General features: G+C 36.3%; 1 protein-coding gene across 1 annotated transcript; it reads right to left on the reverse strand.

Annotated features, from left to right (window-relative positions):
- Positions 1 to 16356: 16356 nt before the first annotated feature.
- Positions 16357 to 33267, reverse strand: ptbp2b (polypyrimidine tract binding protein 2b). Its single transcript, XM_060887983.1, has 14 exons — positions 33154 to 33267; positions 31783 to 31813; positions 31572 to 31632; positions 30734 to 30906; positions 30440 to 30583; positions 28039 to 28200; positions 27810 to 27920; positions 26465 to 26663; positions 25978 to 26093; positions 20521 to 20554; positions 19917 to 20009; positions 19470 to 19686; positions 19233 to 19310; positions 16357 to 18503 (listed from the first exon to the last, which is right to left on the reverse strand). The coding sequence occupies exons 1-14, from the start codon at positions 33159 to 33161 to the stop codon at positions 18374 to 18376; spliced, it is 1557 nt and encodes a 518-aa protein (XP_060743966.1). The 5' UTR covers positions 33162 to 33267; the 3' UTR covers positions 16357 to 18373.
- Between the last annotated feature and the right edge of the window lie 38822 nt (positions 33268 to 72089).

Consider the following 72089-nt stretch of genomic DNA (forward strand, 5'->3'; position numbering starts at 1 on the left):
GTGTAAAAATTTGCTGTGTTCATAAACTTCTGACTTTTACTGGTTTTCTCACTAGTTGTTTTCTAAAGAGTACATGAGGTGAGAACATGCTGATGTTGTGTGGAACATCATAATTGTTAGCGTGCATCAGTCTGCAATTGACAAGAGAAAGAAAATGTCTCAAAGACGCTGATTAACATTCTTATCTCACTCTAAACCTTGAAAGTGAGAATACAAAATACAAAAAGGAGAAAGAAGAAAAAGAGAAGAACAAAGAACTGAACAGACAGAGTCACCAGAGGCATAATACACAGCTCTTATGTCCTTCTTATGCAGTTTTTTTCATGACAGAGGTTACTCTTCTAATAGCCCAACACACACACACACACACACACACAAACATCACACACACACAGCTAGCTAAACACTCAGATTATATTAATATTATGAATAAAAGTGTGTGGTGTTTAAAGTCAGGTAATGATGATGATGATTCTTTTCAGATACTGTACGCAGGTGAAGCAGAAGAAAATGCAGAACAAAGAATCCAGAAAGACCATCGGTCCAGCTAAAGTGGAAACGCCTTCTCCTGAGAAATACTTCCAGAAACTCTCCAAAGAGCTCAAAGTTCCTGTGAGTAAGAGTCTGTAAAAGTCTGTAACCTAGCAAATCAGGATATTCTTTAATAAAAAAATTCAAAGCATTTTGTATGACACTCTGAACAGAGACCTCTGTCTGATGATGTGAGTGTAAATAACTGTGTGTGTGTCCGTGTGTGTCTGTGTGTGTGGGTGGGGGGGGGGGTGTTCTGGGGATTAACATAGAGTTTTATTACCATTTATTTCCTGAGAGTTTGTGTTTGTCACAAGAATTGCGAAACATCTAGAACATTATTAACCTTTTGACATACACCTGTATAAATATATTATCAAACATTACTTTTTTATGACCTAAACATGTGCAACTTACAATAAAACTTGTACAACTAAATAAAGAAAACTCTTCTCTGTCAGGATGTCTGTGTGAATGTGCAAGGACTAATTACGTATAGTCTTATTGCTATTTATTACCTGAGAGTGTGTGTTTGTGTCACATAAGACTGTTAAACATCTAGAACATTTATTTCAATTTTAACATACACCATTACAAACAAATAAGAATAAAACTCTTAATAACCCTTCCGTATGCAATTTAACTTAAAGGTGCCCTGCCACACGTATTTCATTACTTTTGTGGTAAAGCCTGCAGGAAGACTCAGCTCGATTTGCTCCAGTTCTCATGAATATTGAAATGAGCTATGCTGCTTGGCTCCGATTGGCTAACCGCTAGGATATGAGAGCATGACTATTCATGCTCTAACTAGGTGTGTATGTGGAGGAAGTAAATAACATATAGTCTTATTGCTATTTATTATTGGGGGAAGTCGTGGTCTAAAGGTTAGAGAGTGTCTCTGGCCGGCCACGACTAAGGTGCCTTTGAGCAAGGCACCGAACCCCCCAACTGCTCCCCGGGCGCCGCAGCATAAATGGCTGCCCACTGCTCCGGGTGTGTGTTCTCAGTGTGTGTGTGTGTTCACTGCTGTGTGTGTGCACTTTGGATGGGTTAAACGCAGAGAACAAATTCTGAGTATGGGTCACCATACTTAGCTGTATGTCTTGTCACTTTCCCTTCATACTATTACCTGAGAGTGTGTGTTTGTGTAACATAAGACTTTTAAACATCTACAACATTAAACATCTATGACCTATTAATATACTTTACTTTAACATACACCTGTACAAACAAATAACAAGCATTAATTTTTTTGTAATAAAACTGTCAAAATTAATTTGACATATATATATATAAATGCTTAAATTTCATTTTGAGAGTTGGCATAGCATTGTAGTACTCTTAAACCCTGACCTAGTTCTTCTACCATGAGGATATGTTTTAATGGAGACTACAAAGCCCTTCTATAAATCCGTCTGGATAATAACATCTCCCAAATGGTGTAAATGTGGTATAGTCAAAACGTGACTCCAGATGTGAGACTTTATTTTCCTATATATCATAGAGCTTGTCAGGTTTTGATCATACCTTATAGAGCAGGCACAGCCTGTGGCTCGAGACAAGAAGAAACCAACATACTGAAAAAAAAGAGCTAATGTATGAAAGCATGTTCATGTCCTCCAGCAACTTTCATCTCCGCTCTTATATAGATCATTTTAGGAAGTGGATTATTCCAGAGCTGTGACATTTGCATTGGGTGAAAACACAAAAGGGAACGAGACAGTAAAACCGAGCAGAAAAATAAATATTCGTATCCCAAAGGAGAGAGACAACACTGACTTTCAGCATTTAAACTGCAGATATTGTTTTAGTGAAGTAGCTTCATAAAATGTAATATAGTGAAATGTTTTTGCAATATATTTAGATTTTTTGAATACAACAGCATATTACATTGTGGTGTGGGTTTTATTACCTCTTACATGATTAAGCCATAGGTTTTGTTCTCAGATGCATACAGATGCATAAGAGTTCCATCTTTTCTGTCCTCTCTCTCTCTCTCTCTCTCTCTCTCTCTCTCTCTCTCTCTCTCTCTCTCTATTTCTCTCTCCCTCTTTTCTCTCTCTCTCTTAGTTTTAAAGTTTTAGAATTTTGAAAGTATTCTCCACATAAAACATAAAAATTTGATCTATTTGAAACTTTGATCTGTGCAAAACTCAATAATTTGATCTATTTGATTATACTATATAAAAATCTACAAAATCTATACAAAATCTAATGTATACCACAGTGCACCTAAATTAATTAATCTGATTGGTCAGAAGGTAAACCTATGGTCATGCCAAATTGTACCGCCTGTAATTTTTTATAGTGAGTTATATATTATATAACTATATATTATATATAGTTATATACATTTCATAGTGAGTTTATTATTTTTATAATTGTTTCAAATGATACAATTCATTTTATTATTTTCATTTAATACATCTAGTGATGAAAGCCTTATTTAAGATGTTGCCTCTGTTATGCAATCGATTTTTTTTTTTTTTTTGTATAAAAAGTTTGTTGTGTGCATGATGTTTCTTTTAGGACTACACACTAAGAGCTGGACATCCAGCAGAAATCTCCTGTTCAGTCCTCTTTTGTTCTGAATGTCCTGTATTAACTCCCATCTTATAAACCAGACTTTAATAAACAGCTGGGGTCGACAGACATCTTTAGGGAGAAAGTTTGCTTCCACAGCAACAAAGACAAACTGAAATGGAGTCATTCCTGAACAGCGGTTTAATTAAGACACTCTTCTGGCTTTTCCTGTGGGCACTTTCCTGTGTGCTCAAGATGTGATTGCTCAAGTTCTCAAACACATCAACTCTACCAGGAAAGTAGAAGATGAGGATTAGGATCCAGGCTCTCTGATACAGTCATGTCAAATTGCTGCATAATGTGCGATAATTCAGGATATCGAGAAATGTGCACAGAAATGTTCGTGTAAGTTGTAAACCACTTTTAAAATTATGTGAATTGTAAAACATATTGCAAACTGAAAATGTATGAAAATGCATTTGTTATAATGAATAATTAAATGCTTAAAGTCTGAAAACTGACTCTAAAGCTTCTTCGTCATTTCAGCTATTCTTGTACAGTAAATGTGTGCGTGAGTGGAGATAATATTATTTGATAAATAACAACAGATATATATATATATATATATATATATATATATATATATATATATATATATATATATATATATATATATATATATATATTTTATTTTTATTTTTTTTATTTATTTTTTTTTACTTTAATTTTTCCACACCATAAAAAGTAATGAGATGTGTTGAAGTATGGAGATGTCTTCAGCAACGGTGTCCATCTGATGATCACTTTACTAATTTTACAACCCTGAAAGTGCGGTAGTGACTTGCCTTTTATTTTGTTTCATATTTGTGATTTTCAGTATAAGCAAAGCTGATGAGAATGTACTCCCAAAAGGACTAAAGGCATGATGTCATATGCAGGGTTTATTGCACTGTATGGGTGTGATGTCATTAACAGGCTTTATTGGACTGTATGTATGTGATGTCATATGCAGGCTTTATTGGACTATATATTTGTGATGTCTTACAAAGGGTCACAGGACTGTACACTTTATAAGACTGTGTGATATGAAGAGTGTTGCCATAAAACACACTATGACAGCCCATAGTAAGAGTATTACAGCCTATTGCTAGAATTGGGATTTTATGTAGTGAGTGAAATGGTTTTACTAAATATCAGGAATATTCTTGGAACATCACTTGCCTAATCAAATGAATTAACCTGGAACTGTTGTATAAATATGTTTCATAGGTTTACACAGGTGTGATGTCATATGTAGCCTACATACTTTCCATATTAAATCTCAAGCTTTTTTGTGCATCACCTGTAAGAACTCGGTTATTCGGTGTTGTGCTAAATTCCCTCATTCAGATCCTCATCGCTTCCTTTAAAGGCACTTTGAGAAGTGAGGGAAATCCTCCTATAGAGAATGGATAATTTCCATAATGTAATACCCCCATGCTCCCTTTTTCCTTTTCCCTTATTTTGCAGGCTATTAAGTTTGATCCTGAGACCCATCTCCCTGTAATCACAGACAGCTGCACGGGCTGCCAGAGTGTGTGTCCCATCATCAGCGACTGTATCACTGTGGTTAGTGATATGACGCCATTCGTGCTCAAGAGAGACCTGCACCCATTAGTTTTGTCTGCTAAAGCCAGACCACACACACACTCACACACAAAAAAAAAGATTGGCATCAGGTTTACTGCATTGATTCAGCTCATAATTGCTGTGTAAAAAATTACCTTTATTATGAAAATGAATAATTAGCCAGTAGAAATAATTGCCTCACATTCCCAAGCCGGTTGTGTTGAAATAATTGCACTCAGGCAAAAAATAGCAAGTTGCTTTATTTCAAGACAATAGCCTGCAGTGCTGTTTAAGGTTTGTACAACTTGCCAAGTTTTCCTCGTCAGAGTGGACACAACTGTGTGTGTTGTGAAAAATCACATGTACTGAATGTTTATAAAAGTATCACCATTTTAACTTTTTTTAAATAATTTGCATAAATTTCTAAATTGCGACTCATAAATATCAATAAATAATTGAATCACGATGATGAACAGATTTACATGATTTAGCCCAAATATGTTTATGACAGGCTTCGTTTTGAAATCTAAAACACACATGATGATTTGTCTAACTGTATTATTTAATTGAGTAAAACACTCAAGCTGTGCATTACTTAATAGAACCCTAAATGCACTCATAGATACTCATATATTAAGGCAGAGGCTCTCCCGCTTCCACTAAAGCATGAATCATCCAAATTGTCTTCGTGACAATGACTTTATATGCGTCCTCTGAATAGTTTTGCGGAGCACGATTAGTTTTGCGAGACAAAGCGTTCTTTGTTGTTGATTTGAATAAAAGTCAGAAACGCATTTTGCACACTCTCTGTTCTTTTAATGTGATTAATTTGCAACTTTGCAAACAAACACACCGTTCAGCACACTGGACCCATTTAAACGCAAAGTTAATTAAAATTCTATCATAACCATCTCTTCAGATTTGGTGTGAAATGCATGAAAACACTGCCGGTGAAAATAGCAGCCAGGCGTTTGCCAGTTACTTTAGTGCTATTATGCAGACAAAAGTAATAAGTGATTACAACGAACTTTCTGCATTCACTAATCTTTAAGTTGGACTGAACCTCTAGTCACGGTGCTGTGCAACACATCTTCAACATCCTTAGTAGCTGCCTGGTCAGAGTCATGGTGGTTTAAACTATGCTACTTCCCACTTCTAAAGTGGTAATTACTTACCAGTAGGTTGTGTTCACATCCTTTGTACATCCACATACATTTTTATTTTTTATTTTATTTCAGTTATATAGGTTGCTCACGATAATGGAATTTTGGTCAAATACGAGCTATTTTCACAGTATAAAATGTACAACATACTAGGAATGGTTGCTGATATACATTAATGAACTGAGCTGTATTTAGAAAAGTGAACAAAGCCTGACAATGAGTATAGAATCTGATCGGCTGTTTGACTGACTCTGCTGTGCTGAACGATTAGGACGCCTCCCATCAAGGAAATTCAGGTATCTTCAGCTAAATTGGATTCAAATCCAGATACAGACACAAACAGTGTATGAGTATTTACGGCACTAAACAGATGCAGATACAGAAAGTGTTACTGGCTTACTGTAGACCAACAGGCCATGGTGTCAGGGACGGTTTTCCGTCACAGTAGCTTTGTCCTCAATTATTATAGCTTAAAGGACCTAATGATACATACAAAGTCTAATAGTTTAAAAGCTTCAGTCAGACAAATGTGAGCAAATAACTTACAAGCCATATTCATGAAGTGCTTTGCATCTAAAAATACAGGCATGAATACAAATCCCAACAGCTGCTACGTGAGAATTCCCTTTGGTGCTGCAGATGTGCATAAAATATGAAGATTTATATGAGCATAAGGTTTATAGATTTCTACTTTTAAACATAATGCACAATGCAAGCGTCAGAAAAGGTGTAAGTGGTTTCTTCCAGTAAGCTCCCCGGATGGTGTATGATAGGATATGATGAGATTTGCATTGTCACTGATTGCCTGTTCTAACATTCCAGTGTTGAATAAATGTAAGTGTTCTACTCGTAAGTGCTCTGCTCTTTCAATGCTCTACTAAATATGACACACTGCAACAAACAGTATTTTTTCTGAATACCAATCATCCCATCGTCTATTATGGACTTTTTTTATTATCAACTTTTATTACGACAATCAGCCACGCTGAGCCAGAAAGCGATGAAATGCTGTGTTTATTGCTTCTGAACACAAAACTGCCCTCCAGAGCTGTGTGATCCCAAGCTGCCAGACATCCATCGCACTGCATCATCCTACTTCCTCTCTTTGATTGCAATTAGGAAATGATGTGTCTGGACTATGGCCAGGCATGCCTGCTTAAATTATTCATAAATGTTAATAGGCAGGCCAAGAGCCCTCCCCCGTCCTTCCTGTTCCTCCTCTTGTCTCACGTGGAACAGAAATAATATTGACCTTTTCATCAGCACTTCTGAGTTTAACGCCTCAAAAGTGCTTGATCATAATCATAACGTATGTCTCTCTAAAGCCAATTGGAACCATTAGGTGAATAGGTGCCATAAAAAGCCTCAGCTTGATGCACCTTCACCTAGAACGTCAACGGAAATTGACTTGCTGTGTATATTAGATATTAGATATGCGTCTTGAGTCGCATGGAAATGGAGCAGAACCTATTCTTCAAACCTTTAGCACACAGAGATATGTTTCCATTAAGATTTCTCATTAACTGAGTTATTCATTCATCCTTTCATCCAGTCAAAAGACTTGTTTATTGGGAATGTCCACTTGCTAGACTCAATCACTGACATACACTTAAAAATGGATTAAAACAAGAAGGGAACAATACAGAAGGATATTGATTTAAATCTCTCTGAGAATTCACCTAGAATAGGTGCACTGTACTGATACAGGCTCAAATGCTTAGCAAAGATCATTTATTAAATTAAGTCCCTTTGACTGCAACAAGATTCGGTGTAAAATGATTTATGTGATGGACTGTGCGCTTGGGATGCAGTGTATTCTATCACACTTTTAATTTGCTATTTTGGTGTGCTACAATGACGCATTTATAACGGTTAATTTGATGCACTGTCCTGTGAAGTAAATGGGCGATAATCAGACTGAGCATTCATCTGCTGTGTTTACAGCTGTTTAAGTTTTATCCATTTAAAATTCAGTTCTTGAGATAAGCAGTGTCTCAGCTTAACATGCTGTCTCCTGTGATGACATCCCTCTGAAAACATATTCGATTTCAATGCAGCGCTTAAGTTTAAAGTAATATCGGATGTGCTCAATGGCTGCATGTGTTTAATTCAACTCTGGATACTAAGATATTAACATAGTACATATAGTTAAGTGCTTTAAAAAATGTTCCAGCAAAGCATTCATAATATTACGTTTTTGTAATCACCATTTTTCTTTTTTTTTTCTCCTCCAGGTTCTTTATATGTATTTTAACTTTAAATATTCAGTCAATGCAGATATTTTTATCTATATTTACATGAGGAAACTACCTCCATAACATAGCAAGCAATAAACAACTATAGCCTTCTCAATATCGCAATCCCTGAAGGATGACATTTACTTTGTCTTTGCCTGGATCAACATTTTAAGGTCAACTAAGCTCTTTTAAATTGAGTTAAAACAATGTTGCTGTTTTAATAAGACCTATGTCACTCAAATAATATACAGGTACTGATAGCGCTGTAAAAGTGCAAAATAGGAGTAAAAATCTTTTAAAAATAATGAAAAGGTCCTTGTACCGATCTCTGCAGGACACTGTTTAGAATCTTCTGAAACATCTATTGAAAAAAAATTCATACAGCGCCAGTCAAAAAAATAAAATAAAAAATGAAAGTGTCAAATGCTCTTGATAAATATCTAAAAGCCAGAATATTTCAGCAAGTTGCCAGAATGACTCACCTCACAGCTTGTGTTCGATCCAATAAGAATTTAAATTCTGCAGGACTTTTAATACACATCTCTCCCATCACCCAACAGTACAAAAAAAAGTTGTTTTTGTCCTCATTCTCATTCTACCAGTATGATCTTCATGACCCATCCTTTGACAAATCTAATTTGACAGTACGTTCAACTGCTTTTGCCTTCAAGGACATTAATGTGAAGCTGACAATAATCATTAAAGCTATTAGCATGGTGCAGCATGGGCAAATTGAAGCTCCTGGTGAGTGGTGTGTAAGCTCATAACCTTTAACCTGCACTAATTTGCATTGGCAGGAAACCGTCACGAGATCATTTTATTTGAGTCTATTAAGAAGTGATAAAAAGCTGCAAGAGCTGTGATCCAGCATGGATAATGATTTAGGTTTCGATAATGAAGGGAAAATTGCGAACTTGGAGAGAAATTTGTCACGGGTTGTTTGTTAAAGAGCTATTTTTTTTTTGCAAGTCTTTGGTCTGATTATCTTTAGAATAATAAAAAGAAGATCATGTGCAGTTTGATGTGGTTTCTTAAATGCTGCTTTAAATTCTTAGAAGAAATAACTCTGTCGTCTGTATTATATTTCAGTGTAAAACATCTTCAGAGGTTAGCGTTTAGGTGTTAAGTGTATATAACATATTTATTTAAAGTATGTCATTTCCAGAGATACTTTATATTGAGAGAATGGAGAATGGTAGTACTTGGCACTGTTAAACAGTCACACTCATACACATACACACACATTGAGGAAACAAAGCCTGCCCATGTTCAGTCTTTCCAATCCAGCGATTCCCTCCAGTCATAAAAAGGATATAAACTCTTGTTTGCTGGTTTAATTAAATTAGTCTGGTAGAGGTAGGATGTCTGTGGAACACTGTCCAATGCTAATCACATTTTGCCCAGCATTACACTCCAGCCTGGTCGTGGCCCGGTGTGCCCTGCATGCCATCATTGGACACAGGCTGACAGTATGCCAAGCCCTGGCACACTGCAATATATGGCATACGAAACAGTATGAAATCTGGCTCAGTGATGCACTCACTGTGAAAACCGTGCATTCTCTACATCCACGGATTTATATACTACACTTTCAGGTTGCACCACGTCAGAGGCATACCAAGCTGACCTTTTGTACTGGCATCTTTGTGACAAAACGGTGAATTTCAAGTGAGCCGGCTATGCCGACTCCTTTCAGCACCCAGCCTGGAGCAGATGTTCAATGCCGCTCCCCTGATGGACAGACTGATAAATGGTAATGGAGGTGATTACTTTAAAGAGGGATAAAATGGCTTCAGAGCTACAGACTATCAGTGGAGTGTGCTCGCATGCCTCTCCCCAAGCCTAGGATTTTAGCAGATCAATTGGATTTTTGAAGTTGACCAAAAGAGATATGACCCTGCAGCCATTCACAATTGATCCGCATTTTTTACAATAGCCATTAAATAGATTTTTATAGCGTTGTCAAAAGGAGGACTATGCTGATGTATGACTGGAGTCATTTGCTGATCTCTTTAATCTGGATTTGATGTTAGTACACATAGACACAGGGTTGTGCTATAAATTCCAAGACATATTATGTTATTACAGATGGCCTACTGGGACGAATCCATTCCTAACACAAAAGAGTGATTGCAGTTAATCTGCTGCGCTTTTATTATCTTGAATATGTATGAGAATATATTTTGATAATGGACTGTGATGGCATATGCAGGCCAGTCAAAAGAAAAGGAGTTTTACCTACTGTAAGTCCTAGCTTCTGAAAGATCAGAAAATCTCCAGCATTATTGAGGTGCAATCAAAATTCAGTGCTTATAATCTGTAACACGGCAATCTGCAAAAAGCAACAGTCCCCCTGATAGCCGTTCGCAATCCTAAATTTTCTGTTAACTCGTTTGCAGACTGGTATGAAGCTGCTCATAAACCTCTGCTAATTGAAGTGTGTGTGCTGTGCGTGCTTGGAAGTACATCATTATGGGGATGGCTGCATTAAATATACAGAGAGGGTAAGGGGAGGAGGAACCCAAAACAAGAAAAGTGGCAGTCACTCCTTTCATCTCTCTCTCTATCTCTCTCTCTCTCAGGGTGTGTGGGTGTGTGTGTGTGCGTGTGTGTGTGTGTGTGTGTGTGTGTGTGTGTGTGTGTGTTGGTATTATTAGGCTGCTGCTTTGTGCAGCAGGTTAATGTGTTTTTAGTACAGGTTTTGTCTGATATCCCCAACAGCGCTGTATCACATGTTTCAAGAGGACACTGCTACTTATTTTAAGACTCCCATTTATATAGTACATTAACATTTTATTAATTTGGCAGACACTTTTATCCAGTGACTCACAAAGTGTGGCAGAACCAGATCCAAGTACAGAGCTGAGAAGCAGAGGGCTAACGACCCATCAGTGGCTGTGTGGCAGTCACAGCATCCCTGCAACCTGCACACAATCTTAACCACTGAGCCAGCACTATGACTATAACGTAAAACTGTCATTGAGCCACCACTATACTGTAACAATAAACAGCAATACAAGCACAAATATCACCGAGCCAACACTATAACTATTGTAGAACCAAAAAAATCACTAAGTCATAACTATAGCTATAACTAACATACCATAATAACTAAACCAATAAATCACAACTACGACTATAAACTATACACTATAATGATCACTGAGCCGACACCATCCACATATCACGTATAAGCCAGGATGTCCGATCTCATCCACAGTTGGCCAGTGTGAGCGCAGGATTATATTACAATCAAGCAGGAGTTATATTAACTATAACTATCAATGTACCAGCACTATAGCTATACCTATGACTAAATCACCACTATATCTATGACTAAATGACAAGTATACCTTATAATTATTACTGATCCATCACCATAGCTATGATTAATCCACTGCTATAACTATAACTGATCCACAACTATAACTATCACTATTACACCACTGCTCACACTACAGCTCACACCCTGTTAGGATAGATAAAGTGTAACAAAAAGTAGAAGATTAAGTGTGTTAATTATAATAACGTATAAAAGATATATTTTTTATGTTATCATAACCACCAAGATTATTACAGCAGATACCAAATACAATATGCTGAAGTGTATTATTCATCAGTGGAGTGTATGCTATATGTTCTACTATACAGTAATAATATATGAGAAATGTGCAAACGATATCCACAACTATAACAAAAGGACCTACAGTATCTCATCAGACATTCACAGATAAATGTACACCAAGGAAACAAGCTTCACAGGTGACAAATGGTTTTAGGTGCTTGGCAGGCGTGATGATCAATGCAAGATGATCAATGTTTTTAATATGTGAAAACAAGTGTGTAAAGGGAGAGAGACAAAGGCCTGCAATGATATGGCTGTTATTCACTTCTAGATATCACACACTAACTCATTCATCGTAGGTTACCCTCCTGAACAAAACCCCAGCACAGCCATCCACCAATTTCACGGGGGCCATTAATAATGAATGTGAGAGGTCCATCATATCATTTGCATTTAGATAAAAGTTCATTTGATTTAGAAAATCCCCCAACCCCCAAAGTCTGATCTTAGAGATTTGCCTTTAATCTGTGAATAAATGTCCTGTAAGACTCACCAAATCCAAGTTTTAGAAATACGCCTGAAGGGGTGAGTAATGATGTCATTAAGGAGTTTCTCAGTTGATCCATACACTATAATGTCCAAGTTGTAATTATTTAGATTTATGGATATATACTTGAAAATTGTGTATTATTACTGTGTGTAGCCTGTACATCCTGTAGTTAGATACAGTATTAGTGTAGTGTGTATATAGGTAAGGTATTAATATCCTGTATTAGCACAGAGTGTGTATAAGTCTTGTATTTATATCCTGTATTAGCATAGAGTGTGTATAAGTCTTGTATTTATATTATGTATTAGCATAGAGTGTGTATAAGTCTTGTATTTATATTATGTATTAGCATAGAGTATATATAAGTCTTGTATTATCCTGTATAAACATAGAGTGTGTATAAGTCTTGTATTTATATCCTGTATTAGCATAGAGTGAGTATAAGTCTTGTATTATCCTGTATAAACATAGAGTGTGTATAAGTCTTGTATTTATATTATGTATTAGCATAGAGTGTGTATAAGTCTTGTATTTATATTATGTATTAGCATAGAGTATATATAAGTCTTGTATTATCCTGTATAAACATAGAGTGTGTATAAGTCTTGTATTTATATCCTGTATTAGCATAGAGTGAGTATAAGTCTTGTATTATCCTGTATAAACATAGAGTGTGTATAAGTCTTGTATTTATATCATGTATTAGCATAGAGTGTGTATAAGTCTTGTATTTATATTATGTATTAGCATAGTGTGTATAAGTCTTGTATTTATATCCTGTACAGTATAAGCACAGAGTGTTTATAAGTCTTGTATTTATATCCTGTATTAGCATAGAGTGTGTATAAGTCTTGTATTTATATCCTGTATTAGCATAGAGTGTGTATAAGTCTTGTATTATCCTGTATAAACATAGAGTGTGTATAAGTCTTGTATTTATATCATGTATTAGCATAGAGTGTGTATAAGTCTTGTATTATCCTGTATAAACACAGAGTGTGTATAAGTCTTGTATTTATATCCTGTATTAGCATAGAGTGTGTATAAGTCTTGTATTATCCTGTATAAACATAGAGTGTGTATAAGTCTTGTATTTATATCATGTATTAGCATAGAGTGTGTATAAGTCTTGTATTTATATTATGTACTAGCATAGTGTGTATAAGTCTTGTATTTATATCCTGTACAGTATAAGCACAGAGTGTGTATAAGTCTTGTATTTATATCCTGTATTAGCATAGAGTGTGTATAAGTCTTGTATTTATATCATGTATTAGCATAGAGTGTGTATAAGTCTTGTATTTATATTATGTACTAGCATAGTGTGTATAAGTCTTGTATTTATATCCTGTACAGTATAAGCACAGAGTGTGTATAAGTCTTGTATTTATATCCTGTATTAGCATAGAGTGTGTATAAGTCTTGTATTATCCTGTATAAACATAGAGTGTGTATAAGTCTTGTATTTATATCATGTATTAGCATAGAGTGTGTATAGGTCTTGTATTTATATCCTGTATTAGCATAGAGTGTGTAGAAGTTTTGTATTTATATTATGTATTAGCATAGAGTGTGTATAAGTCTTGTATTTATATCCTGTATTAGCACAATGTGTGTGTATAAGTCTTGTATTTATACCCTGTATTAGCACAGAGTGTATATAAGTCTTGTATTTATATCGTGTATAAGCACAATGTGAGTATAGCTCCTGTATTCATATCCTGTATTAAGTTGTGGCTGTATAAGTCCAGCATGTACATGTATATCTGTATATGTATAGATCCTGGATTTATATCAGATATTAGTGTTATATGTGTGTAATTACTGCATTAAAATCCTCTATTAGCATGTTGTTAGCATGTGTACACTATCTATATCCTGGTTTAATACGGTATATGTACATCTTGCATTATACTGAATAATGATTTAGTCAGATGTACAGTAAAAGAGCTGTATCGATTGCACTAATTCCCATCAACCTTGATCTCACAGCTATAAAGATTTGATTCCCCTTTCTGTTTCAGATATTTACATCCAAATTCTATTTGACATCTTGACAGTCAAATCTTTACCATCAACCTAAACTCTGTTGAAGTTGTTTCTTTTTAAATATACACATAAATCCAACAGAGATAATAAGTGCTAGTTTAGGTGTTTCAGAGTTTATGTTAGCTAGCTGGAGTGTTTATACTGTAGAGTCTCAATGGCTACCAATAACACATTATTTGTAAAGTGATTAGATATTTCCTTGTAGAAACTAAATAATAACAATAATAATAATAATAATAATAATAATAATAATTATTATTATTATTATTATTATTATTATTATTATTATAACAATAATACATATTATTGTTATTGTTATTAATAGTAGTAATATTTTTATTATTAGTAGTAGTATTTTTATTTAATACATTTTTTTATTTATTATACAGTCCAAATCTTTGGTCAGTTTTTAATTAAAATAGACAGTACTATACACAGATAAGCCATAACATTAAAACCACCTGACTGTTATAGTGTAGGTCCCCCTTGTACCTCAAAAACAGCTCTGATGCATCGAGGCATGTACTCCACATGATCTTAGAAGGTGTTCTGTGGCATCTAGCACCAAGGATCTGTCATTAACCTCAGACCATGGATCAGACTTATTTGTCCAGCACATCCCAGATCTGGGGAGTTCTAAGTCTGTTATGTTCCATGAAACAACCCTGAACAATTTCTGCAGTGTTTCAGGGAGCATTACTGAAAGAAGCTCACTGAAATTAGGAAGAACTCTGGTCCACATTGGGGTATACTTGGTCTGCATCAATGTTTAATTTCTAAAGAGAAACTACTAAATATGAGACTTTGAGTATAAATGTTTTTAGGTGCAATTGGTGCAACAATGCATTTTAAAGGCAAGTGGTTTTGCGTAACACTAAAGTAGAAGCTACAGTGTTTACCCCCTTTACATGTCAGCATAGTACTGGCAAAAAAAAGCTAATTTTACACACTAGGTTAAAAGAGACACTGAATGTATCACACACATCACTTTTGTCTGAAATCCATATAAACGATTTTAATATATACATGAAGGTTTTATTGAAATGTTAGACTTGCACAACTTTTTCTATGTAAGTGGAGGTTATTAAAAACTTTATTTGAAACCTGTGTACTCCACACTTTCACATACATCCTGACACCAGAGAGGACAAGCTGAGCTACAGGCAGACAGAACAATCAATCAGCACTTTCAGCAAAAAGGCAGTTGGAGCAAAAAGGCCTCTGAGAGAACAGACAGAAGTGTGAATTGAGCTCTAGGGGAAAGTAACCAAGGCCGTGTACTTTATTACTGTACTTAAGTAGCTGTCTCGAAGATTTGAACTTTTGAGCCCCTCTCAAAATGATTTCTTTTACTGTTTTCTCCTCATATGGATGACTGTTTTGCAATGCTGAATGCATGAAACAGTACAAAGACTTACAGATCAAACATTTCGTTAATAATTTTAAAAGTGAGAGTGAATCATTTTGAACCATATAAAATCATGGATTTTGCGTTCAACCAATTAACATGTACAAATCGGCAGTTTTATCCAACATAAAACCAACTTGGAAAACTCCAAATTTCAATAAAATGTCTTTATAAAATAAAATAAAATAAATGTTTGTGACAGTTAAAAAAACAATTCATATATTCTAAAATAATAAAAAAAAAATAATAATTAATTATATATATATATATATATATATATAGTATTATATATTAAATTGTGAACATTTAAAGCTCTTAAAGTTGTAGAAGTCAAATTGGGGAAAAATATAGATGATCAAGGGTGAACTGGGTGCCACTGACTTAAGATCCTATTGCAATTGAACTATACAAGCTAAACTACTCATGCCAGAGAGGAGAAACTTTGTTCTAGTTCTAGTGAAAACATCCAGTGACCTCTCCATATTCAGTCACAGAGTACAATCCAAAATGTAATCCTACACTTACCTAGTAAAATTGAAATCGATTAAAAATAAATAAAATCTAAAAACCTGTCTATGGTGTCTAGTGTGAACAGAGAGAATCAGAACAGGAGAAAGAGAGACAGCAGAGAGTCAGAGATGTGAATACAGAGTGATAGGAATTTATTGAGCATGCTACAGATTGAGAAAGCACACAGGCACAAAGGGAGCATACAGCATGAATCTGGTAGACAAAAAGAACTTTTAATCGCATCACTTCCAAATCACACTGAATTTGTACAGATGTAAAAACGCAACCCATGTAGAAAATATACACAGCCCTTCCATGATTCTGAACCAAAGACCACATATTCTTTTATCTTATAACAGAGTAACAACCTCGCCAGCCTCAAAAACACAGCAAATATCCATGTAGAATTCACACAAATGTTTTTCAATGTCTGGTAAAAATCCTGAATATTTCCCTTTTGAAATGAAAACCAATGCTGCACGAAACAGCTTGATACAACATGCAGAAAAAAAAGTCAAAAGGCACAGCAGCTTTGGTCCTAATGGTTTATCTACACTGCCAGTCAAAAGTATGAATAGTCTACACATTTTTGTGAAATTTGCAATTTATTTCCATTTAGAACTTAAAAAATTTCTTATTTTCCAATTAGGGTAGACAGGAACTTTGACTATGTAGGACATTTAAGAAGAGCTTTTTTTCAGGGGTGAAGCTCCTCATGATCCTGGTTGAGAAAAACCCAACTAGAAGCATGAGCATCCAAACATTTCACTGGTAGTGTACATGTGAGCTGAAATGCTTCACAATGAAAATCACAAAGCTTAGCAATCAGATTGAGGTGCAATCAGATTGAGTCCACAGCGAAGAAAATGTCTCAAAAAATTAAAAGGTCTATTTAATGAGCACAATTTACACTAATGCATGAAAATAAAATTACACGACAGGTTTTTAAGAATTTAATTACTTGTTTCAATATCATCTTAGCACAAAATAGTGGCATTGCTTCGATTCATGCATTTTAGTCCTTGTTTTGGAGTATTTAAATTTTAATCAATCTTCAATGATATTAGATAGGAAAGAGCATTTTATACAGATTTAGTCTGCCTTCAGCACATCATGAAACTATTTAAGGATAATGGAGTAGCTGTACTGTTAATGGAAGCTAATTAGCAAAGTGTTTGCCAGGTAAAATTAGTCAAACGTGTCATTGTTCCTTATTATTTAAAGGTTTCATCTCTAGCTGCCCTCTTTAAACCCACGGCATCTACAAACCTAATCGTTCAGTTCATTATCCTAATAAAACTATTTCATGTTGAAAAAACAACCTGAAACAAAGGAATGGTTTCCCTCAGTGCTCTTTAATTAAAGTTTGTTTCAAGGACATGTTGCATTGTTAAGAGCTGATTGCAGTGTTCAGAGTGATCAATTCATATCTGATTACAAATATCATCATATAAACTAACAGACTGTCTGCTTTTGCTAATGATCGCTAATGATGACTTAATAGACCTTGGTCAAATGTATGCAACTACTGGCCAAGAGGCAGCATAAATGTTTAACAAAAATCCTAGTCTGCGTTTGAGAAAAATAATAATAATAATATGCACCATATACTACATTGCACACAGTGTGTGTGTGTGTGTGTGTGGTCTTCAGCATTAAATCTGTCAGATGAAACTACAAATGTACAAAAAGAATGTGCGCTAGCAGGTGGCTGTTCATAAGATCATGTCACCCGTATTCAGAAGATTCACATCAGAATGATGTTCGGCATTCGGAAACAAAATAAGTAAGCCAATAAAACTTGATACAAAAAAGCTCCAATGAAGTTTTTCAAAAGAAAAATGACTATATATTAAATACTACAATACAGCAGGTCAGTGTAGTGGGGCATAATCAAGGCTTTTGGGGGAAAGAGAAAAGAAAAAAAAAAAAAAAAAAAAAAACACACCTCACCACAAACAAATGAATGTGCCTACACTTCTAGATTGCCTGTAAATATGATGGGGGGATTATGCTGTTTAAGTTGTATAAGTAAGGCACATTTTGTTGTGGGAGCAACCAATGGGTAACAACAGGAAGAGAAAAACTGAGAGAAAGAAAGTAATGGTGCCTGCGTGTTTCTAATGTAGTCTTCAGGAATAATTGATTCAAATGAACTCTAATATCACTCAACACTCCATAGGGAGTAGGGGTCAGAAAAAGGGTGTAAGCTACACTGTACAATCCACCTCAGATGGTGGATTTTGAAAAGGAGACTCGGAGGCGATGACCACGACCCATATCATAGCTATGGAGGTCGATCAGTGCTTGGATGGCCTCCTCCACTGTTGACATCTGTAGCAGGGCCATCTTGCGATCTCTGGGGTGAAAAACAAAGACGTGGACGATCAAATCGGCAACACAGACTTGAATCACTAGGTTCTGGGAAAAATCTTGTACATGAAAGCAGTATTCATTGTAAATGCTAAGTTACAGGTCACTATGTGACCATGAGACTATGGTCTCAGAGTGAAAACACAAGGTATACTATACATAGCAAAAAGTCTGTGGGCAATTATGTGGTTCTTCCCCAAACTTCTAAGCGTTAAATGCTGTGATATGATTTCCCATCACTGGAATTATAGAGCCTAAACTTCTTCTAACATCACAATGCCCCTGTACACAAAGCATGGATTTTCAAGGTTGTAGTGGAAGAACTCGAGGGTCCTGTGAGGAAACGGTGAGCCTCGTTGTCCAACATCAGCACCTGACCACACTAATGCTTGTGTGTCTGAATGGGCAAATCTCCACTGCCATGATCCAAAATCCAGTGGAAAGTTACATTTCCTAAAAAGTGGCTGTTATAATAACAGAAAGGGGAGTCTAAAATTGGTAAAAATTAATTAAAAAAAATATCACCTATGAGTGTTAGAACACACACTTGTCCATACAGTGTATAGATGTCATTCTTATCACTTCTGGATATGATCTGTGGTTCTTAGTTAAATAAAGCATTTTATGTATTAGCAGCAAGTTCAAAACATATAACAAGACTAGTGCATTTTTAAAGAGGGCATGTTGTCCTGTAATCAAGGCTGAAAGTTCTTACTGAAAGAATTTGAAGGCCTTCACTGTGCCTCCAGAGTTAGAGAAGAGAAGTCTCAGGTCCTCTTCATCCACCTTCTCACTGTAGAAAGACACATATGTTCATGTTTGGCTCAACACTGATAGGCACTACCTATTCAAAAAGATCACCTCCAAGGCACCCAGTCATCTGCTACAAACTAGCTGAGTAGCTCTGAACCTGTAAGGTATGCTCTTGGCCTGCTTCTGCTCTTCTACTCACGGGATGTTAGAGAGATGGAGTGTTGCTGATGGAGGAAAGATGTTCTGGAAATTCTTTGAGCCAGGCTTTTTGAAACGGTGCAGGGGCGAATTGATGAAGTCTTTAGTCAGGCCCTGATCATCCAAGCCTTCGCGAGGAAGCTGCACAGTCTGGTGTTTGGAAAGGGTCACACGGATGATTTTTCCATACATCTTCTGCCCATTCAGGTGGCTCATGGCTAGAGTTAAATGAAATGCAAAAATGTACATTTATTAAATGAGCAATATGACAACCGTTTCAGGACACGGACTTTCTTAGGGTGATGCCGCATAATGGGTGAACCTGCGATTCAAGGAGAACTCAAGCTTAAATAAGGACATTTCTTTTATATATTTATAATATTTATACATCAAATCTCTTGGTAATCAATGCAGCCTTCTGGACTCTGTTGCTGTTTTTTGGCCTTACCTAACTGTGCCTGATTTCCATCTGTCATCTGGATGAGGGCGCTGTCTTTCTTATTGTAGAGGATCTTGACTCGTTGCACATCCCCGTACACACCTTCAGTTAGGCGGGAGGGCAGATGGTGGTAGGAGGAAATGACGAGCAGAAGAGAGAAGTGAACCATGAAGGGCAAGTTAGTGCTTTACAGGCTGGAGCCTGGACACGAAGATGGCATCTTACACGAAAACAATCTATAGCTTAGTGTGTTTATAGAGTAGAGAAAAAAAAATCTGATAAACCCTCCCATACAGAGGAGCTATGTGATATGAAAAAAGTTAAAAAACAAAAGCCTACATGCAAAATCATCAACCATGCATTACAATAAGCTGTACATGAGAAGAGACAGAGAGCAAGATCGAGACAGTCTTCAAAAGGCAAAAAGTAGACCTGATTAAAATGTGAACAAAAATATAACTGTTAAATTAAAAGTGTCCTGAATTACAGATGTTCATATTAACTAAACAGAAACCAGACAAATTAAGATGTACGAATTTAAAAATAATCAAGAAGTAAATTAATTGAAATAGCAAATTAAAAAAAAAGAGGTAGATTGCCAACGATAACATACCGAAGAGGGTAAAGAGACTTTGGGGCGTAACCATCTTTAGAAGGAGAGAAGAGCAAGCAGCGTAAGACAGGAAGAGAGAAGAGTCGAGGTAGAGCGAAGATGAACAGATCATCCATAACGGAGGGTGGTTTCCCGCACGATGGTGAGGTGACCATGGAGCATGGGTCGGGGAGGTTAATTGGGGTGGGGTTGGTCCGAGGAGGAACATTTGTTTTATTTATTTATTTATTTATTTATTTTTTGTGTGTGTGTGTGTGTGTAGATTTTGTTCAGGTAAAAAGCGTGTACAAGGAATGGGGCAGAGGATTGGGGGAAAAACAGGAGGTGGAGAGAAAAAAAAAGGGTTGGGAAGAGACATAAAAGGGAAGTGGTGAAGGATATAAAAAATATACATGTCAATACACAGGAAATGCAGGTCAAAAATGACAGGGTTCTCTATTCTATCATGTAATGTTTTTTTCTGCTCCCAAACATCACTGTACTTATGCCAAATGTAGTCTCCAAAGACCAAACGTGGGTTAAGGTACTTCTGTTGTAGCCTTACCCAGGAATGGGAAAAGCAAGAAGGCATGCAGAGAATAGGGCAAATTGAGGAGCTGAAGCTTTAGGTGAGTATGAGATACAGGAAGCTTTGATTCTAAAGCAATGCAAGCCTTTGTGTTTTTATTTGAGTGATAAGGCCATGCAGGATATGGGCATGAAAACCACCTTGCAGAGTTATGGGCATCAAATAGAAACGTCACGTCATGTTTTTAAAAAAAAAAAAGACCCACAAGAGTGTGTGGGGGGAAAAAAAAACACATGACGGGAAAAGACAATACTGGGAGATTTTATAGAGATAGAGAGAGATAGAGAGAGAGAGAGAGAGAGAGAGAGAGAGAGAGAGAGAGAGAGAGAGAGAGAGAGAGAGAGAGAGAGAGAGAGAGAGAGAAAGAGACAGAAAGAGAGAGAGAGAGAGAGAGAGAGAGAGATGGGGCGTGGGGTGGGGCTACCACATTTCATACCAACTCTGAATAACTTAGAGAAAGGCAGTGGAACGTCAGGAGAAGGAGAGAGGAGGTACAGCTTAGAGAGAAAAGACAGTTAGATATTACTTCAAGACAGAGCAGCAGAAGGAGCAACAGAGCAGTAGAATTGGAAGAGAGAGAGAGAGAGAGAGAGAGAGAGAGAGAGAGAGAGAGGCACAGTGGTCAAAACTTATACAGAATGCAAAGAGACTGCAGAGAGACCCTCTGTTTTGACACATCTCTCACTTTGTTCACACCCAAAACATTAAGCTAATTGTAAATATACTAAAATGACATTAAAACAACTCACTCAGGATGGTAGAGAATGCACAAACCGCTCACATCATGTGACCAACAATATATTACACACAAAAGATGAAAGTGCCGCAAATATCAACTAAGAAACCCTTTAAAACAAAAATGCACACTTGACACTTTAGAAGAACCTGTGTGGATATAGTTCCTGCACCAAATTGCTTCAGGAGCTTAAGAACACCAAGATGTGTAACCATAATAAAGGAATAGAGTAATAAGGCACTGGGCTTTTGACTGGAAAACTAGTTCAAATCCCAGGACCAGTAAGCACCACCCTGGGCCATCTGATCAAGGCCTTAATTCTAGCATCAAGGCAAAATAGAACCCAAAACAGAACTTATGTTTTTTTTCCAACCCTGGCAACATGCAGTTAGGCCAAATCTCAGATGATTAACTGTTCACCACTTCTGTACTTTTTCAAGAATAAAGCGCTGCTGTCGTACACATCGTCTGAGATTCAGCCACAATGCGTACTTACTCGAGTAAGAGCAAAATTACAAGATAATTATTTCACTGTAACTGAGTCAACGCTACGTGATGCATTTTACACAACTGTTTTAGTTTAAAACCAGATTCCAGTGCCACATTTTCAGCACCAATTTGTCATATATTGTTGTATTTAACATCTGACCCTGGAATACCCTCATTTTAAAATCTAATGGCTAGATTGCACACACACACATGCACACAAATAATACAAATATTACATAAATGTAAATATGTTATACATCAGAGATACGCCGATCAGCATCTTTGGGGCCGATCACCGATCACGATCTGCCGATTGCCGATCACAGAATGGCAGGGGAATGGGCATCTTTTATCTATAATCTAGCAGAGTTTGCACCATTTATAGAAATGAAATTAACTCTAAATTAACTGTATTGAGAAAAAAAAACTGTAGAAATAGGCTACAGTCAAGATCTTGAAGAACCACCAAGTGTTTTTTTTAGAAAATGAGAACTTAAGGCTACTGTAGGCCATCTTTCCCAAATAAGGCAGAGTAACTTAAAATTATTCCAAACAAAGAGGGGTCAGGCAGACCAACACACATCAGATCAGCTTAATGGGATGTAGCCTCTTAATACATTGATTACATTTTATAATTGGCAGCAAAATGTAAAACTTGTTACACCAAAACTGGCTACTGCCACAAAGTACAAAACTATGGCAAGTGTTTTTTTTCTGTTATTATTATGAACGTCTGATGTAGTTGAGGAACCAACTACATCAGATCCAAAAAAATAAAATAATGAAAGCTACTGTAAACCAATGCCATCCTTTCTAAATAACAAGGCAGAGAAATAAGGAGGCCAAGCAGATAGTTACCAACCAGATGAACTTGGGATGGTATGAGGTTACACAGGCCCAGGCTACTTGTAAAATGTAAATAAAATGTAAATAAAATTTTTAGTATATTAAAATTAAACAATTGGCCACAAAATGTTTCAGACCAAAACATGCTGGGCCTCGGCCTACTAACACAGAGTACAAAATCCTTCAGGTCTCAATCATAAAAGGCATCACTCACACTCACATCACTACTAGTTTAAATGCATCACTCACAGTCGGCTGGTTGAGGGATGGGGATGTTGTTGGCTTCGGCTGGTTTAGTTTCTCATACTCGGCATATTCAGTTGTATGGCGTGTTCTAAGATGCCTAATCATGTTAGAGGTATTAAAATGCCGTTGCTTGCTTCCACCTCGAGGGATTTCATCACGACATACATTGCAAACGGCTAACTTTACGTCTTTATCGGACACTTTGAAAAACTTCCAGACGAGAGAACTCATGTTGCCACTGGTAAGCTCCGCTCTGCTGTTGTTTACCTGTGCGCCGTGCATGCATGTGTGAAAAAGTCGAGCGAGTAATTTACGTCACGTGATCGTCTTTTTTGATCGGCGCTTTTGGGGTTCGCCGATCAAGCTATTTTTAGCCAATATCGGCCGATCATGATCGGTGGCCGATCAATCAGAGCATCACTATTATATATTCCACTTTCCTTTCAATATGTTTAACATTGTTTGGTATTGTTTAGTATTGTTTGTCTGACTGTATAATGTAATCAGAACAATCCAGGATCATGCAGAAGTGAAGGTGTTCTCTTTTGAGTACGGTTCTTCTTACTCTGGGAGCTTTTAATCTTATCAGTGGCTTGCTCATTAGGGAGCCACAACTGCATCTGGATTTCCGTAAAGCTGTTTTACGTTGACAGAAATCCAAAAGGTCCACAAACCCAGCACAGAGATTCACTCATTTCAGTCGATTCACACAATCCACTTTGCACCTTTGTTCGCTGCGCTGTGCTGTCTTCAATTATTGTAGACCATGTCTCTGAACTCATGCACACACTCATGCTTTATTTTCCATTTACACTGTATATGAACCCAACGGCATTTGCACATTACTTTGCACTTAACTACCACCCTACCTCATCATCTCTTTGCCCTACACACTTAATGCTGCTTGCTATTTTGCACTTCTGGTTAGACACATTACATTAGATATATGTGCATTATTTCATTGCCTTTGTACTTGTACTCTGTTCAATGTCAAAGCTGAACCCAAAGTAATCTGATCTAAAGTAATGTGAGGCTTAAACGTCTCTAACGTTGTCTACCATCTCTAAATAGCACCGCCGACAACACAACTGTTATTTCTCGAAAACCTCTGTAAAATATTTGCTGTGCTCTTTAAGGACTGTATATCGGCTTACGAGCTTGCAGAGCAGATTTTCGGGTTGATATTTGCGGCACCTTTTTCACCTTGTCATAATTACACAGCATATTGTAATCATCCATCACTGGTATCAATATTATTTTCAGGACAATCTGGCTGTAATCAAGCAAATGTTTAAGATACTGTCTGGTTTGTGAGCAGTGAGACTATAGACAAATGCACTTATGAGGATGCAGGACATTCTACTATCTTTCAACATCAAGTTCAACTCAAAAGGCACTTCAATGTCACATTTTATGGGAAATATTGTGGGCATATGGTGGTTTTACCTTTAGACAGAACAGTTCAGTCAAAATTGTAATCTAAATCTGATTTAAAAGCATTCTTTCTGTAAATGACTATTTTTGCTCCATCCTCCAGTGTATCCTTTACTCCAGAATTTCTTGCCTGTGTCAAGCTTTGACACAAACATTTCACAACCACCGTCTCCTCACGAATCCCCCTACATTGTACTACCTCTGCTGCAACTCCTAGCATGTTATCAACTTAATCAAACACACAGAATTTTAACCTGACTAGACTACTCTAGACTAGGTTCTCAGATTTTGAAAATTTCAAACTACATCACCCTTACCAGACAGTCCGGGATTCTTTAAATTGCATCTCACATGCCTCAAAACCTTTTGCTGAGTTTTTTCAGGATCTCAAACAGACTTGCTTATGAGGTTTGCGTGGGACTGTTATTTAATCTCGACCCGGCCAGCTCCTGCAGGAATTCTGACCAATCTCGTCTGCTTTTGCAGCTACTATTTTTGTTTGTATTGACCTGCTATATTTTCTAAAGCACTTAGATGGTTCTATTTCCCAAAAAAGTCGGAATAAACCGGAATAAAATCGTTACAAAGGATGAATGATTGTGTTAAATTCAAAGCACCACACAAGCATTCGGTATCCTGTGTTAATCAGTGTGGCCTTCCTCTAGCAACAACTATTCTGAAGCTGGAATGACTTTCTTCCTCAGCATATAATTTCTTCTGCACAATGTTTGAACGTAGAATTGTACATAAAAAGTCATTTGGAAGTTAATTAGAATTCCAGGTTGATTTGCTTTTACACTGTAAATATGAAAATCAGACAAGTGACTGACTATATTTTGCTGCTCTTAAACTTTCGACAGAACTTTTCTATTTCAGCCCCATTTTATTATAAAAATCTACTATTGAAAAATTCCAAAAAAAAAAATACAAACGTGATGCTGAAAAATTGTAGAAGATCCTCTGAACTAAAACAAAAATGAACTTTGGCAGATGACTGAACACAGAGAAAGTATAGAACCAGAGTCTGCTGGAGGCCTGACTGAACTCATGACTGAGAACAGGACGTAGCAGGTAGAGGGGGATGTGTGTGAGAGAGAAAAAGAGGGGGGTGTGGGTGTGTTGGGTAGGATAAACTGACCTCATCGTTGAGATTGCTGGCCAGCAGAACTGCGCCAGCCGCCGAGTGTCCTGACAGAGCGACTCGCCCGGCTGCTGCCGCCGCTGCCGCAGCCGCACTCAAAGGACTGATCGACCCTACAGAGACAGAGAGAGAGAAGAAGAGAGAGAGACAGAAAGGAGAAATAGCCAGAAAAACAGAAATGAATAAAGAATAGAAACCAGGAATAAAAAGGAAGTGGGAGAGATGGAAAGAAAGCCAGTTAATATTTTGAAGCTTTTCATCTGACTCAACCTCAACACAAGTGTATTCTAACTGTTCCAAAATGTTCACAGTCTATAAATCTGTAAAAGCAACTAAGGTTAGGGTTAGTTGGAATTAAAACTTTTATGGCATAAAATTAGTCATGCTTGGATTTCCAGCTCTTTAAATACTGCAGAGAGGTCCAGCTTAACTCTAAAATCGACAAGGATCACAGCCCTAAACTGAATAAGAGTGCAAGCCTTACCAAGTAGGGACGTGGAGTCCTTGCCGAGCGCAGCAGCCATCGTCGGATCTACAAAAGGCTGTCCATCCGCTGCAGGCAGCTCGGGTCTTGTGTAATCTCGACTCTTATCATTGTTGTACTTCACATTCAAGTTGACCAGCTTGGAGAAGTCAATGCGCAGCGTGCAGCATGAGTTATAGATGTTCTGTCCGTCCAAAGACTAAAGACAATGATAAATAAAGAATGTTCTAACACCTCTTTAAGTAAGCTAGTTAACTGTGCACCGAAAGAGCAAAATAGCTCCTTTTATTCCAGTCATGTACTTAGAAACACATTTTAATCTTATAATCATAATAACAATCAGTGCTAAATACAATGATCCTCACAAGATTATCCTGATAATGATTGTATCACAGACCTAATACTTTTGCCTCACCTGAATCAATATGTTCATTTTGCCCAGTCCTCTCTTTTTTTTGTATACCTGCATTTCTAATGGTAAATGTTTTTACAGTTTTGGATCCTTTACTGAACTGAATGCTTTGGCCGTTTATGTTTGCTTTTCATCACCATCTAATATCTATGCAAGTATTTCTTATTTCAACAGGAACTTTGCATCATCGTTAAACCATAAAATAAAACCCTACAGCGTGGGGTATGGAATCATTTCCCACCAAGCTTTCACTTTATCAGTTTCAGCTTTTTATTCATACTGTTACTATAACAGAGGTGTCAACATTGCGAAGTAGATAGTCCAGGCAGGCACAGAGATTCTGAGCAGGAAACAGAGTTTTACCCCACCACAGAGCATTCACGGAACATAGGCAGCATTTTAGATGTGATTAACATTAACCAATAAAAGTCCAGCATGATTGCGACTTAATAATAAGCAGCTCCTCTCTTTGTTTATGTGCCAAAGACCATACTGGCAAACCGACTTCCTTTCTACTTGCTTACAATTCCATTTGGCTTTAAAAGGTTTACCTAGGTAAAGTTTCCATGGAGTAAAAGTAACTGCAATGAGAATCAATGCACCTTTCATGTTATGCATCCTTTAGATTTTAGTTCCTCGGCTTTCCAACTGGGTGAATTATACTGTCGTTTAATCTTTTTGCAGTTTTAGCTGAAGAGGCAAATATGCCTCGTTTTTAGGTGGCTCCCAAATTGCCAGAGCGAGGTGCTCACAAATCATAAAAGCTTGCAACTAAGCACAGGCCTGTCAGAGGCACCTATGCCTCATTTAAAACAGCCACTTGATTTTAAACAAGTGGAGGCTTTAATCTTTTATTCTTAAATACATGAGGAGTAAAGGCTCAATGCACACTAGTTTCACAAAACGATTGTCTTTGTCTGGAAGCTCACTCACCAGTTTGGCCTGTTGAGCATTGACAGGATCGCTGAATTGAAGCAGCGCTTGGAATTGATTATTTTTGGTGAATGTGATGATCTTCATCACTGTCCCAAACTTGGAGAAGATCTAAATGGGAAAAAAGCATCAGTGTGTGTACTCAGTTTTTTTTTCCTGCCTTGAATATATTTAAAATGTATTTTCAGGGCAATAAAAACGAATCCGATGTGAATGGAAAAGCTCTGACCTGCTGCAGGACATCCAGTGTCACTGGGTAAAACATGTTATCGATGATGATGCGCAGGACTGGACTTGGCGGTGGTATTAACACGCTCTCTCCTGCAGAGTCTGAACTTGGAGAACCTCCCTCCTGAACAGCACACACTGCTTGCAGAACAGCCTGGGCACGCTAACCACATGGAGAGGATAAATAAAAAGCGAACATTGCAGAAAATAAATCAAATTCAAGCTCATACCCATTAATCTCACAGACATGGGATGAAACGAAACAGGGTGTAAAATAAAAAGGCTTAGCTTTCAGTCCCTTCTGAATGCCACAGTTTAAAACAATGCTGTATGAAGACATCCTACCAGGTAGAAGATATCCTTTCTGAACATTTTACATGTCCCCAGCTGTATTGCAACTGTTTTTTTTATTTTATATTCTCTTTTTTTTGCTCCCTGATTTTTTTTAAAATATATTTTTCTTACACTAATGTGAGGTCTATGTATTTATGCAAATTGTATATACTGTATATTGCATTGTGTTGTATGACATTCATTTAGTTTTGTAAATCCCTTTTCCCATTTTGTATCCTTTACAATCCCTAACAACCTGCAGTTTGACATAATCAGACAACAAGAGTAACATGTCTGTGATGCTGAAGAGTTAAATCTATGAACGTCTTCACTCAAAAAAAAACAACATTATTTTACTTATTTCTCACAAATCATTAACAAAAGTTTAAACTGAGCACTGAGCTACAAGAATTCAATATGCATCTCCACTGCTTTTCATCACATCAGTGTAGTATATAATTGATGTGATATAAATATATTTAAATTTTAGAATGAGCTTTGCTACAGTTACTAACACATTACATTTATTTCTGACTGAAGATTAGATGCATTCCTGAACCGTTGCAGGGTAATTAGGCCAAAAAATAAATAAAAAATAAAAAACACACTAACACTAGCAACAACACATCTCATAACTAGTTTCTAGTATTTTTCAGCTGAAAGGACATAACATGCACGCAGCACATATATAAGTATAAAAAGGCCACAACCCCCTTTCTTTCGACATCTCAGAGCCACAGGCAATATCAACATCACAAAAGTTAAGGGGCTCTCACAAGCCTAGTCCAGTACACTTTTTAAGAACACTGGCTAGTTTGAACAGGTTGTGTAGTAGTGTGTGCATACAGCCGCTTTGAGACTGGTGATGCATTTTAAATGGGGCAAGAACTAAGCAAAAAGAACCTGACAGTATATGAAGTGGTCAATATATTTAAAACGAGAACAGTCTTTCTAGAACGCTCTGTAGTGCTAGGGAGCATGGAGTGGCTTGGAGCGGGCTGTGAGTTGAACAGACTTCAGAACATCACAGCATTGCCGGTTCAGTTTTGCTGCAGACTACCGGAGAACGGCTGCTTAAGGAAACTATTTTTTAATGTCGCCTCTATTAAAGTGCATTCTGCAATAGCAGTCATGGTGTTCAACTTTAACAAAGCAAAATACAAGGTTTAAAAGTGGCACATTTGGAGTAGTGACTGTAGAGCGAGATGCTGGTTGTGGTGCTGCTTTACAAAAAGACATGAAAGGAGTTTGGATATTTGAGATATCCTTGAACATGTTCGGTGTTGTTGCTTTCAACGTAAAAATGTGAAAACAGCAGAAGCGAATATCAAACTGTCCTTCGGTGGAGTGCTGCATGAAATAATGAAATATTTAGATCTATTTTAGATTTTGGAGAATGTCTCAGAAGAAAAACTCAAACCACTCAAAAGACATCTTGATTTTTTTTTTAGTTGAATTACACAATGAACTTAAGAGCTCGAGACTACCATTTGCTTAATGTGTATTAGCAGAGTGAAAAGAAATGGAACAACCATTGTCAAGCCTGACTACATAAAACCATGCAGTCAGGTTTCTAGCTAATTTCACCATCATTTGAGTGGGAGTGGGCGGTCAGACAAAGGGCATGAGATGAGATGAAACATAGTAAGTGTGAGCAATAATAAATAAGCAATTCTTCCATTATGAGGTTGAGCCCCCCCCCAAAAAAATGGGAGAAAAACAAATCACATGCCAACCTATTCATCACATCTTTCAAACAAGCTTTTAACCCCACAAAGTAACTTTATTTGTAGCTGATCTCTAATGGCTTGCAATAGCCCAACTGAGAAGATTATGAGAATTTGGTTCATTGTGTAAAAAAAAGAAAATCGCAGCATGAATAAATTATTTGTAAATATAAATTATTTATTTATATTGTGACGGACTAGAAAACATTTTGGGTTAATAAAGTTGTTTTTTGGGGGTTTTTTTTGGAACAGGGAATTTAAAAAAACATCTTGCATACAGGTTTGCATACAATTCCTCGAATTCAAACTTTACGTCCAGGGTAAAATGGCTGGCTTACTAACCTGATTGAGTGCACTGTCTGTTTTGAGCTCTTTGTGGTTAGAGTACTGGATACACACAGGAGCATTTCGCACTTGAGGGGTCACTGCTGTGTAGTAGTTCACCATGGTGATCGCTGCTTCCTCCGTCCCAAGCTCCAAAAATGCCTGGACAGGATAGCTAATTTAATCACCTCATCACGCTGTACATAAATATAAGCATCTTCCAAATATTTATAGCAAATTAATCTCTCAAACTTTTCGAACACAAGTCTTATCAAAAAAACATAAATAAATAAAAATGTTTTGTTCTCGCACCTGATTTTTGCCTTTCAGCATCAGTATATTGGTGACTTTCCCAAAGGGCAGGCCCAGGGCAATGACTTCTGTCTCAGAAACCTCATTTGGAAGTTTGCGAATGTGAATGACTCTGGATGGCGGGTTGTCCATGCCGTCCTCCACTCTCAGTTTTTTGCTGTCGCTTCCATTAGCTATGAAATACACCACGAAATGAAGTCATAATCCTGCATAACCAAGCTAGGCTTCGTTAAATTATGGGCTCTGTCCACACATTACACACTTTCATATATTTTAATAAATCGGTGTGTGCCAGTGTTTGTCAACAGCAGTTTACTGTATGTACATGCTAAGTTAGTGTTTGTTACAGTAACAAGTAACTCTGATAAATACATTGCATGCTTCAAAAAATGCAACACTACTTAAAATCATTTCTAAATATTCTGAATGTACATATGTAGCGTATATCGTTTTTAATATTCTAGATGTACATATGATACACAGCGAATGTGTGAACAATGCCACTCATGCTGCCACGGTGTCTACACGTGCAAGCAAAACCAAGAATAATCCAGGGTTTTGACGTGGTCCGTATATTTGTACCATTTCCAACAAAACTGTTAAGTAAGAGCAGAGAATAATCCTTTAGGTTTTTAGTCACTTCTTACACATAAATATCTTCCTTCCATAATAAAAAGTTAAAATGTTCCAGAATCCCTATATTATAAATCTGGAATATAATAAAAAAAAATGTAGGGTGGCAAAGGTTCACAGAAAATAAATAATGTCAAATTATTCAAAACATGAACCCCTTTATTAAACCAATCGTTAGTCTGCACAGATTGCTTTTAACACTTACCCTTAACTGAAGTGTTTGGACTACTGTAAAGACTGCCAGAAAGCAAATCATCTGAACTTCTCTGAGGGGAAAAAATAAATCAACAAGCCAAGAAGTGTTATTATAGAATGCTTGCTTTAAATATGCTGTATTTTTCCAGAAATATCATTAGAAATCTGATCTCTTAACAATTTCAATATGCGCCTGTCCGTATCCATTAACAGTAGCTTACCTTTACACCAACTGCAACATCACTAGCGATGCTGAAGAGCGAATTAAAAAAAGAAACAAAATATTAAGGGATATATAGTCATGAGTGTCTGTTTGTCCATCCACATTATAACTACATTTTTACTAACAAAATACACTATAATTAATAGTTGCATCATAACCTGATGAAAAGTTAAAGGGTCATACTAAAAGATGAATTATTTGGTTTTGAATAAAGCCAAAGTAAACAGCGTTCTACTTAATAAATACTTGCCGGCCAACACCGGCCTGTTTATTCATGCAGTTATCCTAGATCAATTAATCATGTAGCAACAGTGCAACACAAAACAACAACGATAATACAATAACATAATAATAATAATAGCATTCAGATACAGGTCAACCGTTCCATGTTCACATTATAGATCATGTTCTAGATAACGAAGGACATCTGACTGTAGTCTCAGATTCTTCTTCTTAGCTGACAGAGGAGTCAAACCTGATGTCATCCACCTCAAGGTTGAGTGTATTTTGAGATGCTTTTCTCCTGACCACAGTTGTACAGAGTGATCATTTGACTTTGTTTTTGTTTTTCCCCACCATTCTGTTTAAACTCCAGATACGGCATGAAAAGAACAAAGATCCCAGTATCAAAAGCAATGAAATCAGATTTTCCTCCTAAATCCTATGTTTAATGTGAACATTTACTGAAGCGGATGACCTGCACATCTGCATGATTATATGCACTGAGTTGCTGCCACATGAATGACTGATTAGATGAATGCATGAATACAGGAGGAATTCAGGTGTATCTATTACATTACCTGATGAGTGTACAGTACAGTACAGTAACACTCATGTTATATGGCTGCACAGGACATTTAACCATTATTTAACGTATTGCTATGACAAACATAATAATAAGATACCTTAACATATTGGTTCAAACTAATTATAATATATCATGTAGTAATATTTGGGAATATTATAACATAACACACAATAACACTGTTCAGAGTAACGCCTGTTTCTAACAAAGACCCCAAGCTTAAGGAAACTAATCAATACCCAATTGTCAAAATTGTTTAACGCCATTTTATCTATCTAAACTAAATTAGCTGATAAATGTAGCACGAAATGAGTAATACAGTAGAACAGAATGCGTTTACTACTTAATTAAGTATCCTACAATGTAAACACGGCTGTAGCCTGAATCCTGAAACAAAGTACAAGGAGGCTAAATGCTATAGCAACGCCTGTGTAAGGCTAGCTAACAGCGCGTGCTAAGCTAAGCTAAGCTAAGCTAATGCGCTCGTGTTTCGTTTATTTATTTTTATCCCTAAAATTAAAAAGAAGAAACCTGTTTTACTTCCGCTCAACATTTTGCACTCACCCGTCCATTGTCGCAAAAAGGCTGTTTTCCTCCTTTAAACCTCGCTGTTTAAAGCTTACACGCAAAATGGTGGCGAAGCTGCAGGTTGTGTTTAAGTGTGTATTATTGTGTGTGTGTGTGTGTGTGTGTGTGTGTACGCGCATAGACTTGGGTTGCCATGTCTGACTAAAAACCCTCTCTTCAAATAAACAATAAGTTCTCTATGCATTTTTACACCAGTATGTTTTGAATACAATTTTAAAAAAACATTATGGACTATTTTAAATGAGAATGCGAACGAGTGTTAAGCAAATACAGGTATGAATTTTATTATAGGTTTGAAAAAATTATTTATTTAGTTATTTATAAGAAAGATTGCCTTCTGTGTAAACTCCAAACATCGTTATCCATATACATGTATACATTTATGGATATGTATACCATTAAAAATAAAGATACAAAGAGTGTCACTGTGTTTAAATCCTACATAATGCGTTCTACAAAAATGGTTATAGTGGGTCAAAACCACAGACCTGGCAACATTGACACTGACCCATCATGAAAGAAGGCTATTGTGGCAGTTACACAAAGGCACTGATGAACAGCCCAAAGCCATGCATCTGCTTCACAGCAGTAGTATTTTACATCTATGTCCATGTCATTGCTGTGCTGAGAAAAAATTCACCATCTAAACAGAGGTCAACTGTGGACCTGATCTTCACTGATCCACTGATCCATTGATGACTACAGGAACAGCTACTGAAAGTCACCTAATTATAATTATTACTTATTCGAATCAGTGCATTTATATACATCTGGTTTGCCTTATATAGCCAAATGGTATAAATCACTACAATGTCAGAAAATAATGAAGTGTTTCCTTAATGCTAGGTGTAAGGTATACTAGAGAGACATCCTCACTGCTTTTGTAAAGTGCAGCCTGTTAAAATCTCTTATATAATAGCTTGCAACAGAAACCTTTCCAGACACTTTCTAAAAATGTCACTAAGACCATAGTGTCACTATTCCTCACCAATAAGAGTAAATGCACTGACAGTAAATAAGAATAGTTCTGTTGTGTGTGTGAGGATAATGGAGATATAAACTGAATGCTGGGATTTTTTTATTTATTTTTTTGCTAAGTGCAGTGAAAAAGGGCTACCTCAAAATAGCTTATTAAGACAAATGTGTCCATTGCCTACTGGCCGTTTTCTCAGCCGGATTGTTAAGCATTCAATCCACCAACACATCAACAGCAAGTCCAGGATAATATATCTACTATATAAGTCATACTGTAGTTAACATTGGTGATGATTATAAGACGTTAAGATTGTATATGAATTTTGTTCTCCATCATACCATAGTTAATAATAGTATGTATTATTTTAGCATCTTATTTAGTACACTATAGTCTGCCCTCCAGTAAAATATTATTCTAGACCTTGACCTTTCCTTTACAGAAGTATATAAGGAATTTCTGCTCTTATGGAGTCTTCACACCCTATACTATACCTATTATATCTATACATATCTATTATGTAGCAAATTACATATTTTTTTCATATAAATTATGGTTGGCTTAGTGCTATCTCTAATGGCAGGCAATCACAGCAGATGACTTTGCTTTACAAGCCATATTTTATAATTAAACCTAGGAGCCCTTTCAGAGGCACTTTGAACCCATGAAAAAGATGCAAAAAGTAATACATGCAAGATTCACTGTAACCCAATCAGAGTACGCAGTTTTTAGCACACTGAAGCTTTTTTTAATATCTTTGTGAATAAATTTAAGGTAATAAATGATAAATAGTTTAATTATGCATCTATTTTGTGCATTTATGACTACACTTCATTATTAAAAAATGTATCATTACTGATGTAAAACTCTATCAAATAATCAAATCCATAAAGTCTAAACTTGCAAATGTGGACAGTCGACTGCAGTGTGAGATTTAGAGCACAAACATACAGCCTTATATGAGGATAAGGGAAGTGTGTAAACAGTATTGTCCTAAAGAAATATTAGTTCAGAAAAGAAAATCTGTTCTCGAAAAGAAAAAGAAATATCACAATAATAACTTTCAGATAAAAAAAAACAACAAGCAGTCTGTCTGGGATAAAGCAAGGTAAAGCCATAAAGTGCATATATATGAAATGCACACAATGGTGGCAACTGATAAAAAACCTGTGTATGAACCTGTGTAAGAACACTTTTATGACTTAAATGCTGTCATATAATGTTCAGTTATGTGAAATGTCTGTTATACAAGTCCCTGTGAATGAGCTTTTACTATATAAACAAAAAAAAAATAGAAATAAGAATATACATGTAATAGAATAAATGCTTAATATAAACCAATTTGTGTCCAATTAGATGCGAGAATTCAACTGTACTATGGTTATTCGGGTATAATGTAAATAAAACATGCAGCCAAAGGCCAAAATGTTTAAAGAAAAGTCATAAAACTATAATTAAAACTATATAAACATTGTTACAATAATGGTTTAGAAATATCAGCATAATAAAATGCTATGGCAAATGATTAAGGATTAAGGCTGTTTTTCTTAGAATTAAAACAAAAAACCTTTGAATTAAATTTCTCATATTTAACTCTTGAAATATTCAGTAATGCAAAACTTGATGATCTTAAAACTCAATTTGAAATGCACTCTGTCAGGCATTAACTAATTGCTGAAGGTGCTAAAACCATTAAAAAAACGTAAAGAGATTTGGAGCGCTCAATATGAAATCAAATGTTGTTCATCCAAGACTAACAGCCTACTTACTGCTGATGCAGTGAATTACTATTGTAATTATTATTCATTATTATACAATTATGTCCGGCAATTTACATCATTTTAGAGCTCTGCATTCTTACGGCATCACAACAATTGCCTATTTGCCTCTTCAGAACTTCAGAAAATGTTTTAAACAGATGCACATTACTTTATTTGCTCATTGTTTCATGCTTAATACAAACACATTCTGTTACACTTCATATACTTGTGTTTTATATTTACCCATCAATGATTGTGCAATAAGTCTTTGGTAGCTTAACAATATTCATTAGGAATGATTCATACAAAAATATTCACATTTCCTCTTTACGATAAACTGATATCTTCTAATTGGGTCGAATATTTGCGTCTATGTCACTCAAAATCTTTTCCATTACAGTTGTGCAAAATAGATGCGCACCGTACACTGTGCTAACAGGTGGTTAGCATGTTTGCCTCACACTTTGATTTCCACCTCCACCCTGTGTGTGTGGAGATTGCATGATCTTCTCTGGGCACTCCGATTTCCTCCCCAGTACAAAGACGTGCTGCAGGTGGATTGGCCTCTTAGAAATGTCCATTGTGTGTGAATGGGTGTTTGTGTGCAATCGTGTCATGCAATAGACCGGGATAGGGGATAGTCCTGGGATAGGCTCCAGGTTACCCACAACCCAGTAGGAAAAGCAGTGTAAAGGATGGATGGATGGATAGATGGATAGATGGATAGATGGATGGATGGATGGATGGATGGATAGATGGATGGATGGATGGATGGATGGATGGAAGAATGGATGGCTTTACAAATTTAAGTTCAAAGCAAAGCTGTGTTATCATCCACATCAAATACAATCTACTGGTATAATTCTGCCTTTTAAAATAAATAAATAAATAAATAAATAAATAAATAAATAAATAAATAATACAACTAGTAATATAGCACTAATAAAAATGCTATTAATGGTGACTGGCACAAAAAACATCCCACCATTCAGCTCAGACTGTGAAGTTTTGTTCATGGTTATGGTTATTACATTAATTCACTCCGTGTCCTACTGTAACGACATCAGTATCTGTTGACATCGCTGAGGAAATGAAGAACCGATACTGTAAAGAGAATGTTATTGTTTCTGGACAAATTTGCTGATAATGAAAGACTGTTTTCCTTTTGCCTGCCTTTTGCACCTTCAGATGTCTTGTATACTTATTCATAAATAAACTACTAGGAAAAAATGTATTTAGTCTGTTCTGTACTTGTGACTACATTTCCTTATATTAATGTGATTTTACTGTCATTTAAACATTTTAACCTGGTCCACTATCATCTGTATAGATTGGGTAACTGCTCATCACTATGTCTGATCACAAACTGAACATTTTAGACATATTTCTTTTTTTTTTTTCCACAGCATATTATTTTGCAATTCATCAGTTAAACCATATGGAACAGATTGCATTTAGTGATGAGCTTAATCTAGCTTTTAACAAAACATGATCTTTGCAGGTAGATTCCAAGGCAAGGTTCGAATTTCTTGGGTTTTCAGAAATCAGCCACAGTGACATCTGATGGATTTTCCCAGATTTCCTAACGTTTACAGAATAAACTTTAGGTGAGACAGCCTTGTAGACCAGTACAACATTAAAGAAACAAAATGTCAGCTGATTCCATTTAGGGTAAGGGAAATCATTCTGTACATTTATTTCATCATGTTCACCCTGTAGAAATCCTTCTTGTTTAGACAGATTTTTGTGTGTTATGGAGTTACAGAGAAAATGGCTCACTGGTCAGTGTAACTGTCAGGCCAATTGGGCCAGTGGTTGAAAAGAGTGATACGATGACGTGTGTTTATTTGGTGTTATTAAGCATGCTTGTATTCCACAAGTCATGTGTAGTAACCTTTAAAGGTTTGTAACAAGTATAAGTAAACAGGACTATCTTGAAATTATATTTAGATTATTCTGAATTAATAATGTTCATCTTAATATTATTGTTAATATAAAATGTACATCAGAGTTATATTGCTTTGGGCATTTATTAAGCAACCTACCAGCTAATCCAATGCTCAATGTAGGGATAATAAACCAGCAACAAAATGCTCCCTCTTTCTTCTGAGTGTTAGAACAAGCTATCTGCTGTCCATTGCATTTTAGCAGCCGATTTAAAGGTGATAATTTGTTCTTAAATCTTTCTTTATTTGTTTCCCCAGAGTTCCATGGGTAATAAACCCGTGCGCTGAGCTGCATGTTAAACAGCCTAAAGTCCACAACACATTCTTCTTTCTTTCTTTCTTTCTTTCTTTCTTTCTTTCTTTCTTTCTTTGTCTATTCTGCTTTTATTTCACTACACCCTATTCTTCCGTCCTTTGTTTTTCTCATTTTATTATTAAATCTTAATCAATTCAATATGTGCCAATCACAGTTTAAGAATCATTAAAGAATCCTTTAAGGATCTATTTGCCTCCATCTATCTATTTGTATCCACTTTATTTCTACATCTTTTATCCTTTGTGTTGTATGGCTATGTTCGGCTGCTAATGCAAACCACTTTCTCCACTGAGGAATAATCTATCTATCTATCTGTCTATCTATCTATCTATCTATCTATCTATCTATCTGTCTGTCTGTCTGTCTGTCTGTCTGTCTGTCTGTCTGTCTGTCTGTCTGTCTGTCTGTTTATCTAATCCTGTGCCTACTTTTCTAGTATTTGTAATTATGTGGTCAGAGAAGCAATGCATCTCTTGTACTGCATGTGTAGGTCAGTGATAGCTGTGTATCCAAAAAAGGGTGTAAAAAAACATCCGTGAACTGCTGCCTTAAAGGCGTAAACCAAAATAAATGAACCTTCAGGATGCTATGTGGAGCCTTTAATAAATGGTTCAGACTACAAAAGTAGTTTTCTCTATTAGCTTTGCTTTAGGGTTGGTGGAATAGGAAAGCTGTCTATAGTTCCTACTGAAGTCAAAACCCGGTTTGTTACTTTTGAGTAATCTGTTGCACCTAAACATGCTTTAGTCACGAAAATAAACTTAAAAGGTAAATATTAGTGCCTTCGCATGACACTGTCCAGTATATTCAGCCAAGTGGCCTTTGATAGTGGCAACTTGTGATTTGAGATGTGTCTGTAAAAATGCCATGGGTGTCACATTTTCACCTCACTTCCTTCAAAGAAGAAGTCTCTCATCCTGTGGAAAGGGCATGTCTGACTGATATTATTACACTTTTTGTTGATATAGTGATTGCATACTTCTACAGATTTACAGAGAGAAAACCTTCTAAAATGGATGTATTTTTTATTTAAGTGTATAAGTGTGATGGTCAAGTGTCCACAAACTTTTGGCCATGTAGTTTATATTCTAAGACATATAAAGAAATTTAATTTGTTCAAAAACAATTAATTAATTAAATTTTAATAATTATGCATGTTGAGGTTTAACATGTTAAAACTGAATATATTTTATATGGAAATAAATACTCATATTAACAGAGTGATATCAGACAATTCAAACAAATCTGTATTTTTTTCCATAAAGCAATGCAGTATCACTTTTCTATTTTTTAAATGTTACAAATAAAAGCAGGATTTGTCAAACACCCTTATCCAGAGTGACATACATTTATATCTCATTTTATTCAACTGAGCAAATGAGGGTTAAGGGCCTTGCTCAAGGGCTCAACAGTGGCACCTTGGTGGATCTGGGGTTTGAACTCACAACCTTCTGATCTGTAGTCCAACACCTTAGCCACTAAGATACCACATCATCCTCAATGGTTGATTTATGCTAATATTGTATCTTCTGGTACTTGTTTCCAAGAAGAAACATTTTGAATCCACCCAATTTTCTTTTAAGTACGTATGTATGGAATCTGAGACACAATCAAAGACATGAATGCTTTATGGCTCCTTGTCCTTTCTGTGAATCACATTTAAATTAAATACTTACCAATATTTCACACTACAGAGAGTGCTTATTGTTTGTGGCAGATGTGTGACAAAAAGCTAAAAGATGCATTTTTTTTTCTTTTTTTTTCCTTTAAAAAAAATAAAAATCTATTGTCACTTGGGGCTTTCTTCACTCCACACTGCAATTTTTCTTGAGTGTTTCAGTGTTTGAGTTCAATCTCCTATTTGTTTGTTTCCTGCACTTTTACATCCACATACTATAAATCCCTTACGTTAATTATATGCGGCATACTGACATGCTCAATAAAGGTAACAACATATGTATTCCTTCATTAGACATTACAGGTTATGATACTTTAGCACCTCATTTAGCTGCATCTTCGCACACAATGACAAGCTTTTTTTTAGAAAAAGTAACAAGAGAACAAACTCCTTGTGTATTTTGTTTTCTCAAAGTTAGACAAGGCATTCCTGGTCTCATAATTTACAATATGTAAACATGTCTTAATCGCCACATGATTGTGACACCAACACAGTTTCCATGGAGACTTTTAGTGGTGCAACTCGTTCTCATTAACCTCTTCACCCTTGTCCACATCCTTGGGGAACAGTGCCGCATAAACAAGAGCCGCTTTCCCTAATTCTCTCGCACCATTCTCTTTTTAGCATCCCTGGAGCTGACAAGGTGTTACGTGTGGGGGCGAGTGCACATTCAGGGTCATCCGTTTCTCTGAAAATGAGTGTGCAGTGCTCATGGTTATGCGATGCTTAACCGACATGATCTCGGTTTAATGACTGTCCATCTGTCTTTGTTTAAACGAGACCCATTGGTTCACACTGAATGAGGTTATTGCAGGAGTTCAGCAGAAATTAGCTGTCCTTAATTTGTTAAGAGCTGAATGAGCGTGTGAATTCTGTTACATTGTCTTCGACCTGAATTTCACCAATAGATAATGGTGCGAAAACTTATTTTTGTTAAAATTTCCTTAGGATAAAGTGATTACAGATGCTGAAGTATTTCACCAAATAGGAATCATTTTATTTATTTTTTGAATATCTTCCTCTTGAATATCATTCTTCTGATGCTTCACAGCTGGTATGAATTAGTTTCAACTTGTTTTCCACAGCAATAAATGTTACTCTGAACAGATAAAAATATGTGTTGTTTGATAATAGATTCCAAATTGCAGTTAATGACATATCACTGTGGTGGTGGTATCACAGTTCAGGGTGTGCTGTCAATGGAAATTACATTTTTAGTTCTTGACAACCCAGAAATCTGTTTGTATCATTATACAATTGTTGTGGTTGCAACAGAAAGAGTTATTTTGCGCTGTTGTCATTTATATTTAAATTGAATGCCTAAATCAGTCCTTCCATTCGTCTTATTTTTATATGACAGATTGTTGTTGTAACGGTTACATACATGTTATATAGTATGAGGAACCTTGAATCAATTTGATATTGTCAGCTGAATCTTTATTATAGCCGTTCCAAATTTAGAAAACAATAGCTTCCAGTCAGAAATGATAACATAAAATATCTACTGACAGTTTTAATGACAATAAAAATTACAATCTGTCTTTTATTTTAGGAACTCAGACTATCTGTAATTGGATCTTGGATCTCCAGCATCAGTGTAAAGTAAAGATGAAGATAGAGCTACATTGTCCAGGATGTACTAAGTTAATATAATTTACTCACATTATTATCCATTGTTGTCCAGTATTCTTCCTGATGTCAATGATATATACATATATATATATATATATATATATATATATATATATATATATATATATATATATATATATATATACTCACCGGCCACTTTATTAGGTACACCTTACTAGTACCGGGTTGGACCCCCTTTTGCCTTCAGAACTGCCTTAATCCTTCGTGGCATAGATTCAACAAGGTTCTGGAAACATTCCTCAGAGATTTTGGTCCATATTGACATGATAGCATCACACAGTTGCTGCAGATTTGTTGGCTGCACATCCATGATGCGAATCTCCCGTTCCACCACATCCCAAAGGTGCTCTATTGGATTGAGATCAGGTGACTGTGGAGGCCATTTGAGTACAGTGAACTCGTTGTCATGTTCAAAAAACCAGTCTGAGATGATTCGCGCTTTATGACATGGCGCATTATCCTGCTGGAAGTAGCCATCAGAAGATGGGTACACTGTGGTCATAAAGGGATGGACATGGTCAGCAACAATACTCAGGTAGGCTGTGGCCTTGACACGATGCTCAATTGGTACTAATGGGCCCAAAGTGTGCCAAGAAAATATCCCCCACACCATTAAACCACCACCAGCCTGAACCATTGATACAAGGCAGGATGGATCCATGCTTTCATGTTGTTGATGCCAAAATCGAGACTCATCAGACCAGGCAACATTTTTTCCAATCTTCTATTGTCCAATTTTGGTGAGCCTGTGCGAATTGTAGCCTCAGTTTCCTGTTCTTAGCTGTCAGGAGTGGCACCCGGTGTGGTCTTGTGCTGCTGTAGTCCATCCGCCTCAAGGTTTGACTTGTTGTGCGATCAGAGATGCTCTTCTGCATACCTCGTTTGTAACAAGTGGTTATTTGAGTTACTGTTGCCTTTCTATTAGCTCGAACCAGTCTGGCCATTCTCCTCTGACCTCTGGCATCAACAAGGCGATGGCATCTCTGTAAAGCCTAGAGATGGTTGTGCGTGAAAATCCCAGTAGATCAGCAGTTTCTGAAATACTCAGACCAGCCCGTCTGGCACCAACAACCATGCCACGTTCAAAGTCACTTAAATCACCTTTCTTCCCCATTCTGATGATCAGTTTGAACTGCAGCAGATCATCTTGACCATGTCTACATGCCTAAATGCATTGAGTTGCTGCCATGTGATTGGTTGATTAAAAACTTGCGTTAACGAGCAGTTGGACAGGTGTACCTAATAAAGTGGCCGGTGAGTATATATATATATATATATATATATATATATATATATATATATATATATATATATATATATATACATACATATATAAACTTTGTTTATGTGTGTTTGTGTGGACACACCATCCTTCTTGAATCTCTCGTGGGCCTTTGGGGAACTCAGCTTGTTATCCTGTCATAGGAGACATAGTATGACGGTCCTTTAATCCGTCCAGCTTTGTGCCCCAGACCCTGACACCATGCTAAATTGTGTTTGCTTGAGGAGGCTCTCAGAAGCATGAAGCATCCCGTGACCTCGCTGCAGTTCCAGGAACAAAAAATACCACAGAGACCATGCTGACGCCAGACTTTCCAATCTTCTATGCAACCAAAGGCTCTTTTGTCATAACTCGTCCTTTGATGGCATATGACGTTCCATCTTCCACTCGAGAGGGCAGGAGCTGAACTCAGTTCTCTTCAAAGGATACAACAGCATGGGTCTGATGTTCCCATGATCGGCATCTGTAAAGAAAAAAGAAAATGTCACCTTTTCTGAACTTAGAAGAGCTTGATGTAGGTGTATGTGTGTCTGTTTGCAAAGGTGTAGGTGTATGTGTGTCTGTTTGCAAAGGTGTAGGTGTATGTTGCCTTACGTTTGCAAAACTCCATCAGGCATATTAAGTCCACAGCTAGAACGCATTACAGCCAATGCAAAGATCTACTTAACAAGAGTATATTCTGTACCTCTCATTGCTATGGTACAGAATTTGGCAGTGTTATTAATTTCTCTTTATATTTCATGAAAATGTAATAGATAATGTAACTATGTGATTAATGAGCCCTTCACTACTTTGAGATTAGACACAACATCCAAAGAATTAGGTGTGAGATATTCAAAAGCACATGTACAGTCAAGTATAATAGGCTTTTCACTTCTAACAACACATGACATGCAGTGGATTTTATTTGAATAAGGCAATTCAAGAAATTCAAAGAAAAGAAATTGAAAAGCAACTTATTGTTATCTCCAGAACAATCATTTTTGTGACTGCAAGATAATAATACAGAACAAATAAGCTCAAGCTCTCTAGAGTTTTGTGCCATTTTAAAACTGTACATTGTGAACAAAACAAAAGACAAATAACCCTCATGATAATGACAGAATAGCGCTCAGCTTGCACAGAATGTCCAGATCACCCCCTCCAGATGCAGGAAATCTTCAGCACCATACAACACCTGGACACAGTGCTAGCATTACCGCAAGCTCTGCATGGATCTGCGATGACATCTGGGAACTAATGAAGCCACAGATGAGCTAAATGTTAATTAAAGTTCCTGTAATAAAAATCCATATGGTCACCAACTGATCTGCATGGTCCTGATATAATCTGCACATTTCAATATTGAAGCGTGAATCTCTTATTAAACTCCTTCATTCTGCCTGGAGTCTGAAGCTGTCGGGGGAAAACAAAAACTCCTGTGCTTTATTGCTTCATGATGAAGGAAGGTCTTTTATATTTCTTTATGCTTTTTTACATTTCTTCATAAACCTCCGAAGGCGCTCAAGGATATCACATATTTATGCAGGATTGAATTTAGCCAGAATAGTGAAGGTCCTCTCTGAGAAGCAGCCCTATTCTCCTCCCTAGCGTTCAAGGATTCGAGACGAAAGTTTCGAGCATAAAGGTTTCAGTTTGTATAAGGTATTGTTAATAAAATTACCGGAAGTCTATATCACTTCAATGTGTAGCGTTTTACTCTTAAATAGATCTATAGATGACACCATGGTCAAGGTGTTTGTGAAATGCCTTCGTCAGGACTCGGGCTGCTGAAAGTCAGTAAGAGACAGCGTTTGTGTTGTACAGAGAGGAGGAGACAAACAGGCTTAGTACTAATTAAATGACACTGTGATGAATCTGTCTTATCTCCTAGACAAGGTTTTGGCCATGATAGCATTCAGAGTCAGGAAAGAGGAACGCGTGTGACTGAGATTTTGATGGAGTGTAATGATTACGCATTACCATTATCATTTACATTACATTTTTACCCAAAATGTGTTACAACTGAGGCGGAATTCAAGCAAAGTACAAATTTCTTAAAAACACCAATACTGACACAAGCGCAACAAGACAGAGGTCACTATCAGACGCTGTCAAGCATCTGTATCCAAAATTTGCTTGTTACACACCACAGGCACACTTATGCGCTTGTAGAAAATAGGGTTCATGGGATCCCTTAAAGGTTCTAAAAACCAATAATGGCTTTAGTTTGCTTTTGCTCAAAATAGAGAAAATTGCTCAAAATACAGAACATTGTCAAATGCTTAGAAACAAGAAAGTAAATATATTAATTAAAAGAACCTTAGTATCACATCTCTGTTAAGAATGTATTGTTGTGTCATAAGATATTAGCTATGTATATTAGGTAAAGGGTTGGGAAATGTAGGATATTTTTAATTTACATATACAAATTTGATATTGAAGTCTTTCCTAAAAAGGAAACCCTTTGTTAGAGCTTTCTACAAAAGAGATATTTAGAGGAAGGTGTTATGGAACTAGATGCCATTACTGTTTTGGTTTTTTTTTTGTTCGAGAGAGAGACAACCTGAAGATGCAAGCTTTAGAGAACTATCTATATATATATATCTATATATATTCTAGAGAACTATAAAATGTTCTTTAAACGTTATTTTTGGATAGCTCTTAGCTTAGCTTTATAAAGGTGTTTTACTTTCTGATAAGAAACAATTTTGTTGTAGGAATAAGTTCTGTAAGAACCTTAAAGGCTCTAACAGATAGATAAACTGAGGGCTCTGTTTTTTACCGTTATCTTTTTTCTTCTCGGTTTTAGGTAAATAATGCAGTTTAACGATAATTAATGCCACTGGGTGTTCATATTAACTGAAAATGATGATAACAGGTAACACATAGTGGAGTGTATGTAAGTGACTTGAGTCACATATTAATCTTAATATGGAAATATAAGATAGTATCTACTAACTCAGTATACACTGTATGTTAACATGCATTTCATGCACTGCTTCTGTCACAGGGAACGCACACAATAGACAATTTAAAGGTGCCAATCAGCCAACAACATATGTCTTTGGACCGGGGAAGGTAATTGGAGTACTCATGGGAATCCCTTGAAGCACAAGGAGAACATGTGAGCTTCACACATAGGGGAATGTGGGAATTGAAACACCAACCTCAAACGTGCAAGGCAAACATACGAAGCACTAAGCCACCGTACTGTCCATGTGTTAGCATTTAAATGAAATCACACACACACACACATACACACACACACACACACACACACACACACACACATAGGTACACATAGGCTGTTTCAAGATGTATCTGGACAATGCCTGGATGTTCCAGTTTTATATCTGTATTTTGTAAGTAGGTAAAATAAAAATAAATATTTATTTCAGTTTTAAACAGCGTAATGTTTTTTTAACAAAGTCAACTTAATACAACTTAATACAATTCTGTATTTGATTCCTGGTAATAAAAAGGTAGACACAAAAGCAGACTTTTGGACCTTGCTTTATTAGGAAAAATGCTAATAGGGTGATTTAATACAATTTCATTATGGCAAAGCTGTGATTTCACAAACAGTTGAAGATACAGTGAATGTAGATGCAGATGACACTTGGCAGACCCTGTTAGATTATTTTCACCTGGACCTCTGGAGAAGGTGTCAGAGCAGGACCGTGTGGCTTCCACTAACAGTGCTGAAACAACTCATTAAAAGAAGATGACATGATACTGACGGGAGGCGAGGTAGAGCTTGGCTCTCATAGAATGCTGAGCTGTGGGCATCATTAGCAGGGAGGCAGGGCAGTGTGAGGAAAGAGGGCAGTGTGTTGCAGGTGGGCTGGAGGATGACAGTCACTTCAGCTTGCAAGGCAAGTGCCATAATGAGCACATTCGCCCCGGAGTGCAGTGTTTTACACACAATCACTAACAAATATTAATACACACATATTTTTTTATACTTTGCGATTACCTCTTTAGACAATAATAAACATAATGATATCATTAATGAACACAAATAATAACTATAGGTTTAATTCAATAATGTTGGAACACACAATCTCTCTCTCTCTCTCTCTCTCTCTCTCTCTCACACACACACACACACACACACACACACACACACTGAGGTCAACCTCCAGAGATCTGAAAACATGATCATGTGCATTTATTAATATGTTTAAAAAGCTGGGAAAAGATATTTTCAATAAAGGACAGTGGTCAAGTTATGATGACTTATTTTTAAAGTCATAAAAATACAATTTAAATAAATAAGAAAAAACATACAATACAATATTAGTTTAATTTATACAGAATGCATTTAAACTGTCTTTAAGAATTAAAAGTTGGCTATTGTGGTCAAAAACATGACATATGGACCTCAACATGGGCCAAAAAGGATGATCAACGAAGACCGGCACAAACAAAATGGACCAATAACAGCTTCTTTTGGTCCACTTTGCAATGTTTAAATGTTTCTCAGTAGGAACAAAACATATTTACTGTAGAGACATCAATGCACATGTGTCTAATCCAGATGATTCTGGGTCAAATATGGTTCATTCAGGCATAGAGGGGTTAGTTGTGGCAGAGGGGTATCTACACTGGACCCAAAGTGGACTAATTTTGAGCAGCCACATATATATTTTTTTACAGTAATGTAATCAACGTATTTGCTTTTAAATTCACTCAATTTTACATATATGTCATAATTAAGAAATAAAAACACATTTACTCCTCCACCAGAGTCATTCCCAGTTCACATGTACCTTCTCAACTGTGATAATACTCACATCTGCTTCTCTGACAAATTCTACCTTTACCTGGTCACTGATTTTTTTTGTTGGATATCATCCTCTAAGCAGAATTCTACTTGTGTTGTATATTTTACTTTTTTTGATATGATAGATTTGATGCCCAACTCTGACCAATATTTTCCCAAAAATTTATCCTGGACATTATTTGATAGGTCTTTAGCATTCATGATGCTAATACCTTAATGAGGCAGTACATGTGACACTATGATTACCTAAACTTATTTAATTAGTTACAGGCCATTTTGTGAAGATGTATACACTACAAAATGTGGAGGAGTTCAAAGCGGGTAAAAACTTATGCAAAGCATTGTTCAAACCACTGACAAGATCTTACATAATTGGTCTGCTGATATGTGGGGCCTGAGATAAAGCAAACAGCATAAAATATAACAAGCAAGAACTATTTCCTATGATTGCAGGTGAAATCTCTGATCTCCACCTAACTTTTCATAAGTTGACTCCTGTTAATTGTTATAAAGATTCCATTGGAGTACGATGATTAAGACAGACATGATGAGGTTTCTGTCTCCTGATGCCTGATGAACTATTCAAAAACTGGGTGCTATCATTAACCGAGAACAAACGTGATTACTTTGTTAATATAAAGCAATTAAACCTGGGTTTGAATGGTGGCATCTGACAGAAATGGTCTCTGATTTAAAATCGGAATTTAAACCGAGATGAACGGAAAGAAACTTAAATTGACATTGAAGAAAAGTTGACTGAAAATTAAAGGAAATTAACTGAATTAATTCCTGTTAACTCCACAAATTAAGTGCTTAATTAAAGTCTACTGACATTGAAGCAAAAATGTTAATTAACGCCTGCAAACACTGTGATAATTAGGGAGTAGCAACTATAACCTGACATTTTGTAAATGCTTGATGTACTGATGACATTTATTTCACAGTGGAAAGGCCTGAATATTACATAGGACGTTTATTTTTGACAATCAGTACCAGTTGAAGTGGGTTTGAAATAGCAGGGGTGTATTTCAGATTAATATAGCTTTGTTTGTGATGAGTGATTATAGCAGAGGCAAAGCAATTAAAGATTTTTACCTTCCACTTGTTTCCTTTCGTCTCGTTCAATCCTTTTCAATTGGTATTAAGAGAGTTGGCTGAGGGCAAAGGAAGATGGTTATGTGATTTGGGGAATTAGTTTTAATAAGACTGGAACAATTAAGGCCTCATCAACAAGGATGTAACATGGAAAGAAACAGTTTATAACACTAGCTTATCTGGAATACGAGTTCAGAATGAATCTGCGTTTTTTTGAAACTATTAAGAACGAAGGAATGACATTTTTCAGAAAGTAAAATCTATTTCTTTCTTTGTGTCCCAGATGCTCTCTTTAGCCTTTAGCTGTTAAGATCAGTGGGATTATAAGTGTACTCTTTGGCTGGGTATTTAATGGCAGTCCCAGGTGATCAGGGATTACTGAAAATGTCTGTGCAGGACTGCCCACGTCTGGGCTAATGGCTAGTGCCCAGGAGGTTGGCAGAAGTGCATAATTAATAAATGAGAATGAATGCTCAGCTAGGCTGCCTTTTGACTGCATAATTCCTGTGTTTCCTTCCACCCAGAAGCTCTGTAAAAGGTTTAGCATAAGCGGTCTACACACCGCAGACCTGTGGACATATGTATATGTCATGAATATGAGCTTATATAACACCACTATCAGGTATTCCTGAGTACTCCTCTAAGAAATTCTGTTGCACTAACTTAGTTTAGCCAGCTAATTAGTTAGCAGGAAACACCTATGAATATGATTTATAAGATCTTCTCAGTTTGTTAGCTATATTTAATTAGCAAGCAAGAATTAAAACATCAGAATCAAAACATCAGATTAGTCAGCCAGCTAGGTATCTGCGATCAGTTATGAATAGATTCCTCTTAGAAATCATGATGACTCACATGAATCAGAAAGATAGAATTAGCAGTGAAAATCAAGAGCACATGTATTTAAAAAATACCTGCAACAATCTTGTCAGGTTAGCTTTATCGAGTCAGCTTGCTAGTATGCAGCAAGCAGTTATGGATATAGCCTCTGAGAAAATCTAATCAGGTTGTCATGTGACTCTTTGGCAAAAAATAAAAAATAAAAAAATTGAAAAAATGCTGGGGTAGAAGGCAGACAGGGATTTATGAAGAAAATAATAACACTAAGGAGAACACTAGGGGAAAACTGCACAACAAAAATACCAAACAGGATACAGGAAAAGAGTTACTAACAAACCAAAAGCATAAAACCACAAACAGAACCTGATAGCGAGAGAAAAAGACACAAGACAGTAGGTATAAATAGGGGAAGTAATTAGTGGAACATAACACACGTGAGAACACTGCTGGTGTTCTCAACTCTGATGTTCTGACAGGAAATTGGCCATGTCATCTATGACACAGGTTAATTATAAGAGTCATCAAAAATAAAAATCCTCAAAAAATCCTTTCATGTTTGTGTAAATATCTACTTAAATTCTTGAAGGTTAGCTGCTATATATGAGTCAACACAGCTTTAGCAGTGCATGTAAAAAAAACCCTCTCAGGTTAGCTCATTTTAGCTAACTGGCTAACACATGTATACACATACAGTAGAAAAATGCTAGTGACTTCTATTCCATAAATAAACATAAGACTTTACATTTATATGCTTTACATTATTATATTTAAAACATGCGATAAAATAATGTTATTCTATTAGATTTTATACAGCGGTAATGCTCAGTGTGTCACAGTGATGTTGCATCATTGAACTGTCCAGAACACCTGTGTTCATGTAAAGGCACCAGCAGTGATGCTGAATGAATGGCTCCAAAAGCTGGGCCAAAGGTCAGATGCTCTACAGACACTGATCTAAATTGAAGGCCCATGAGAGATACCGCAGGTGCATGTCACCTCTTATTTTCTACTGACTATAGCACTATTCGGACGGGACTAGTTTTACAGGGGGTCGTTAGAGAAATTTCAGTTTCACAGACGTACTTTGTGATTTTAATCCCGTCCGAATCTGCCATGTCTGTCTTTTTCTCACACGACCTGTGTAAAAATTCCAGCGCAAATTACCTACTGTTTTTCAGCAAAATCGGCGCTCCTCTGAGAAATCTAATCCCGTACGAATGCGAATGTCTGTGATTGCCGAAAATGTTTTTTCCAAAACGCGTTTTCTTGTCGGTTTCGGTCAACGTGAACTACCGTATTAACCCTAGCGCATCGGTATTCAAGTTTCTGCTTTCTGCACACCAGTAATGGATGTAAATGTGTTTGCTACCCTGTGAAGAAATAAAAAAATGAAATCAGCAAGAAGAGCCAAATCACGTAAATTGTTAAGACTGGCTACTGTAATATCAGTTTCATGTAAGAGTACTTTCATTTCTATAGTCAATTACATAACGTGAAAATTATATAAAAACGTATTTATTCCAGTGGGTTTATAAGAAGTTCTATATAAAACCATATGATGACCATAGGCAATCCACGCATCCTGGACATGTGGTCTTGTGCAACGCCCACATGTAAAACACAGACACTCCTACCTCCGTAATAAACACAGAGATGTTAGTCCCGTCCGAATCCATACATGAAATGATTGTACGCCGGCTGAAAAAAATTCTAACTCTAACGTCATTTGGAAAACTAGTCCCGTCCGAATAGTGCTTACTGTATTACTGCGTGCACCAACCCCATATAAATACTCAATTGTTTACATACATCATGCTTTTATAGCATCATTTGGTTCAAGGAGTCGTGATCTAAATTATTGCTTACACAATATTCCCCTTAAATACTAAATATATGGCTAAACAGCCAATACATCTTTAGTGCCTGTCTGCTTCATTAGTTTTGCACTTAACCCTAAATAAAAGCCTGACTTAAAATCTTTTCCATAAATAAATTCCCAAATGACTTTAAACAGCATCATTAAGCAGCTAAACCTCAAAAAAATAAAAATAAAAGAAACTTCTGAATTAACAGATATAGACTATATTTATACACTTGAATTTCCACCTAAGTGGAACTAAATTCAAACCACACAGCTGATTTCTATTACAATTCCAGTTTCAGAATTTAGGAATGGAAAAAGGAAAAGGTACAATAGAGAACTTTGAATTGTTAAGTCTGACTTTTCACTGTTCTGCGTTTAGCTGTCCGTACTGGTTAGCTGTTAGCATTTTAGCACTATTTTAAAACTACAAAAGCAAATTTCAAAGTCTTGCTGATCAAATGCATGTAAACATGAAAACATTGTATAGATTTTTAGCCAAAACCTGCCTGCACTTTTCATTTTTTTATACCTCACTATTAAAAATGAAAAATTATTATATAAAGATTAGAAAAAAATGAAGACATACACAGAGTGTATCATGATCATTTATAATGTCAACACATTTCCCTGGCTAGAACTTCACAAGACTGTAAAATATTCTGTCTATTTTATTACTGGCATACACTACTGATAGTCCCTTGATTGATCTCTATATATCCCCATAAAATTATATTCATGAGACAGAAAATACTAATATCTTCATATATAACTTAATAAAAAGGTTTTTTTTTTTTCCGGGGGGTTTTTATATATTTTTTTTTAAATAAGGAAGCGTTAATTAAGAAATAAAATGTGGGAGATGCTGCTCCCAACTGTCCCAAATCTGCTTTTACATTTATTCATGAAACCACACACTCATCCATTAACTCAAGTGAGTCAGTGAAGGCTGAGATCAAGAGCTTAGTGTAGAATCCCTATGGCATCTGCGGAGTAATCAACTGAAGTGAGCTTCCATTCCTGAAATCACTTTACTGCCCACATGGAAGTGCTTGCTCTGCAAGGCAGGTCATGTCAGTTGTCTGGATCGTCTTGGTTTGTCGGGTGTAAGGGCTCATGTTGGCCCTTCTTATTCTGCTTTAGAACACATCTGTCTACTGCAGATAGGAGTGACGGAACCTGAAATAGAATCCAGCCCAGGCACAAGTGCCATCAACCGGCCAGGGAATAGAAAATGACAGCAGTCTTGCCCAGAAAGCAGAAACACCTTGACTCACTTATAGCTTTAATGCCATTATTAGTTTTCAAATGTGCTGTTCAAAGTCTATGGTCTAGGTTAGAAAGACTACAGCACCAGTTGTGGTACAAGTGATAGCTTTGACAAGCCTCGCCAGCAAAGCAGATAGATCATTGTATAGAGTGAATTCAGGCTCTAGTGGATTTTGAGGGTGAAGCAGTGACAGAATACTACGATGTAAAGTGTGTTCTAAGTCGTCCATAGGCATGTATACCTCTTTGTTCTGTGCTTACGAGTATTCTGGTTTCCTCCTCTAGGGTGACTTGTGCCCCATCCAACTGGGATTGGCTCCAGACTACCTGCAACCCCATGTCATTTATGCAGTACCGAAAATGAATGGACTGCAGATTGACTCTGAAATTTGGTTTGAAATTGCACTTTTTTTTCTTACCTGCAATGTCGTTTGACTTCCTGCTAAATTTGTTAGACATGTATCTATTACTAAAGAGTACAATGAAGCTATGCTTTAGTTTGGTTTCATCTGTACATTTAAATAGATAAGCTCTGTTAATACCAATGTCACTGCCACATTTCTGATCTAGCCTCAAACCAGCACATCTGGGTTATTTAGCCACTTAGCTAAAGACACTAATGTTTGCAGTCTGTACTACAACTATGTTGAATTTCTCATTAATGTGACAGGACCTAACCGTAAAACCTGACTGTTTGAGATGATCGATTTTAAATAATGATTAAATATACAGTAATTGTAACTGCACTAGCAATATTGCTTAGTGAAGGCTGCTAATGTCCCACAACAATAATATTGTTATTATTAACATTTAATAAAAATACAGCCTATAGCAAAAATAAGCACCAGAATCAATAAAATGAATACAAATATGATGCTAAAAACATATTAAATGCCTATGCATATTAAAAGTCAGGATTAACTTTTCCTTTAACTCTGTACACTCTGTACCAGCCTAACCTAAAAAAAAACTCAAATCCGTCTCACTCCTCACAAGACAAACAGATATTGCGGTATTGATGTTCTGATCTTTACTTAGCAATGTCCCAGTGCCCCAAATGAGACAGGCCATTGTACAGAAATGCAAATGCAATTCATATTCCAGAATATTCTATATATCATACCTTCATCAAGGTTATGAGCACTGAAAACAAAAATCAAACCTCCAAAGCCATAGCTACACTTCAAAATCCTCTTTATCCCCAGGCAGGTGTGCACAGTTGGGAACGGAGCTAAAAGATTAAGGAAATGGAGAAGCAGTTAACACCATCCTTTGCTTTAGATTTACAAGCACAAGTCATATTAGTTTATAATATAATTAGTATCTCTTGTATAGAAGTATAAAGTATATCTCGTATAGGTCATATATATATATATATATATATATATATATATATATATATATATATATATATATATATATATACATGATTAGTATTATGTCTTATGTCTGCAATCGTCTACATCATGTCTGCAATACTGCCATAACTGATAACTGCTGTGATGGTCATGTAGAAGAACCATACTTTTTTTAATTATTGCACACCTTCCAAGTGGTGAGTTTTCAGAAGTTTCAGGTTTCAAGGACAATCACCCATTTTACCAGTCCAATATTAATAAAATTTCTAATTACATTATAGTTTATTCATTGATGGTCAATTAAACCTTTCACTGGTGTGATGCAACATCTGTATTTATTCACGGAACCATTGCAATCAGTAAAAGAATACGAGGGATTCTTTACTTCTTTGCAGACGTGCCATCTAATATGTATCCCGAACAAACGTCCTACATGCATTCAGTGCTTTGACGCATTTCCTTTTTTTGAAATAGTCCAGCATTGTTAACATTCATTACATTACACACATTACAGTGAGACAACAACTTGTCCTTCAGGTTTCTCTAACTATTATTCCTATATTTATACAGTACAAGGTATTTCCATGAATTTTATACAATATGAAATATTTTTATCTTATCATATTCCTAGTTGTGTGTATGATAAAACATACTGTTTAAAGTCTTTTTCAGCTTGCTAGTAGGGGCTTTTCAAGTATTCTTGGATAATCTGTAATACAGAGTAATCCTCTTGCTTGTGTCTCCGTGCTAATCCGGTAAATTTAAGCATAAAATTAGGCCTTTTCTCTATAATGATAGAATTATAGAACAGTACAAAACATTCAGCATTCTGCAATGATAAGTATAATTTTCATGCTGGACCACACATAACGCTATTTGTATTTTACTGAGACTGTAAGGGTGGTACGCTCCTAAATCCACTCTGACAGTCCGTGAAAGTGGGATTTGCAGGCTAAGCCAAAATCTGAAGCCAGAAACTCCGGCAAGCAAGACGAACAAAGAAAGCACAAATCATGAGAATGCCTCAGTTTCAATTTCCTTCCTTCTTAAGGATTGGATAGTATTATTTCCACAGCATGCACATCGTGGAGTCCAAGGGAGCAGCAGTAATAAGGCTGAGTGTAGGACGAAGGGCCACCAGCTGAACTCTGGAGGAGGTGATGGTAGTTAGTGAAGGAGCTGTTGCTCATCAAATGCCAGTTCTATGTCTCCTTCACCCTAACAACGATGCAGACTTACAGAAAACGGACAGGTTGAACTCCTCACGTTGTCTTTTCTTATTTTTGTTTTTTTTTTGGGGTAAAGCTGGGGAGTTCTTCTCTCACTCCATTCTGGTTGGATTTTGTCTCTGACAACTATGTGTATAGTCTGTCTAAATCCCTGGTGGCACTGAAATGCTCTTATTTAAACAAGATTTAAAAGCGCAGTTTGCCATTTTTGGTATCATTAAATGGGTTTAATGATAAGTTAAATATTAAAATGAGATTTCTTATTCTGAAATTAGAATACTGGCCAGCTTTAGCTCTCTTTGCTAAAAAGTCAATCCATTAAACAAACTAAGCTTCAACTAATGGAGTTTGATTGGTTAGGGAAAGCTTGTCAGTTTTTTATTTCGTTTTTATTCCACTTTCATTAAATGTACTCAACAGACACGGTTACTGACCAATTCTTCCTTCTTCAGTTTTCTGCTGGGCTTCAAGACTAATAAACCATGTAAGGAGTGCTTATGGCCTATTTGCATCATATAAAACTGCTCAGTGAAATGATCACATGCTCATCATAAACCATTTCAGATATGCCTGTGTGGTTTCTACAGCTGTATCACACTTTGTTTTCCAGCCGTGCTTTGTGATAAAATCACTGTAACATACACACTCTTGTGGTTAATTGCCTTCTATAATATGGCGACTAAAACAATATGTTAAACTTCAGTGTCCCATAAATAATTTCATTTATTATTAATAATGTTCACAATAAATCATTCTTCCGAGATGCATTGTTTGTGGTTAACAGTCAGATTTGGTTGCTAAGCAACAGAACAGACAAGATAAAGATAAGATAAAGACATTATATGGACAGAACAAACATCTTAAGATTTTATTTATATAAATTTTGGGAAATAAATGCAAGAGCTCGGTTTAAATATTTTCATGGACATGTAGTTATTTTATTAAATTATTAATGTAGAAATAGCAAACAGTATTATTTGAGGTGCATGTCTCATAACAATGCATATTCAATTCATTCAGTTCATTTTTCTTTTGTATAACAATTTTAACAAATGACATGACGTCTCAAAGGAACTTTACAGAAATATAAAAAATCTGAATAAAAATGACAATATTACAATACAATCAAAATATTATAATAAAAATTAGTTTATTATGTAAATTTAACTCTCATGAGCCAGCCAGAATCACTGGTAGTGAGGAAAACCTTGAGAGGAACAAGACTCCAAAGGGAACCCTTCCTCATCTGGTTGACACTGGGGAATGATTTTAAATAATTTCCTTTCAACAACTGTACACTGTTTAACTGTTTAACTGCGTCAAACTTTTTTCACGCTTTTAGAAATGGGTCTGCAGGGCTGTGTATTTCAAGAGTCAAGAGTCAAGAAGCTTTTATTGTCATTTCAACCATATATAGCAGACGCCGTACACAGTGAAATAAGGACCATTGTGCTACAAAACCAGCACAATTTCTCCAGGACCATTGTGCTACAAAGAACAACATAAAGCTACATAAAACAACACAGTGCTAAGAACTTTTGTCCTAGCCACATAAAGTGCAACTTGTGCAACCTAGTGCAAACAGTGCGAGACAAAAGACGGTGCAAACAGATGTCATATAGTGCATCAGTGCATCATATAGGCAGCAGGAGTAGTAGAAGGATGCTACTGATGCGGCAATTATAATAGAAACCCATTGCTAAGCAAGCTACTGGTCACATGACTCTTGATAATATCACACAACCTTTTAACTGTCATGCCACATCACCTCTTTTGACTTAATGACACTAATTTCAAACGTGTTTACATAGAGGGAATAAACAGCTTAAAATAAGCACTTGAAGGATCTGTCATGCCAGGAAAAGCATGTTTTAATAATCTCTCTCTCTCTCTCTCTCTCTCTCTCTCTCTCTCTCTCTCTCGCTCAGACAAACGGCTTAGGATCAATATATTTGTTTGGCTGGTGGAGAGAGAGCGTATAACAAGTGTGTGGTGCTTTGGACCGAGACAAAAGAAAGAACATATGGCCTTAAAGACATTACACACACAAACACACACACACTCTCTCTCACACACACACACACACACACACACACACACACACACACACACACACACAGAAAGAGCTGTGTTTTGACTTAATATGTTTTCATATTAAAATATTTGGTTTTGCAATTTGCACAACTCAGGTCAATAAAAAAATGTTTCTTTTTAAAGACTAAGGGTGGCCCTTAACCCATGTGTAAATTTAATGAATCAAATGAATAAATCAAGATATGTTTATTCAAACAATTTCATTTAAAATTTTATCATTTTATCAAGCATTGTTAATGTTAACATTTCATTGGATAAACATCCAATGAGTGTTTAGCTTATTGGGGAAAGAACTGTCTTCTGCTGCTGCAGCTCATCCACCTCGACGTGTATTCTGAGACGCTTCACCATGATTGTAAAGAGTGGTAACTTCCTTTGGCTGGATGTTTTCTATTTTTTTAACCATTCTGTGAAAACTCTAGAGACTGTACTGTCTGAAATTCTCAGGAGATCACCCATTTCTTAAATATTCAACCAGCCCATCTGGCACCAACACCCAAGACACTGAGATCACATTTTTCCCCATTCTGATGTTTGAGGTGAACATTAGCTGAAGCACATGACCTGTATCTGATTGAAATTCCAGGTTTTTCCTTTAAAATTTAAAATATGCATGAAATGCTGGACCTAGCATTTACTTAGGCATTTTAAAAATATCTCTAACAGATATAAGTCCTCCTGAGATACAGACTGTGTTGCTATGTGCATTTTTAAGTTCCACTTGCTATTAACTTGGCAGCTGAGAAATACAGAAACTAAGTAATGCCTCAGGATGGATAATGTATGAAAACAAGGAGATAAATTTTCATGTATTAAGCTCAGTTTAGTTTTCCATAAATTAAGCTCATTGCTGCTGTTGGGTATATCTTTATGTCTTTTGACGCTTGAAGAAAATCTCATGAATTGCTAAAGGTATATTAAACCAATCCAAAAAATTCTGACAGTTTTTAGGAAAAAAACAGTTGCACTGTTAATTTCCGAGTACATGTTAACCGTGATGTTACGCTCTGTAGACGTTTCTCACAAACTGCTCCACCAGGAGATCTGACAACGGCTGTTCCTCATGCTTTCCATGGGCGCTTTTTTTTTTATTTCTCCCTCACTGGCTCGCTCTTTCTCTTCGCCCCGCCGGCCTCCCACAGCTTGTTAAATCAAAACATGTCACTGCACTTGATTGCAACAGTCAAGATCTAATGTATGCTACCTGTGGGTGTGCTTCAAGGCCTGTAAATTATATTAAGACTATAAAAAAAGATCAGCCATCACAGCTCCGTGATGAACTGAAATAATTATTGCGGGTCTCATTTTGACTGTAAACCTCATGAAAGACAAAAGATTTGGGAATAAAAAAGAATAAAACCTTCTGTAGTGTCCCAAAAGTGTGTAAACAATGTGATTTAGTGTGGCACTACATTGGTCCCCTTACAAAAAACATGTATACCATAAACAATAGTTATTCTAGTGATACAACTTTATAGATTGACCTAAACATATATGCTTATCTATGACATTTTAGCTGTATAGGCAAAATGCTTCTAACTTAGGTATAGGTAATAGGTTATATATGTAATGCTTTACATTCTGGTTTTATACGGTGGTCTGTAACAATGTTCAGGTAGGTGGTACGTGTCAAAATTACATCCACATGAATGCCAAGACCCAAGGTTTACCCAGCAGCCCACTGCCCAGAACAACACACTGCCTCCACCGCTAATCATAGTGCATCCTGGTGCCATCTCTTCCCAAGGCTAGTGATACAAATGCACTCGTCTTCATTCATTCGTCGTCGCCATTCATCAAACCAGGCCACCTTCTTCCATGGTCCAGTTGTGATGATCACATACCCCATGTAGTCCCTTTCAGCAATAGACAGGGGTCTCATCAGTGAGCCTTGTGTGCCTTTGACCATATCACTGGTTCACCAGTTGTTCTTTCTTGAACCATTTTTGGTAGGTTCTAACCAATGTATACTGGGAACAACCCACAAGACCTTTTGTTTTAGTAAATAATAAATAAAATGTTTATGAAAAAATATAAGGGGGGCACGGTGGCTTAGTGGTTAGCACGTTCGCCTCACACCTCCAGGGTCGGGGTTCGATTCCCGCCTCCACCTTGTGTGTGTGGAGTTTTCATGTTCTCCCCGTGCCTCGGGGGTTTCCTCCGGGTACTCCGGTTTCCTCCCCCGGTCCAAAGACATGCATGGTAGGTTGATTGGCATCTCTGAAAAATTGTCCCTAGTGTGTGATTGTGTGAGTGAATGAGTGTGTGTGTGTGTGTGTGCCCTGTGATGGGTTGGCACTCCGTCCAGGGTGAATCCTGCCTTGATGCCCGATGACGCCTGAGATAGGCACAGGCTCCCCGTGACCCGAGGTAGTTCGGATAAGCGGTAGAAGATGAATGAATGAATGAAAAAATATAATCTCATTTTATCATTTAAAAATAATTACAGCGTACAGGTATATAACTAAACACATTTTTTTCTGCAAATTACTATGGATCTGTATCTGCTGTATGGTTTTTTTTATTGACGTTAAGTATTAATATATTACTGCAAAATCAGTTCAATAAGTATTAAATAGAAAAGAGAATTAGAAATGATATACTCAAATGATATGTGAAAACGTCTTAGACACATGTAAAGGAACATATAACGTAGTAAAATTAACCATTTCTTTCTTGAATAAGGAGCAATAAATAGTAAAAAAAGAAACTAAACAATAGCAATATTTGGCATGACAACCATTAGATTTTTAAAAATTTATCAGTTGTATATTTTATGTCATTTTATAAAGCTGGCAAAGTTTTTGTAGTGCTCAGAACACCCTTCATTATGACTTTTCTCTGAAAATATTTTTGTTTCTTATTTATAATATTTCAAAATATGATGTTTTACAGATGCAATAATTCAAAAGTCATAAAATAAACATGTCTAACACTTTTCCCTGCTTCTGTTCAGCACCAACTTAGTCATCGGCATTGTTTACTGATTTACAAACAGATTACTGATAAAATGTATAAACCTTCAGAGTTTCACATTCAGGCCAGACAAATAGATATAAACATGTGACAATAAACAGTTTATGGTTTATTAATAGTATTAATCATTGTGATTAAAAAGCAAATTAAAAAAAATGTAATTCAGGAAAAGTGGAATACATATGAAGACATCAAATATGAATAATTTGTTTCCAATAGCAGTATAATTTGCTTGGTAATTTGTAATTGAGATAATTTTATCGATGAAACTACTGTATAAAGCAATTTATTAACCTGACAAGGGTTGTAATCGGAAATATTAACTTTGTACTGATGCAATAATACGAATGTGATGAAATAAACATTAAAAAAATTATATATACGTCATAATAAATATAATAACATAGATCATTTTGTTACAGTGGCACCTATCACTCAGATGGACGTTTCAGGCAGCAAGTGAAGAATCAGTTGAGTTGATGTGCTGGAAGCAGGAATAATGGTAAAGTGGAAGAATCTGAGTGACTTTGACAAAGGCGACATCTTGAAGGCTAGATGATTGGGTAAGAACGTCTCTTATATTTTTATTTTTATATATAGTGGGCAGCTGTGTCCATCTTCAACATGAACAAGTTTTCACCCATTTCATGTAATATTGATTACTGAATTATTCTGTAGTTATTGTTTTTTTTGTTAAGTGTATTTCAGAAATCGGTGCTTTATAATGATAAACTTATCAAATCAAATCAAATGTTATTTGTCACATAGACACGATACAGAGTACAACATGCAGTGAAATGCTTTTTGCATCTGTCCGGTATTCAAACATAAAAGGAATGCAATTTGGGATAAAGAAATAACCAAAAGGAGATAGATAAGTAAAAAGTATAAGCTATATAAAAACTATATAAAATATAAAAATATGAAAATATATGTGAAAAATAAATGAAAAATAATGTATATACATAAAAACGTATGGTTTTAATGATTGTCCTTAAAGTGTCTATGTGCAGTATAGTGTGTATAAAGTGTATAAAGTGGCACTGTGCTGTGCAAGTCCAGAGTTAAAGTGACATTGGTTGTGCAGAAAAAAAGTGAAGGGAGGGAGAGGTCCAGTACTTGATCCTGGGTGTTTCCTGGTTTAAACTTCGAATAGCCTGCGGGAAGAAGCTTCTCCTCATTCTCTCTGTGTTTGCTTTTAAGGAGCGAAAGCGTTTCCCTAAGCGCAACAAAGAAAAGAGTCCATTGTTGCGATGGTTGAGGTCCTTACAATCTTCCTTGCCCTGGTCCGGCACCGCGTGCTGTAGATGTCCTGCAGGTCAGGGAGCTCGGTGTGGATGGTACGTTCAGCTGACCACACCACCCTCTGGAGGGCTCGCCTGTCCTGCATGGTGCTGTTCCCGAACCAAGAAGTGATGATACCCATCAGAACGCTGTCAATGGTGCAGGTATGGAAAGTCTTTAGCACCTGAGAGGGTAGTTGCTGGGGCTTCTTCACCAGGGTGTTGATGTGACGAATTATACTAAACTTCTGGTGTTGAATTATACTTATACTTACAGTATTTCTTGCTATTCTGTACAGAACAAAATTCTGCTGTATAAAAGAAAGTAATTTGTCTTATGGCACTAATTAGACACCAGCCCCAGCAGTCAGGCATTGCGTTCTCTGAGTTCTGTACAGCTTTTATTTTTGGACACTGAGGATGTCAGTCTTGTAAAGCTTGTCTCTGGCAGCATGCTGTGACTCTGGTCACTACTGGTGTATCTAACCATTCACTAGATGATAGGGGTCAACTCAACTAATTAACCCATTATTATTACCCACAATTCTGTGGGCTCTATTATGACCATTCCCAAAGATTTCAAAGAAACTGGATGTGTTTACAGTGTTCCAGTATCCATAAATTTTGCATTGTCTTCATGTGCTTCTTAAGTCCCACTTTCTTTGGCTGTATCAAAATCACTTGCTTTCCAACAGTTTTTTTTTTTTTTTTTTTTCAAAACTCACATTGTGCTCTACATGTATGCGTTCTTGGTTTGTAGCTTAATTAAATTTACCTTTTTCTGCAAGGCGATTCAAAATTGATGTTTGCAACCATTTATAGTAAGGATAATTACATTTCTTTTTCACAGTGACAGAGGCACGTACTGTTTAAATGTCATTATAAAAATTGAAACATTAACAGTGAAAATCTATCAAATGCTTAAGCGCAGGTGATATTCTTTATGCCTCCAACGCAATATAACCAATTTGAGCATACGCCTACATTCTGTCAGAGATTTCTAAATATTCATGTTTCATTAGAATACTGAGATTGATATTCATGATCTAATAACAAATGGGAACAATATCATATATAGCTTATTTTTATCCTTAAATGCGAGAGAGAGAGAGAGAGAGAGAGAGAGAGAGAGAGAGAGAGAGAGAGAGAGAGAGAGAGAGAATGTTTTTCCTGTAAAAACAATGATTAAAATATGGCACTGGAATCAGTGAAGTTGTCCTGATTTTATTTCTTCTCTTCTTATTTTTCTTATGCTTGCCAATGTAAGACAGACCCTAAGTGGGAAAACCAAACATATTTAAAGCATAGTTACTTGTTTAATAAATAGGATTGTAGGCTTTGTGGCAGACTTGAAACTGCTTAGCAATTAGCCAGCTACATAAGCTAAAGCCTACCGAGGAACTAAATATTGACAGTGAGAGGTAAAAGACCCACCGTTTTGGATTGCCAAGTGGCCGATTCCCTGCCAAGTGTGGTTCATGTTTTTTTTTTTTTTCATTGAGAAAATCCTTATGCTCAGGAACAAACTATGAGCCTTACAGCAGCCATTTTTATCTGAAGATCCTCAGGATTTTGAGCCTTTTAAATTGGTCAGTGCCCTGTGGCAAGAATGAAATTTGTGGATAGCCAGAAGGTAGAAAGTGTGTGTAAGTCTTCTCCATTTATTCTTTCTCAGTACACATTTTTATCCTGGTTAGTGTTCCAGCCTATCCTGGGAATACTCAGAACATCTCAGAAGACCATCCACACACATTCATTCAGACCTAGGGGTAATTTAGTGTAGTCAATCCACCTACTGTCATGTTTTTGGGAGGTGGGAGAATCCACATGGGAATCAAAAATATTATGCAAAATTCCATTAAAACAGTAACATGAGCTCAGGGTCAAGACGAAGTTTCTAAAAATACAATATCTCAGTGTAAAATATTAATAATGTTTGTTTTCACACCTAGCAAAGAAAAACCAACACATTGATAACAGAAGGAGAGAATGAGAATGATTATTTGACTTACAGAATTATTGAATAGATACACTGGGATATATTAACTATCTTAGTTAAAGCTTTACACTTTACACTTTGCACAAGTCAAAATGGACATAGTTTTGTTTAACGCCATTTGGACAGTACAAAGACCTCGAGATCAGTGGGAGAAAACCTTTATACAAGATTAGCCATGCCCACTACTTTTTTAAGGAAAGACTTTCTGGCAAATTTCTGCATGTAGAAATTTGAAAGTCACCAATTATTCATACTTTGTATTACATATTGCAAGGCCACAAGACCAACGTTAATTTAAAAAGAAAGAAAACATGGATTTAGGTTCCCTGGAGTTTTAAGACATGACTTTTTTCTGGACTATTAAATAATAAATCCTGCAATCCGAATAAACCCTAAGAATAAATCCTTGATCTCTCTTTGGGGTGCAGCATGGTGCATTTCTCATCTCAACTTTGAATTATAGATTTTAGCCAACAGTTTAGAGCCACTGCTGAGACTCCCGACATATATATATATATATATTATATTTATACACAGGGGTTACGACTGTGTTAGCATCATAAACCCATACAGGACAACGAGGAACCTGTAACATAATCAAAAAGCATTTTCAGGTTTAATAGTTTGCATTCAGAGCCTCACAATCCCACTTTAAAAGCCCTGAACCACCTTGTTTAAATCTGCACTTCAGTGGGTTAGAGCGGTGAAAATAAACCCCGGGGCCCTCATAAAGGTTTTCATGATTTGTTATAGGGAGCTCATTAGTTTCAGCTTCGTGTCTTCCACCATGTGAACTTTTATTGCCCAGCTTTATAGCCCGTACACACAAACACTACTAGACCAAAAGAGTTCCCATAACCAGTAAACGGGAACTTGGCTGAACTGAGGAAAAATCTTTTTTTTATCTTTGTCTAATCTAAGTATTTACATTTATCTGACTAAAGGTGTTTATATCAAATATTAAAAACAAATCATGAGTCATTTGGCACAGTGATGCATCAGGTCCGGGGTTCAATCCTGAGCTCCAGTCGCTGATTGTATCGAGTGTCTATTATAACTATTTCAGTAAAATTTCATGTGCAAAATTTCAAGTTTTTTCAAGCTAGAGTTTAAAACATGGTGCTTTGACATGGTAATAAATTAGAAGTTTTTCCATGTTGTTTCCTTTTGAAAGAAAATTACAACCCACTGTCACCTAGATGAAGCTAAATGTACTGCTATTGGAAGCAAATCTTCTCAGATTTTAGTGAATTGCATTATTCATTCATTCATTCATCTTCTACCGCTTATCCGAACTACCTCAGGTCACGGGGAGCCTGTGCCTATCTCAGGCGTCATCGGGCATCAAGGCAGGATACACCCTGGACGGAGTGCCAACCCATCGCAGGGCACACACACACACACACTCATTCACTCACGCAATCACACACTACGGACAATTTTCCAGAGATGCCAATCAACCTACCATGCATGTCTTTGTCTCCGGGGGAGGAAACCGGAGTACCCGGAGGAAACCCCCGAGGCACGGGGAGAACATGCAAACTCCACACACACAAGGTGGAGGCGGGAATCGAACTCCGACCCTGGAGGTGTGAGGCGAACGTGCTAACCACTAAGCCACCGTGCCCCCATGTATTGCATTTTTTATTTATTTTTTTTAATAAAATTTTTTAGAATAAAATAAATTCATTATTCTCAACGATTTATACTACCGTTAATAAAGCATAAACTTTATATCGTCATGTGTTTATGTTCATTTGTCCGGCTCCTTAATGTGAAACTTTGTCTTTGTTTTACGTATATATTTTATTTCAGTAGTCTGTTACATTGTTGATGAGTAAGGTGTCGCTGAACAGAAGAGTGGGTAACAGCAAGTGTTGGACAGATGGGAAGGAAAGAAAAAGAACTTTTCGATGAGTCACGGTCACCTTTCCTAGTCACAGACCATGGCGAGGTTTCAGTGAATGGATGCTAGCATGTGTCCCTAAATTTCCCATAATCTTCCTCATTCTCCTTTCTTACCCTTCTCGTGCCTATGAGCCATCCCTGCACCATCAGGGCTGTGCCTTCTGTTCATATTTTCCTGTGATTTTAACACACAACTAATGTTGTAATCATGTTGTAAAAGTGAACACTTTAAAGCCAGAACATGGGGCAGACACATTTTTCACTAATAACACAGTCAAGATGTCTTGTACACTGAATTAACTGGTGTTATTTTCTTTGTTCGGTGCTCCTGCTGAATAAACCAGTTAATCACTAAATGCCGGCTTTGCAATGCCTTTGCTTTTTTTGGACAGGAATTAAATCTTGCAGGCTGTTTGTTGATGATTAAAATTTAGGTATGCATCAGCGCCAGTCAAACATGTGGTTAACGCCTCCAGACGTCTGTGCTACCTGCGTTCCGAACTGTTCACGTCCCATGTGAAGGCAGATCATCTGTTCTCTCACCGAGATCATCTGTTATTCAAATGCACACCCGCTTTCTGACCTGCAGCTCGAGCCAAGAGGACGCAATGCGGAGACGGAGGCTACAGTATGTTTTAGCTAACGGACTGCATGTTTAGCATTTAAATGACAAAGAGGTCCCGGAGTGCAGCTCAGGATGAGCAATGGATGCAATATGTTCAGTGTGCACATGCTGTAAACACACATAGATTTTGAATCATTTAAAGCTTTCTCAATCCTTCCTTTCTGCATTTATATATAACTTTTTCTTTGTTTATGACAAGAGTAAAGCTCACAGCCGATGAAATCGTTTTATAGGCAACTTCTCTCGACGAATGTCATGGCTGTGTAAATAAAACCGTCAGTGGTGGAGAGAACAGACTGTAAGCCTGCGCAAGAAATGACTTCTGTTTATGAACTGGAGAACAAAAAAGATTTTGGCATTTACCTTTGTTGACTCATTTGATATTTGCATTTGATTGCACTTTATTGATCCTGTAGAGAGCATGGCCTAATACTTGAAGGCAAGGTTAATATTTTCATATATTATTTTAGGAATATAACACACCATGGCATAATGTTGTATAGGATGGTGTGGCATGCCATGAAGTGTTTAATTCCTATTTTATCACAGCTATGTACCCTTATTTAATGTCCGAGGTCATTAGATACTATATTTACTAATTACTAACTGATATAATATCAGTCCCATTTGATTCCTCACCAGATATCGTTTGAATGATAGACACAGATATGGTAGGCCTAGTGTGTGCGGTGCTGAAGTTGATACAAGCTCAGCAAAGTTGATTAAATGCTGAAATACCAAGATTTAATGCTCAGTGTGGCAGATACAATCATGAAATCATTGACTTTCATTGGAAGGGTACATACATTGGTCCTTTACAATCTATTATAATCCATTCATAAGTCTTGTAACATTTTTTATAGAGCAATGCTGGAATATTTATGTTACACTTACGGCAAAGTTTATGAAGTAACAGTAATATATGACTTTACATGAAAGATACAAAAAAAAAACCTCTCAAATAATATTATGCTTCACAGTAACAATATCATCCTATAGACGTTTGTGCATTCCAGTAATAGCAGGATTGTTTACATGTATTGTTTTGATTCATGTTGGTTTGAAAGGCTCGATCCGTCAGAGTTCTAAACTTACCCAATTCCCACCTTTCATGCAGTTTCAGCACTCTGATAGCAGCGGGTGTATTTGAGCGTCTCAAAGAGCTGAGGTGACACATACAAGAAAGTGCATTTAAACTGGCAGGTGGCCCAATTATCCTCTTCCCAGCAATTAGGCAGCACACATCATCATCATCATCTTCAAGGGCATCGGCAAATATGTTTTCACTCTCGTTTTCCAGTAGAATGAGTCAGCCACGGCCAGCATCGCATATTCCGGATTTTTCTGTGAACCTGACAATGACATTTCCTAAAAAAAAACCTTACCAACGTCTGGCACTGACACCCAACAACTTGGATTAGTTGTTTGTTTACCCAATGCCAACAGCAACTATTGGCCAGTTTGCACGTGGCAGAAGGAATAAATTCACAGCATCCTCCGCAAATCATGTAGATCTGGCAAATCTTAGTTCAGGAGGACATTGAATTGGCAAGCCATGTTGTCCCATCTGGAATTAATGATGTGTTGTTAGAAGACGAAGGGACCACAGAGATGCACTAGTCCTTCAATGTCTGGTTTTGGAAGCATGGACTTTCTGGCTAATCGGAACATTCAGATGAGGCCATGGAGGATCACAGTCCAGTCCATTCGACAGGCTGGAAACATACACCTCTTAAAAACAAGCTGCTGACTGATGCAAGCCAGTTAGAATTTAACATTCATGATCTAGCGAAAAAAAATAAAATACTACAGGAGCATAAAACATAATAGTGAATGGAAGCATGAGGAAAAGGAAGCTCAGTCACATTGCCTGGAAAACAGCATCCCAGTAACCTCCCCAAAGGATGCTAAAGGTAAAATTAGATCACAGCAAATTGCACCACCATTGACTCAACAACCTGGCCTTCATCAGTGGCATTCATTGGCTTCGACCTGGCAATAACCACCCAGGAGAAAGGACAATGAGAATGCCACAGGCATCGCAGTGACTGACCATCTGCACTCTCCAGCAGATCCTCAGTTACTTCATGATGAAGGAACCTCTAACCGTGTAACCTTGCCACAGTCCTGTCTTCAGGCCAAACATCTTTTGCTTCACTACAAGAATTGATCTAAAATGGAGCAGGGGAACATGAGGTTCTAGATCTTGACAATTTTCCAACTTGAGTGATGACTGGACGTGTTTAAATGAAAGCGTCTCTAACACCATTCTGGTGCGCAATAATATTTTTCTTCAAAGCAGTTGTTAGTGTTAAGATTAGTTCAATCTTTATAAGTACTATTTTCTTTTTTGTGGTCCTAAAAATGATAGGTTATTTGAAAAAGGACTAATTCTCTCACAGCTGGACAAAGAAGCATGTCAGTCTTCTGACAGAGATATGCATTTTGCCAATGTAGAAATTGTCTAATCTCAACCCACTTTACTCATCACACTCGAAAGAGGCCCGATCAGGATGCACCCGGATCACCTGCAGGGATATGAGGAGATTTGAGGGAATTAGATTGGCTCCCAGCATCTGAAGGTATCTTCTCAGTTGGAGTCATGGGGGAAGGCTCAGTTGAGGCTCAGCTGGATCTCTCCACAGCACGGCATGTCACACCATGGAGAAATCCACTCACTTCACTGCAGGGGTGGCATTGAAGTGCATAAGCAGTGCGACACACACAGTGACAGTGAGCGAAAGGAGAAAAGGATAGCGATTCAGATACATTGACTGAGTTCATTATATTTACATTTGCAAATATTTTTTAATGGCTGTAGGGTATTCTATCAGTATTGCTGATAACTGGGCTGGTTTATTTTACCGAAATTATTACTAGTCCTCTTTTGTGAAAATTACCTATTGCCTAAAATGGTATGTTGTAGTTGGAACAGGTGGAACAGATCTTCTGTGGAAAAAAAACACTAGTTACAGAAACATTTAAGATCCTTATTAATTATATTTAATACAAAAGATAGATTTTGCATTTCTTTCTTTATTTAAATGTAATCCTAGAACAATGTAACAACATAGTCCTAACTGTACTGAGACAGAATAAGGATTTTAGCAAGCCTTGACCATTATTAAATAATGTGAACTATTCATACAACAAATATAATCCTTATACTTATATTAAAGTAAATGCATTAACATTTGATGCTAATGAGTTTACATTTATATCAGAGTAAAAGCAAGGCAATATTATGATCATTATGATCATTATGATTATGTTCGACATGAGGAGGTAAAGTAATGTATTTATTAATGGTGTATCTGAGTGTTTTACCCACTGTAACAGAACCTGTATTCCTGTCTGAATTGACTTACTCATAAAGATTTAACAGATCCTGTGACAAAAGCAGTCAATGTTCTTCAGCGTTGAGACTTTCTATTATTTCCCACCAAAATAAAAATCAGTTTAAAATACAGAACAATAAAAACAGGCCTTTAAAATGATTTTTATTTATTTCCTAACAGGTCTGCTTACACACATGACCAGACGTTCATGTGAGCATTATGAATATAAAATAAACATAATTTTATTCTATGGTACTTTTACTGTGTATTCACCACTATTCACAGTGATTATCATGGATTAGTGTTTCAGAACAATGATCACCACAAAGAACCGAACTGTATCATAGTAAAGCATCAGTAAACTATATGAGCTGGTGACCCTGAAAACCTGCTGTAAACCCATACTAGTCCTGTTTTAGAAAATCCATAGTTTTACTGCAGTGGCTGAAGCAGCGTGATGATGTAATATTGATCTGCCAACCTTTTGGCTGGAGTTAAAGTTGCATTCTTTAAGATTGAATCACTTTCTTTTTTCAAATTAGTTGCTCAGGGAATCTGCTCCATAATGATCTAAATGATCTAGGAAACATTCAGACTGAATCTAGGCATAAAGGATATGACTATAAACCTTATATTTAGTCAACTCATTCAAATTATAACAGAAACACACACGGTGACTAAAAACAGAACTTATACACACACGTGCACACGTGCACGCGTGCACACACATACACACACACGTGCACACACACACACACACACACATACAGATGTAGATGTAGATATAGATATATGTGGGGGGTTTGTGTGTGAGCATGTGTGTATGTATGTGTAATACTTTTTATGCACAGTCATTTTTAGTTATATTATTATTACACATACATACACACATGCTCACACACACAAACCCCCCAACCCCCACTCATCTATCTATCTATCTATCTATCTATCTATCTATCTATCTATCTATCTAGTACTATAATAATAATAATAATAATAATAATAATAATAATAATAATAATAATAATGATGATGTATAGCTATGAGATAAAACATACAGAATTATGCAGTGACCAACCACAGTAATAAATTTAAACTATTTTATATTTTGAAATGTTAACAGCATTACTGATGAAGCTTTGCCCATTTTATTAATTTTCTCAGCTGGCTTGTCTTCAACTTCACAAACTGCTTCTCTTATGTTATAAATAGAAACTGCTAGTTCGGTGAAATTTTTACCTTTTAAATATTTAATTACTTATTAAATGCATTAATAATTGGATCTTACCATTTACATTTGTTTGAGAAAAAAAAAAACAACCATAAGCTTTGCTGTATTGTCCTTAAGGCTATGAAAATTATATATTAAATCTAGAGTCTCCAAAATGTTGACTAGTATTTTACACCACCACAGCATACTGTAGGTCCATTCATATAGCTGTGTTTTACACCCTGAGACAGTTGGAATAAAGGCAAGCATCATGAACACGAGTTTTCCTAAAGCACAACAGCGCCCCATACTGTCCACTATCAGCAAACACAAGTGCACAGTTTGAGCTCTTCTAAACGATATCTATGCAGCATGCTCATCTTTTATTCAGTGTGATTAATAAGGTACTAATGTGTATGATAAAAAAATAGAAATACAGAATTGCATGAATGAATGTTTGAGCTGCCAAAAAATATAACCTAATTCATTTTGTGTTACAGTGTTACTTGTGTTCAGTGTTACATTTATCCATAGCATTTTCCAATAATCCTGAGAAAATATTAGAGCTGATTATTGAACCGTGTAATATTTGTAATGTTTTCCTGAATCTTTATTTCAGTCCCTTTTTTTTTTTTTTTTTTTTTTTTTACATTTTCAATTAGACTTTCCATGACACTACTTTCAAGAAATGTAGAATTATCTGTAATTACTAAGAAAATAATAATTGCAATATTTAGTATTTACTATTTCATTTAGTCATCTTTGGTGCTCTACAAAAAAATCCCCAAATGGTATGGATTATTTTCTGTACTCTTTTCGCTCTTATGATTAGAGCATTGCATATTAAACATGAAAAATAAGTTGTTTTCTTAAAAAAAAGATCAGATATATGTAAAGATTATTATATAAAAAATTATTTCATTTATGTGTAGTGGAATAAAGTTCAGCAAACTCCAGTACAGATCTTTAAAAAAAAAAGCATATTGATTATATTACTATCTACTATAAGTTTATACTATCTAATATAGTACTATCTACTATAAATATATACTATCTTCTATAGTACAATCTACTATAGTACAATCTATTATACATATATATACTATCTACTATAGTACTATCTATTATAAATATATACTATCTACTATAGTACTATCTATTATACATATATATACTATCTACTATAGTACTATCTATTATAAATATATACTATCTACTATAGTACTATCTATTATACATATATATACTATCTACTATAGTACTATCTATTATAAATATATACTATCTACTATAGTACTATCTACTATAAATATATACTATCTACTATAGTACTATCTATTATAAATATATACTATCTACTATAGTACTATCAACTATAAATATATACTATCTACTATAAATATATACTATCTACTATAGTACTATCTATTATAAATATGTACTATCTACTA

The sequence above is a fragment of the Tachysurus vachellii genome, chromosome 15, assembly GCF_030014155.1.
Source record: "Tachysurus vachellii isolate PV-2020 chromosome 15, HZAU_Pvac_v1, whole genome shotgun sequence".
NCBI lineage: Eukaryota > Metazoa > Chordata > Actinopteri > Siluriformes > Bagridae > Tachysurus > Tachysurus vachellii.

Coding starts and splice junctions, on each gene's coding strand:
- ptbp2b (XM_060887983.1), bottom strand. Junction 26,094..26,464: donor GGACTCCACGTCCCTACTTG/GTAAGGCTTGCA, acceptor CTGTCTCTGTAG/GGTCGATCAGTCCTTTGAGT. Junction 18,504..19,232: donor AAGGCCTTCAAATTCTTTCA/GTAAGAACTTTC, acceptor TTTTCACCCCAG/AGATCGCAAGATGGCCCTGC.